General features: G+C 37.7%; 3 protein-coding genes across 3 annotated transcripts; all 3 read right to left on the reverse strand.

Moving 5' to 3' along the window:
* Positions 1–21,568: 21,568 nt before the first annotated feature.
* On the reverse strand, positions 21,569–22,405 carry LOC138942856 (tropomyosin-like). Its single transcript, XM_070313320.1, has one exon. It carries the CDS (start codon positions 22,403–22,405, stop codon positions 21,569–21,571), a length of 837 nt encoding a protein of 278 aa, XP_070169421.1.
* A 6,756-nt stretch (positions 22,406–29,161) lies between these two features.
* LOC138942857 (uncharacterized) lies at positions 29,162–30,592 on the reverse strand. The gene has a single exon (XM_070313321.1). It carries the CDS (start codon positions 30,590–30,592, stop codon positions 29,162–29,164), a length of 1,431 nt encoding a protein of 476 aa, XP_070169422.1.
* A 31,442-nt stretch (positions 30,593–62,034) lies between these two features.
* On the reverse strand, positions 62,035–67,127 carry LOC138942858 (uncharacterized). Its single transcript, XM_070313322.1, has 9 exons — positions 67,022–67,127; positions 66,398–66,907; positions 66,024–66,122; positions 65,442–65,903; positions 64,736–65,082; positions 64,614–64,693; positions 63,347–63,945; positions 63,138–63,298; positions 62,035–62,250 (listed from the first exon to the last, which is right to left on the reverse strand). The coding sequence occupies exons 1-9, from the start codon at positions 67,125–67,127 to the stop codon at positions 62,035–62,037; spliced, it is 2,580 nt and encodes an 859-aa protein (XP_070169423.1).
* Between the last annotated feature and the right edge of the window lie 4,962 nt (positions 67,128–72,089).

Here is a 72,089-nt window from a genome sequence, read left to right on the forward strand (position 1 = left end):
CGGGAGGTTTTAATTTTCTGCTTCAATATGAAGAAATCTGCGGCTGAGGCTCCTCGGATGCTCTCAAATACTTATGGTGAAGCCGCTATTAGTGAAAGAACGTGTCGTGAGTGGTTTCAATGCTTCAAGAACGGTGATTTTCACGTCGAAGACCGGCATAGCGGTGGAAGAGAGAAGGTTTTCGAAGATGCAGAATTGGTTGCATTACTTAATGAAGACTCGAATCAAAGTCAAAAAGAATTGGCACGATCATTGGGAGTGACTCAACAAGCAATTTCAAAACGCCTCAAAGACATGGGAATGATTCAGAAGCAAGGAAATTGCCGTACGAGTTGAAACCGAGAGTTGTTGAACGGCGTTTGTTTGCTTGTGAATAGTTGCTTGAAACGCAAAGATGGAAGGGATTTCTGCATCGCATTATGACTGGTGATGAAAAATGGGTTCATTACGATAACCCCAAGCGCAGAAAATCATGGGGATATCTCGGCCATGCTTCCACGTTGACGGCCAAACCGAATATTCACGGCTCCAAGATCATGCTCTGTATTTGGTGGGACCAGCACGGCGTAGTGTATTATGAGCTGTTAAAACCAACTGTAACAATCACAGGCGATCGTTATCGAATGCAATTAATGCGTTTGAGCCTTAAAGCATTAAAAGAGAAACGGCCGCAATACAGCGAGAGACACGATAAAGTGATTCTGCAGCATGACAATGCTCGACTCCATGTTGCGAAAGTGGTCAAGACATACTTGGAAACGTTGAAATGGGAAGTCCTACTCCACCCGCCGTATTCTCCAGACGTTGCTCCCTCTGACTATCACTTGTTTCGATCAATGGCACACGGCCTAGTTGACCAGCACTTCCGGTCTTATGAAGAAGTAAGAAACTTGATCGATTCGTGGATCGCTTCAAAAGATGACCAGTTTTTTTAATGCGGGATTCGTACGCTGCCCGAAAGGTGGGAGAAAGTAGTGGCCAGCGATGGACAATACTTTGAATCATAAATGTATAACCAGTTTTTTACAATAAAGTCTCGAATTTCGGAAAAAAACAGCGGAAGCAAAGTTGTACACCTAATACAAGAATATATAATGAAAAATAAGGTGTTTTATTTAAAAAATTCAAAGTGATTTTTATATGACCTTGACGGTACTATTCAAGGTCATACTAATATTATTATATAATGCGCCACTTAAGGCTCTATAACTTTAGCATGAAATATTATTCACGAAAATGCGTTGTTTCCTCAAAAAACTACTGATACGGGCGTCCTGTTACACCCTGTATAAGAAGGAAAATCGATTTTTTTATATGTTTATATTTATCGCCGATTAACTTTCGATACAGAAAGCAAAACTAATAATTTGATAATTCCGTATACTTTTTTTCGAGATTGTCCCGATTGCGCACGTTATCAATCGGACACAACAATATTTTCCGATCGGACATAGGCCCGATCGGACACATGTCCTATCAGACACAGTTCCGATCGGACACAGCCCCGATCGGACACAGTATATCAGAAATATATAGGTTTGGGTTAGATTATATCTTCCGGGAGTGGAGCCCTCCCATAGGGGAGGGAGGCGGAACATACTGCATATACTTTTTAATCCGTAGTAAGGTTCAACATAGGTTTACAACTTTTCACGCAAAACGAGGTTCAACGCAAATCTCTAGTTTTCTGATAGTGAAGCCCCTCCATAGGGGAGCGGAATCCATTGTATCCACACATACATTTTCCAATCCACACAGCAATTGTAGGGTGGACCTAGCATCACGATAAGGACTGTGTCCGATCGGGCCTATGTCCGATCGAACCTGTATCCGATCGAGCTTGTGTCCGATTGCAACAGTATGTGTCCGATCGGAACTGTGTCTAATCGGATCTGTGTCCGATCGAATCTATGTCCGATCGGGACTGTGTCTGATCGAGACCGTGTCTGATTGGATCTGTGTTCGATTGGGAAATATTGTCGTTTCCGATCAATAATGTGCGCAATCGAGACTCATTCCTTTTTAGGCACTCAAAAACAAGATCCAAAAAACACGCTCGTCTGTTCTCTTTGTTTACGAATCCGAAAATACTGCGAAAAAGCAATGAATAACTATCCGATAATTTTAACTGAAAGTTTCACTTTTGTCTTACATTGACTGATTTTGCCTACTACGTGAAACAAACTTTAACTCTAACCAATATGAATGTATGAATATTAATAAAACAAATAATACTCGCACGGGATATAACAATATTAAGGCCGTGAATACAGACTTTTGCATGGGTGCATAACCATAAGCATAAGAAAATTGATTGGTCCATTTTCTTATACTTATGGTTATGCGCTTATGCAAAAATCTGTGTTCCCGCCCTAACTCAGAATTCATCAGCATAATTGACTTATTCTCTAAAAGAAATTTATTCTAACAAGAATAGTATATGACATGATATGTCTTCTGCATACAGGATGCCAATCATCTTCAGTTACGTCAAATTACTTCCGAAAAAGTAAGAAGCTGATTGACTGATTTACCGCGCAGCACGTGCTATCGTGTTCTATACGCAATGATTATTACGATTTGTTTTCGATGAATTTTCATAAATAGGTCGGCTATAAATAAAATAAACTTTGTTTCACCGTTTGCATAGACACACAATATAGTTTCAAATAATGTTTAATAATCAAATATTTGGTTGATATATCTACAATTTTGATAACACGTTGTCACATGTATCAATGGCAATTTAGACCGCTGCTTGATAATTGCGCGCATCACCAAGTCCTATATGCGGAAGTCATATCACGTCATCTGAGGGAGTGGTGCACTTGGACACAGTACAATTGGACACGATGCAAATGGACACGTTACAATTGGACACGAGATTGTGCACACAGTTCAATTGGACAGAGTGCATTTGGACACAGTAACTTTGGATACAGTAGCTTTTGGACACATAAGAAAATACGCATCGTTTACTTGGACACCGCTCAATTGGACACTGTTCATTTGGACACCGTTCGTTTGGACACAGAAAGATGCGCACCGTTCATTTGGACACCGTTCGTTTGGACACCGTTATTTGCCCACCGTTCGTTTGGACACCGTTCATTTGCCCACCGTTCGTTTGGACACCGTTCATTTGCCCACTGTTCGTTTGGACACCGTTCATTTGCCCACCGTTCGTTTGGACACCAAAATTTGATTTAAATTATACGACGTAATCCACATCAAATTTTTGTTTTAAATAAAAAATAGGTTTGGGTTAGGTTATATCTTCCGGAAGTGGAGCCCCCCCGCAGGGGGGCGGAACCCACTGTATCCATGCATGACATCCAAATATGCGAAAGGCTAAACAAAGTGCTAAAAGCAATGTAAAATTAATGACATCAGTATCAGAGATATATAAGTATGAATATATTTTATTTTGACAGATATTATAACTTTCAAATGTATCTCCTTTTCACGATTTCATATTTTACATAGATTTACCAATATAAAGTGTTATAAGAATACTGATTATATTTTCCCAAAATGATTTTTATTTCTCTCCATCTGTTACATATTCAAACAGTGCGCATGTTTCTATGTACAAATGAACGGTGTCCAAACGAACAGTGGGCAAATGAACGGTGTCCAAACGAAGGATGGACAAATGAACGGTGTCCAAACGAACGGTGGGCAAATAACGGTGTCCAAACGAACGGTGTTCAAATGAACGGTGCGCATCTTTCTGTGTCCAAACGAACGGTGTCCAAATGAACAGTGTCCAATTGAGCGGTGTCCAAGTAAACGATGCGTATTTTCTTATGTGTCCAAAAGCTACTGTATCCAAAGTTACTGTGTCCAAATGCACTCTGTCCAATTGAACTGTGTGCACAATCTCGTGTCCAATTGTAACGTGTTCATTTGCACCGTGTCCAATTGTACTGTGTCCAAGTGAAGGCCACTCGTCATCTGATACTCTTGTAAGAATAAGTTTCTTTTAGGCAAAAAGCCAATTACGCGGTTGAGTGAATATTGTTACATCCCAGCTATAGCCTCGAGAATCGTACACATTAGCTCGTCTATCAGATCTCGCGTAATATCGTAAAAATTACTAATTAAATAAATAAATTAAAATAAATTCATAATGTAATTAAAAGATTTAATTAATAATTTTAGTAATGTGTATGATTCTAGAGGCTACAGCTGGGATCTAATAATATTAACTCAAAATTCAACCGCGTAATTGGCTCTTTGCCTAAAAAAAATTTATTCTAATAAGAATATCACATGAAGTGATATGACTCCTGCATATAGGACGTGGTAATGCGCGCAATTGTCAAGCAGCGTCTATCATTACGCCATTGATGCATATGAGGTGTTATCAAAATTGTAAATATATCAATCAAACATTTTATTATTAAATATTATTTAAAACTATATTGTGTGTCTATGCAAACGGCGAAACAAAGTTCGATTTATATATACCCAACCTATTTATGAAAGTTCAACGAAAACAAAAGGTAATAATCATTAGACATGACCAATCATAGAACACGATAGTACGTGCCGCGCAGTAAAAAAAGGCATGACGGCCAATCAGCTTTTTACTTTTTCAAAAGTATTTGGATGTAACGGGAAATGATTGGCTATCGCGTCATTTCTTGCCGCGTGATACTCATTACCGCATATGCAGAAGACATGTCACGTCATGTGATATCCTTGTTAGAATAAGTTTCTTTTAAGGATAAAATCAATTATGCTGATGACTTTTGAATTAATGCGGAAGCACATAACCATTAGTATAAGAAAATAGACCAATCAATTTTCTTATGCTTATGATTATGTGCATATGCAAAAGTCTGTACTCGCGGTCCTAATATTATTATATCCCGAGTATTATTTGTTTTATTAATATTCATACTTTTATTTTGATTAGAGTTAAATTTTGTCTCACGTAGTAGGGAGCGAAATCAGTCAATGCAAGACGAGGGTAAAACTAGTTAAAACGATCTGACGGTTATTCATAGTTTTTTCGCAATTTTTTCGGGTTCGGTAGTCCATTGTCGTCCATAAACGAGAACAGGCGTGTTCTTTGACCTTGTTTTTGAGTGCGTAAAAAAAGCATAAGGGATTATCAAATTATTAGTTTTGTTTTTTGTATTGGAAGTTAATCGACGTTAAGTATAAACATATAAATACAAATAAATTTTTTTTTATATATACGAGATGTCCTAGACCACCCGTATATCCCTTTTCTTTCAAAAACTAAGCATTTTAGAGAAAAACGTTTTGAACAAAAATTGTATGGTTTTGAGGGGAACATAAAATGGTGTTATTGGTTTGACCATGGATGGCATCGTTAAGGTCAAGTCAAGGACACCTTTAATTTCTTAAATGGAACCTAATTAAATGGAACTCTCTATTTTTTATTGCATATTCTTATAGCTTATGTCGAGAGCTTTCCAAAACACTATAATAAAGTATTTTTTCATTAAATACTTTTTGAGTTATTTTGTATTTTAATCTGACATATTTTAATATAAAAAATTAAATATCTTGTAAAATATTTAATCTTACCGTAATTCTTTCATGTACAGAATAATGAGACAAATCAATTAATGCAAAAAAAAGACAAATAATTGTTTAAAAAAATACTTTTATGTACAGAATAATGAGACAAATCAGTTAGCATAAAAAATAATTATTTTTAAGAAAATTATTTACAATTTATTTTTTCAAACAATTATTTGGTTTTTTTGCACTAATTGATTTGTCTTATCATTCTGTACATAAAAGTATTACGGTAAGATTATCGAAAACTAAATATTTTACAAGATATTTAATTTTTTATATCAAAATATGTCAGATTAAAATATAAAATAACTCAAAAAATACTTAATAAAAAAATACTTTATTATAGTGTTTTGGAAAGCTCACGAGGTAAGCTATAAGAATATGCAATAAAAATAGAGGTCTATTTAATTAGGTTCCATTTAAGAAATTAAAGGTGTCCATGACTTAACGATGCCATCCAAGGTCAAACCAATAACACCATCTTATGTTCCCGTCAAAACCATACAATTTTTGTTGAAACCGTTTTTCTCTAAAATGCTTAGTTTTTGAAAGAAAACGGGTGTACGGATAATCCAGGACATCCTATATATATGGATAAAGAATATAAATAAGGATGAGATAATCATAATTGAGATTACTAGTTCTAAACAATAAAAGGAAACACCTATAATTTGTATCATAAAATGACAAAAGCACTGTTCTGAAAATGAAGAAAAGAAAGAAATACACGATAACCCCAATTTTATATAAGTAACATATTAATATAGTGTAATATAAAATCGTATATTATAATAATAATAATCTGAAATTGTTATTGATATGAGCTTGTAACAAAAATAATTTCGATCATATAAAGAAATAAATATAAGAATGTGATAAATATATATGCATAATATAGAATCCTCCAATAAATATTCTTTTCATATGTTTTTAAATAAGCATTTCACAATGTAATTGAGTAGTGATACTATGCGGGTTCTAACTCAGGTCCTCTGAGAGGGGGCGTGGGGGGACCGGCGCGGGGGGTATGGCGTCACGGGGGGTATGACGTTACGCGGGAGAGGGAATGACGTCACGCGGGAGGGGGACCGCGGCGGAACGGTAAGCGCGAGGGTCGCGGAGAGGGGAAGGGGGACCGCGGCGAAACGGTTGGCGCGCAGGCCGTGGAGAGGGGGAGGGGAACCGCGGCGGAACGGTAGGCGCGGGGGCCGCGGAGAGGGAAAGGGCCGTGGCGGAACAGTAAACGTGGGGGCCGCGGCGAGGGGGAGGGGTACCGCGGCGGAACGGTAGGCGCGGTGGCCGCGGGAAAGAAGGAACGCGAAGGTACGATGCCGCGAGAAGGTATGACAGGGATAGCGCGAAGCGTCCGCAATGTGTAAGAGAGGGATAGCGTGAGGCGGTGCGAGAGAGAGAGAGAGCATACGCGAGGCGGTGCGAGAAGGATAGCGCGAGGCGATCACAGGAACGAGGGAGAAGGATAGCGTCCGCATTGGTGTTGGAAAAGGATGACGTTCGCGGGAGAAAGAGATAAAGACAGAGATAACGCGAGGCATGCATGTAGGAAAAGGAAAGAAGAAGGTGCAGAAATAATCGATACTTTAATTATAATAATAATAATAAGTTTATTTAATAATTGTGTGTACAATACAATGTGTATGTGTGTGTGTTAAAATAATAATAATAATAATAATAAAAATAATAATAATAATAATAATAAAAATAATAATAAAATAATAAAAATATATATGTAAAGAAAATGAGTTTCTTTAAGTTGAATTTTGCCGCGCAGCTCTGGGCGCGGGTAAAGTAGTGACCATGCTGTACAGTGGAGAAAAGAGGGGAAAGAAAAGGGGAGTGAGCGGAAACTGAGGCGAGAGAGGTTACCTGATAGAAAAACGATTAAGAGTTAAACAGAAAGGATTTACTATAAAAAAATAAACTTCAATTGTCGTTTCTTTGTTTTACAGGTAAGAATATGGATGTAAATAATGTAAATAGGGGTGCAAATAATAAACATAATCTTTGTTTTACAGAGCAACGCAATCTGTTCGTCATTATAGTCAATCCCTAATCTAAAAAAAAGAGATAGAATACAAATACCATTATAAAACGACAATTTTGTTTAGTATGAAAATGAAAAAATTAAAATTCGAATTTGTGGTGAAAGCAGACGCAGATGGAAAGACAAATTGGTTGGCACTAACCTCAATTACTACACCTGAGGAAAAAACTTATACTATCCCAGAACAATACCAGCCAGTGGGACAACACACAGAATTAACAAAGACTAACACTTATAAAAAAATAAAAACCACATTACAAAAAAGACACCAGACAAGAAAAGTCTGGATCAATCTAAATGAAGAACTATCAAACACTTATATAGATGAAGATGGAAATTTGCAATTTAAAGAATATTTCTTGGAAGAGACGACATCAGAGCCAAAGCCTGAAGAACAAGCTGCCACTACAGTCGGCATCACAGAAGAAATGTTGACAAAAATATTAGAACAATTCTCTAATAAAAAAACTGAAATTAATACCGGGAAAAACTTAAGAAAGTTGTCAGACAAATTTGCTTTGGAAAAATTTACAAATAAAAACTCAAGCGGAATTCAATGGATGGAACTTTTTGAAAGGGAATGCAACAGATTAGGTGTACAAAAAGATGAAGAAAAAATTGAAATCCTTAGACTATTCTTAGAAGGATCATGCTTAGACTGGTACAGCTCCATGCTCATAAAGCTCACACTGGATTTAGCGTGGGAAACCTGGAAAGAAAATTTTCATGAGACTTACGCGGATAAAGGATGGACCCCAGTAAAGTATGCAATTTCATTTAAATACATAAATGGACCACTATTGGATTACGCACTAAAAAAAGAAAGAATTTTGCTGGAAATGAATAAATCAATGGATAAAAGCACTTTAATTGATTTGATTGCGACATAATTACCAGATTTCGTGACAAATAAAATCAGTAGAGAAAAGTTAAAAGAAACTGAAAACCTTTTTAACGAACTAAGAAGTCTGGAGCACTTAGTAAGAAAGAATACTTATGAAAAAAAGAAATACACGAACCAAAACCTAAAAGAGAAAAATCAAGAAAAAACACCATGTAAGATATGTGAAAAAATTGGTAAGAAAAACCGCTATCACCCTGAACATGCGTGTTGGTTTAGAACCAAGGAAAAAGATGAAGCAGACAAGAAAAACCAAATAAGATATGTTAACAGCTCTGAAATAGAAGCCGAACTAAATGATATAGATCAAAAAAACTAGAAACCCCACCATTAATCAAGATAAAACTACTGTTGCACAATACTGTAGAAACATCCGGGGTATATGACTCTGGTTCAAATGTCTCTCTGATAAACGCTAGATTGCTAAAATTGAAAAATAAAAAAATTAGTGCACAGAATACGAATCTCCGGACGATTAATGGTGAAAAGAAGACGAAGGGGATAGTTAGAATGAACGTTCAAATTTTTAAAATGGAAGAAGAAACTGACCTATTGGTGATAGATGAAGAGAATTTTGATTACGACGTCTTAATTGGATTAGACATGATAAAAAAATTTAAATTAATCCAAGACGAAAATCTGAAAATCACACAGAAAATACCTGACCGAGAAGAGGAGAAATATAAAGACAATAATAAGGCTACTGAAAGAAGGAAAACTAAGGAAAAGGAAAAGTTAAAGAAAAAAAATAAAAGCCAAAATATAAGTGAAGGAAAATGTTGGAAAAAATACTCAATAAATTTTAACGAACATATAGGACAAAAAAATTTCAAAATACAAGTAAATCTGTTAGACTATCAGCAAAAAGAAGAAATAGATAGATTGATAGAAAAATACAAGACAGTTTTTGCAAAAGACAAATACGACATAGGTACGGTGAAAGAATATGAAGCCCATATCGACTTGTTGATCGACAAATATTGTAGCAAGAGGCCGTACAGGTGTACCATAGAAGATAAAAAAGAAATTGAGGAACAAATCGAAAAACTATTAGAGAAAAACCTTATAGAGGAATCATATAACCCGTTTGCAGCCCCAGTAACACTGGCATTTAAAAAAGAAGAAAATAGAAAGTCGAGATTATGTATAGACTTTAGGGATCTAAATAAAATTGTGGTGCCCCAAGCTCAACCTTTCCCACTAATAGAGGACTTAATGATAAAAACGAAGAATTGCAAATATTTTTCAACATTAGACATAAACTCAGCCTTCTGGTCAATCCCACTACGGATCGAAGATAGGAAAAAGACAGGTTTCGTGACACAAGAAGGACACTTCCAATGGACATGCCTACCATTCGGATTAAAAACCGCACCAGCAATATTCCAAAGGATACTAAGCAATATTTTAAGAAAATATAAACTCACCGATTTCGCAGTAAATTACATAGATGACATTTTAATATTCTCAAAATCCTTCGCTGAACATATGGATCATTTATGAAAATTACTGGAAGCAATAGTAAAAGAAGGTTTTAGATTAAAATTCACAAAATGTACATTTGCAGAAAACTCGGTGAAATATTTGGGACACATCATACAAAACAATACTGTAAGACCAGTGAAAGATAATTTGATATCAATTAGAAATTTCCCGGTTCCAAACACACAAAGAAATATCAGACAGTTTCTAGGAAAAATAAACTTTTACCACGAATACATACCAAAAAGTGCAACAATACTAGACCCACTACACAATTTATTAAGGAAAGGCATAAGCTTCAAATGGTCAGAAGAATGTCAAAAATCATTCAACGAAATTAAGGATCTGCTATGCTCTCAACCGATCTTAGCAATATTTGATGAAAATCTACCAATAAACATCTACACAGATGCATCATTACAAGGAGTGGGAGCGGTCCTAAAACAGATACAACCAGACGGAAAAGAAAAACCGGTGGCCTATTTTTCAAAAAAATTAAATGATACCCAAAAAAGAAAGAAAGCAATTTATTTGGAATGCTGGGCAATAAAAGAAGCAGTAAGATATTGGCAATACTGGCTCATGAATAAACCATTTACAGTATTTTCGGACCATAAACCACTGGAAAACATGAATATCAAATCTAGAACGGATGAAGACTTAGGAGATTTAACGTACTACCTTTCACAATATGATTTTCAAATAAAATACGCCCCAGGAAAAAGCAACCTAGAAGCAGACTGTCTAAGTAGGAACCCGGTACTGGGATCATATGAAAATATGGATGAACAATTGAAAATTGTAAACTTCATAAGACTAAAAGATATTGTAACAGATCAGGAAAAAAACGAAGACATACAACACAGGAAAGACAAACTAATACTAAAACAAGATGTTTACTACAAGAAAGTTAAGAAGAAAGAAAAAATAATCTTATCAGAAAAGTTCAGCATGGAATTTATAAAAAATATACATGAAAACCTATGTCATATAGGAATCAAACAGATGCAAAAGAAAATAGGAGCATTCTATGCAGCAAAAAATATAACAAAGAACATAAAAAGAATCTGTAAAAGTTGTACAGTGTGCAAAAGAAATAAATCAAGAGGACAAAACAAAGTTGGCTTGATGTCTCACTTAGGTCCGGCCAAAAAGCCTTTCCAAATAGTCTCTATAGACACAATTGGAGGCTTTGGAGGTTCACGGTCCACAAAGAAATATCTACACCTACTAGTAGATCACTATACAAGGTACGCGTACATTCTGACATCAAGAACACAAAACGCAAATGATTTTATAAAACTAGTAAAAAACATTATAGAAACTAATAAGATTGGTATGATCCTCGCGGACCAATACCCAGGAATTAATTCGGAAAAATTCAAAGAATTTCTGGAAGAAAAGAGTATACCAATGGTTTTTACAGCAGTGAATACCCCGTTCTCGAACGGATTAAATGAAAGATTAAATCAAACAATCGTCAATAAAATCAGATGCAAAATAAACGAAAAAGAAAGAAAAATAGCGTGGACAACCATAGCACGAGAATGCATAAGAAAATATAACGAAACGGAACACACGGTCACTGGATTTGCGCCAGCATACTTGTTAGAGGGCACAGATGTTACAATACTGCCAAACGAATTAAAACAAAAAAAAACAAAAGAGGACTGGATACGAGACAGAAAGAGGGCACTGGAAAACACTATAAAATCCCATGAATATAACAAAGAAATATACGACAAAAATCGAAAACACTTTGAATTCAATGTAGGAGACATGGTATTGGTAGAAAATGGAAACAAACTGAACAGGAAAAAGCTGGACAAATTGAAGATTGGACCATACCAAATTATAGAAAAAATATCAAACTCGATATTCAGAATCAACACCGGCTACAGAAGATCAAAACCACATCTTTTCCACATCTCGAAACTGACTCCAATCCCAAGATTAGAAGAAGAAGAAGAGGGAAAATAAAAAAAGGAAGGAATCATATATTTAAAGAAAATTTTATGGTGAAGTTTCTTCCTCGCGGGAGGGGGGGGGGAGATGTAAAGAAAATGAGTTTCTTTAAGTTGAATTTTGCCGCGCAGCTCTGGGCGCGAGTAAAGTAGAGACCATGCTGTACAGTGGAGAAAAGAAGGGAAAGAAAAGGGGAGTGAGCGGAAACTGAGGCGAGAGAGGTTACCTGATAGAAAAACGATTAAGAGTTAAACAGAAAGGATTTACTATAAAAAAATAAACTTCAATTGTCGTTTCTTTGTTTTACAGGTAAGAATATGGATGTAAATAATGTAAATAGGGGTGCAAATAATAAACATAATCTTTGTTTTACAGAGCAACGCAATCTGTTCGTCATTATAGTCAATCCCTAACCTAAAAAAGAGAGATAGAATACGAATACCATTATATATATATTATATAGGCGGCGCTCCTTCTGAAACAGAAAAATAAAAGTCAAATTAATATAAAATTTAATTTTTAATATTTAATATTTTTTAAAATAAATACTTACAATTAATTTTTGGACCTCTTGTTCGGAGGCTCGTCCCACCGTTCCTCAACGTTCTCCTCGTAGGAGTCGACCCCGAAGAGACGTCTCATCTCTACGTGGAGACCGTCGGGTCCATTATCCTCCCACACATCCTCGCGGAACTCGCGCTCATGGTGTCGCAATATCCGCGCAAACTTGCGGCGTTCTATATTCACAAATCTCGGGATTTCTATGTCTATTTTACTATCATACTGTAAAATAAAATTATAATATATTATAAATAATTAATACAACGTAAAATAAAATATGCTACTTACTCTCTGGTATACAACCAAATTTAATATGGCTCTCAGCAGCCCCATCACCAGATCTTGCGCCCACCACGACGCGTTGTAGCATCCTCGGCACAAAACAGCCTCAATCAGTGACGGCATATTAATCACTTTTAACTTAAATTTTTCTTCACACTTTTCACCACTCACTTCCAACTGACTGTCAAACACTTTGTGACAAACATACCGGGATAGACATTGTCTGGATTAAACATTTTAGAGTAGGAGATGTATCACTTACGAAGAACGCTTACTCTCAGCTTTTGATAAGAAGACAAAAGGTAGCACACGTTCCCGCGGACAATTGTCTACTGTCTTTTAAATATGAATAATATATTATTATAATATGTATACCACTATTGAACGGCTATTGATCGGCTATAAACGCCTATTGAACGACTATTGAACGTCTAACGAACGACTATTAAACGACAAAACAATTATTTATACACCATTCAAATATTTAAAGTCTATGTGCATGTACTGAAATGTAACATCTGTAGCCTGATAAGGTGGCTAACGCCGCTATCTAAGGTCACGTACTGAAATTTAATACTCGCATACTGGGATAAGAAAGAGGAAAAGGGAAGAATAAAAGAGAATAAAATATATTTTAACAACAGTTTATTCTAAATAATATTTGGGTGAATCTTTATGATGATTCGTCCACCAATTGAATATTTTAAATACATTTTGTAAAGCACAATTTTTTAAATGTTTTTCACAGTGCATAGTATTAGTAACATCTAGCTTATTTAACGAAGTGATATCTTCATAGTCCGCATCCAAGCATTCTCATTTCTCGCATCATCGTCAAGTATATCGACCAGCCATTCTCGTTTTTCGCATCCTTTAACGTACACGATAGGAGATGCTCCATCTTCCTCTTCCGTCGCGCTCATCACAGCTCTCGTAATCAAACGCCTAGCGAAGCTATATGGAACGTTTCCATCCTCCCATTGAAGTCCATGGTGATGTCCGATTAGCCATGAAGCTTGGCATCTCTCAGATTTTGGAAGCGCACGCCATGGTAGGGGACTTGCAAAAAAGTGATGAGAGAGAACAGATCCATTTCTCAATATCGGTAGTTCCTTCACGACAAAGTTTCTCCCGATAATGAATCCCTGCAGATCCACAAACGTTGGCGCGATCATGCTGATAATATTATTGCACGATTGCAAGAACGATGTACGACTGTTGCCGATCGTCAAAATCTCAATCTTTATATATTTTGACATTGGAGGGGATATTTGTTGATTTAGGTAATTTTACGAACTACGTTGGTCAATGGGCAATATTTGACAACGCGATTGTGCAAGATGAGACAATAAGTGGTAGTATTTGTCGGTATATCCTCCTTGCACTCAAACTTTAATCTCACGTCCACGGTGGAATTTTTGACAGACTCGTTTTGTCGCGAACAATCTATAACCGCAAAAGGACTGCAATGTAAAAACTTTGAAATGTTTAATAGCATATCATCATTATCACATCCGTAATAAGATTTGCGAAAACGAGAGTACATATCGAACAAGAGGGCGAATCTATTTTTATCGAAATCTAAATTCAAATCATCGTAGGGATGTAATTCCGAGTTTAGATAGAGTTTAACGTTGGTCAATTTGCAGTCGTCGAATGTAGTAATATCTTTTGACACAGCATTTCTTCTGCCAATCTGCAGTGCAAAGATCACGTATCGCGGCTTCTCCAGCTGAGAGGCGGCTTTCACGGTCCAAGAATGCTTGGTCGTATTATGCAATACAGGAAATTCGTATAGATCTCAAAAGCGAAAACTGATATTCAAGTATCGCCCGCTTTCCAACGCGCGCAGCAAGGATAGTTTATTGACCTCGCTCAATATTACATGTAGCATACGCCATTGTATCTTGAATAATTCGATATCAGCTTTAGCCGAAGCATGTCCAAATATGCAATTGTTGTCGTTGCGCGAACGTATCAGAATTAACTCCCAATAATGGTAAAATTGGTAAGATACCACCGCGCTTCGCTATATGAAGTATTCGTTTTTTCAGAGTCTTTCTATTCATCGATAATTATTTTTGGTTTCATCAATGATTTTTTTTATTTTCATTCCCATACCGAATTTTATCTTTGCTTTCATAGCCGCCCAAACAGCTGTAGCAGCTGCTCTTTCGCTAAGAGTCGATTCTCTTGCGATAATACGTGTTTGCGCTTTCGTGGCGAGTGCATTATCGGTAACGTGTCGTTGGCCGAGACCGCATCGAGAATAAGCTATGTTGTGCTCGCGATACGCGGCATCCAATCAATTGATACCTCGATCGCCTCTAGCCAATCGTGTTTCTAAATGAGATCCCGGTCCGCAAAACTGATAGCCTAGAATATGCAATTCGATAAGAAGTGCGTTTATCGCACGATTTAACAACCGCTACCTCTTATAATTTTTGCTGGCATTCGTCACAAATTTTTATCAACGGTGTTGGACCGTCGAAATGTGTTTGCTGCCACAACAAATTATAATGTCGCGTTCATCGACGATATTGTTGAACCTCTGAGTCAGCTTTTATATGTTCGGGAAGCTTGTTCCACAATTGTTCCACGTAGCTACCAAAGTCTCGCAGTAAAACAATCTTCAGGATAATCTATAACTGCTGGGTGGTAAGCTCGAGAATATCGCTGTCAACCAATAGAAGAAGAAACATTTTTGAGACTGAGCGGTTTCGATTCGGTGCGTCCCTATAAATAGGGCCTCGATGGCTCATTTTCCAAAATCTGATTTGAGATTCGCGAGAGCAAACATGCGGTTCGCGCGACAAGCGACGATAATCAAAGTGATAAATTTTGACGATAAAACACGAGGAATGTCCGAGAAAGAAATACGCATGCATGGAAACATGCTGCCGACTACTATACGCGGTATCATTTGCGGTCCTTCAAGTTGCGGTAAGACTAACGTGTTGATAAGTTTGATAGAAAGTCCACACGGTGTACATTTCGAGAATGTGTATGTATATTCGAAATCGCTTCAACAACCGAAATATCGATACTTGGAAAATTTGCTATTATCGATCGATGAAATTGGTTATTTTACATTCTCTAATAATAGTGACGTTATTCCACCGAGCAAGGCGCTTCCGAATTCCATTTTTATCTTTGACGACGTGGCGTGCGATAAGCAAGATACGATAAGAGAGTACTTTGCAATGGGTCGACACTCGAGCGTCGACTGTTTCTATCTTTGTCAAACGTATGCCAAGATACCCAAGCATCTTATACGGGACAATGCAAATTTACTGATTTTATTTAAACAAGATGGTACAAACTTGAAACATGTATACAACGATCATGTAAATACTGACATGTCTTATGGCGATTTTCGCGCATTCTGTCAGAAATGCTAGCAACACAAGTATGGATTTGTAATGATTGATAAAGACAGTTTACAGACTAATGGACGATATCGAAAAGGATTTAACGATTTTGCAATACCGTAAAGTGGTTAGTCACTATCGATACATCGATCGAGCAACGACGACGATTGACAGTGACGATCGTGAGAAGATTGCGAGAGGGATTGTAAAAACGAGCGAATCAAACCGTAAAAAATATCGTTCTTTAAAAACCGGTCAAATGGAGGAAGACGTCGCATTGGAGAGGCACTTTAAACCAATTATCGAACTTCTAAAACAACTTGTCGAAAATACAATCAATGTGGAATGTAATGAAGCGAAAATCAAACCATCGAGTATGCTCGAAGACAAGCATCTGAAAAAAGAGTCTGGAACAAAGCGAACAAGGTCAAATATATCATTGAACGATTCGCTAATAACTTCTACTCCAAATCAATCGAAACGTAAGCGAATGAAACAATTATTGAATGTGGTTACTTCTACTCCGATAAAAGATGTACAATCGAGTCAAATATTGCACGAAAGATCGTCTCCGTATGTGGAAGAAGTTTTCGAAACCACACCTGAAACGCTTGTGACATCGGTTCAACATCTGCTACAAACGTCCGAGGGTCAAAATACATTGCGCACACATCTGGGTCCACTGGCGCAAAAATATGTTGGAGCTATTTTGAGTCAAGATAAAAATAACAGTATGGATTATGTTTACGGTGTTAAATTTTGCAACAAAGGAATGATGTTGGTTAGTGATAAAATTTTTGATTTGGATAAAGATGACAATATAATTATCGATGGAATAAGATACGTGGGAACACCAGGTCTCTACGAGTTAATTTTCAAGAGAATACCCGACGGTGACGTATACAATGACGATGATAAAATTAAATACAAAAATATATTACTGGCGACAAATGCGCATAGACGTGGCAATGATATGCGTAATCCAGTGTTAAGTAACAAGGGATACAAGTATAAAAATATAATAGCGCCATTAATCTCTATTAAAAAAGCTGGAAGAGGTATAAACATACCACGCGCTATGATGTTAAACGATAATGAGATCGATTACGTGCATTGGAATGATCTCAACAACTTGATAGATCGCTTACGATTGCTGGAAGCTTCGCATCAAGCCGGCAACAATGCCCACGACAATGAAATATTATCAATTATCGAGGAACTTTACGAAGCTGGCCTTATTATAAATTAATCTATGCGTCGGCGAAACGAGTCAGTCTGTCATTATTGTTTGTATCGAAATGTCGATTAATAAATTTGGATTATCATTGGGAACACCCAACAACTCATACTATCAATGGAATGGATTATTAAGAAATTACGTGCGCGATAACGCTCTGTGTCAGACAGCTTCCGACTTTGACGCAAGGTCGCGCAAGATACGACGCATAGCGCAACCGGAAGATGATACCGATGCCGCAAACAAACAGTACGTGGAATTACGCGTCAAGTGTATTTGGAGGACAGACAGGAAGAACTTGAGAAACAAATAATCACGCTCGAGACGAATGTGCAAACGCTGCAAATAATGATGGATGAGATGCAGAAAATGCTTCGGTATGCAACTCACGCGCAGACTACATCTAATTCAGCGCAGGAGAAGAAGGATATATAAAGAATATATGTGGAGGAATTATCTAATTATTACAAATTATGCCTCGATCAAATATGTCACAAAAGACCTCTGAAAAACAGCTGCTCGTGGAAGAATTGCATGCTCCAGCGAGAAAAAATTTCCCACGTAGACGTGTCATAGTACGCGGATACGACGATCTGTGGCAGGCGGACGTGGTCGAGATGCGTCCATATGCACGATTCAACAAAGGCTACAATTACATACAGTTATCGATGTGTTGAGCAAGTATGCGTGGGCTGTACCGCTCAAAAGTAAGAATGGAAATGAGACGGCTGATGCGAGTGGCCTTCACTTGGACACAGTACAATTGGACACGGTGCAAATGGACACGTTACAAATGGACACGAGATTGTGCACACGGTTCAATTGGACACAGTGCATTTGGACACAGTAATTTTGGATACAGTAGCTTTTGGACACAAGAAAATACGCATCGTTTACTTGGACACCGCTCAATTGGACACTGTTCATTTGGACACCGTTCGTTTGGACACAGAAAGATGCGCACCGTTCATTTGGACACCGTTCGTTTGGACACCAAAATTTGATTTAAATTATACGACGTAATCCACAACAAATTTTTGTTTTAAATAAGAAATAGGTTTGGGTTAGGTTATATCTTTCGGAAGTGGAGCCCCCCCGCAGGGGGGGCGGAACCCACTGTATCCATGCATGACATCCAAATATGCGAAAGGCTAAACAAAGTGCTAAAAGCAATGTAAAATTAATGACATCAGTATCAGAGATATATAAGTATGAATATATTTTATTTTGACAGATATTATAACCTTCAAATGTATCTCCTTTTCACGATTTCATATTTTACATAGATTTACCAGTATAAAGTGTTATAAGAATACTGATTATATTTTCCCAAAATGATTTTTATTTCTCTCCATCTGTTACATATTCAAACAAACAGTGCGCATCTTTCTGTGTCCAAACGAACGGTGTCCAAATGAACAGTGTCCAATTGAGCGGTGTCCAAGTAAACGATGCGTATTTTCTTATGTGTCCAAAAGCTACTGTATCCAAAATTACTGTGTCCAAATGCACTGTGTCCAATTGAACCGTGTGCACAATCTCGTGTCCATTTGTAACGTGTCCATTTGCACCGTGTCCAATTGTACTGTGTCCAAGTGAAGGCCACTCGATGTATACAGTGTCGGAGTTGAAGATCGCGCTCAGTCCGCACGATGACAAGCGATACGCGATATCGGGAACTACGGATACGTTACCGTGGGGACATTATAAAATACCGCTGTAAGGAGCGAAAAAACGTATATCAAGAAAATACTATACGTTTCTTAAAACATTTAAACTTTAGTAGTTTATTGTTAGTATTAGTATAAACACATTTTATAAATAATATATTACCATCGTATTTTCGATATAATATTTCGCGGTCGCGCCGAAAATAATAGTTCGAGAAGAACTTCTAACTAAAATACATGTTTTTAACTCAAAAGAAAAAATTATACCGAGGAGACGCGTTTCCAAATTTCATATCAAAGTATACAAGTTTTACATCACAGGCTTGTGTTCTTTGATTTGGAATTTCAATACTCGAAACATTCGTGAACGTTTTACGTTGATTAACATTCTACGAATTATCGTGAAGAGACGCGTTTCTAAATTTCATATCAAAGTATATAAATTTTACATCACAGGTTTGTATTCTTTGATTTGGAATTTCGAGACTCGAAACATCGGTGGACGTTCTACGAATCGTTTCGAAGAACACGCGTTTTGCGCGAATAATATAATTTAAATATAATTTATTGTAATAGATTTTAATAAAAATGAAAATATTCGATCGGTCTTATTTATAATAATAGATTTTAATAATAGATTTTAATAAAAATGGATCGGTCTTATTTATAATAAATTTTAATAAAAAATCGTGGAAATGTTCGATCAGTCTTATATGTAATAGATTTTGTTAAAATCTATTATAAATAGGACTGATCGGACATTTTCACGATCTTTCTATTATGTTCTCGAAAGTGTTTTATATAGAATAATGTGAAAAAAATGTTAATGCGAGTTTTGATGTTATCATAGTGACGTAATAGAGAATATATACAGAGCGCGAGAAAGAGTACGTATAAAGTTTGAAAGAGAGAACGCAGGATACGGCGGCCGCATAGCGGCGCAAGAGAGAACTCGTATAGAACGCGAGAAAAGATTCGTATATAACGCCAAAAAGACAAACTCGCGCGTGTTTTTGCGATGTAAAAATCATGGAAACCACCATTCTGTTTAAGTCTCGGCTAATCTGGACTCGATTTGGCAAATTCTCGCGTTCTCTCTCATTAGCATAGAGCATATATCATGCTACATGCAAGCGAGAGAGAACGCAACGAAGCTTACCATAAATCGAGGCGAGATTAGCCGCGAATTAGACAGAGCGATGATTTCCATGACACTATTATATTTTTGAAAGTGTTATATATAGAGCAACGCGAGAAAAAGGTTACCGCGAGATACGACGTTCGCTTAACAATGCGATGAAGAATGTATATAAAATGTAAGAAAGAGTCCGTATAAAGCGCGAAAGAGAGAACGCAGGATGTGGCGGCCGCGTAGCGGCGCGAGAAAAAATTTATGTGGAGCGCGAGAGAGAACTCGTACAAAATTACAAGCTATTTATAAAAAAAGTGTTATATTTAATATATAGTTATATTTAATATATGTATAGTTATATTTAATATATGTATAGTTATAATATTTAATATATGTAGTTTTATTTAATAAAAATACATTTTTATCATAATACAGCTGTTTTATTTATCCAAGAATTGTGCGATTCGTCCATTCCTAACCATTTCACGTAAACCTCGTCGCCCTTTCGACGCAGCACCTTTTCTACGAGATACACGTCGGGATCGCCGACGCGCAGCAACTCGTGCTCGTAGAATCCTCCAGCGATGGGCTCGCCGCGCGAATCCTTTAACAGATACGTTACGCGATTAGTCCGTTGTATCTTAGTTATTCGAAAAATCTCTGTAGTCCAGTTGGGTGTGAAGCCTTTCTCGAAGATCGTCTTAAATTTACTGACGCGTACCGGATCGGCTACTTTGAATTTCGCCGGAGCCGCGATCTTTATATTGCTGTATACAGTATTTAAAAGTTTATCGGCGATCGCTGGAGTCACGTCGACAGGTCTCATACTTATAGTGCGATGTTTTCGCGCGTTATATTCCTCGACGAGTCGTGGTAATTCGTCGATCCACTTGTACGTTCCGTTTAGCGTGAAGTATTTCCACATAGAGTTTTTGAGCGTACGAATCGTTCGACTATCGACGCTTTCATCACCGAGTATGTCGAATAATGATTCACTCCGCGCTTCTTCGCAAAATTTCGCACATCGACATTGTAAAATTCTTTTCCTTTATCGGTCTGCAGATTTTTCGGACATCGCTTAGAGTCTCGCATTATTTTAGATAACGCTCGAGTAACCTCGTTCGCGCTTCTGCTCTTAAGCGGTACAGCCCATGCGTATTTGCTCAATGCGTCGATAACGGTGAGTATGTAGTTGTGGCCTTTGTTGAGTCTCGCGTAAGGACGCATCTCGACCACATCCGCTTGCCATAGATCGTCGTACCCGCGCACCGCAACGCGACGACGCGGAAAGTTTCTTCTCGCGGGCGCGTGCAATTCCTCGACTAGTTTTCGTTTTTCGACGCTCATAATTCTCTTCTCTTTCTCTCGAAAATAACGTTGGATTGAATCTCTCTTTCCAGCGGCTCGCCGCTCCCGCTAATCTTTCTTTCGAGCGGCTCGCCGCTTCCGCTAATCTTTGCCAGTTCCCTCACTCTTCCCGATAGCTCGTCCGCGTCTCTCTTCAATCGCGACGTTGAATTTTCCAATTCTCGTATCTTCGTCTCGGATTTCACCGCGGAATTCGCCGCGATGCGCGATTTTTGATTTAGTTCCTGTATTGCTTTACCTTGATTGAACATTATTTTACGATCGCTCGCGTTTCTCGTCGAGGACTCCGCCGCGTTGAGCGATATAGTATTTTTCGCGACCTCGATTCGATCGCTTGAATCTTTGATTCGTTTATCCAAAACATCGATCCGTTTATCTAGAGCGTTAGCGCTCGTTTCTATTCTCGAAATGGAATTTTCCACAGCGTCTATTCGTTTACTCAGAACGTCATCGCGCGTTTTTATCTCGGAAACAAAACTCTCCGCGACGTCTATTCGTTTACCCAAAGCGCTATCTAGCTGAGCGAGTCTCGTGAACAGTAGAATGACGCCCTGCCCCGCCTCGTCCGCGTCTTTTCTCAATTGCGATGTGATTCTCTCGACGTAGCTTTTGCTTGTCGCATCGGCGTCCTCCTCAGGTTGAGCTAAGCGTTTTATCTTGCGCTCTCTCGCGTCGTACTCGATGGAAGAGCTTAGACACAGCGCGTTATCGCGCACGTAATTTCGCAGAGACTTGATAGCCGGACGTAGTCTTCCGGTTCTCGCGTCGTAGCCTCGGTTTCTTAGAGGTGAGCCGAATTTGCTCACGGACATCGCGAATGCCGCGTACGACTGCGACGGTCATCCACGCGACGGTTCGATTTATACGATCGCTCCTGTCTCGCGAAGCTCCTCGATTATCGATAGAATCTCGTTTTCGTGAGCGTTGTTGCCGGCTCGACGCGAAGCATCTAACAATCGCAGACGATCCACTAATTCGTTCGGATCGTCCCAATGGACGTAACTGATTTTAATGTTCGTGACACGCATAGTCGACGGTACGCGACCCGCGCCTGTTTTTTTCGCGCCGCTGCCGTGAATAAGCGGAGCGATAATGAATTTGTATTTGTATCCTTTATTTCCTAAGACAGATTTTTTAGCATCATGATCGCGTCTATGAGCGTTCGTTGTTAACAATATACTTCTGTATGTTAATTTATCCTTTTCTGTATTGTTGTGCCTCTAGCCGCTAAGGAAGAGGTCTTTTGGGATTTGTACGCCCAAAGGATTAGGATCCACGCTCGAAATAAGACACTCCCGGACGTTAGGTATAATTTAGTATATTTTGCAAGATTTAATACACTTTCACTTATTCGCGATTATAATAGTCGGGCGCGATACGTACGGTACTTCGATAATATTGAGCGAGCGAGTAGTCTGCGAGTCGTCTCTCGCGAGTCGTCTCTTTTTCTTCCGCTCGCGAGGTGCATCTCGCGCTTATTATATCTCTTAATTAATTAGGTCGTTGATTGGGGAGGAGTGTGGTGTCCCTGACCGGAGCATGTCTCGTGCTCCGCTTGTCAGTCTGTCTCGTCAGCTGCTTACTCAGCTTCCGAGAACTTGACCGTGACTTCCTTCTCTTTAGTCACGTATCTTACTTTTATTTTATTAATATCCTTTTATTACTTTGCTCTTTCTTAATTATCTTTCCTTGATCTCTTTTCTAATTTTAATGCTTTGCTTTACTCAGCTCTTTCTTACACTTTTCTGTTTAACTTTATTGTTTTATTCTTTAATATATTAAGAAATTGGTCGGGTTACGACATCCCTCCCCCTTTGGAAAAAGAAAATTAACTATACGTGAATTTTCGTCTACATATTTTTTCGGTATACATTTTTCGCATTTTACAATTGTTTCTTATATTTACTTTATTTTAATATAACATTGCAGTGTTAGTTATCGCGGTGTCGGTTTCTATCTCAGCTGTTCTATTCGATCCGCTTGCGGTGCCGTAGATGTGCTCTTGAATTATTTTCGGTTTGCACATCGGATTTATGTTAGTTTCTGATAATTTTTTCTTTTCCGTCTTACATTTTTTCTTAGCGTATATAATTGCTATTATGGTAATTATTATTATTATTGTTATTCCTGTGCAACTTGAAGCTACGGGATATATAATGTGTCCGTTAGTAGGGAAATAATTGTTATTTAAGTCTTCGTTTGTGTCGTCAAGTCTTTCGCTTAGGTCCCTTAATTCTGTCGGGTTTCTAATGACTTTTCGCAATTTTATCGGTCTAATTTTGTCAAATATTTTTTCGTTTCGTTCGTTGTGTGTTATCGTAAGATTGTAGTCTGGTAGCTTTGTCTGATCGTTATTATCGCGGGCTTTTTTGTCCGTATTATGACGTCTTGTGTTGTTAGTTTACATTTTTCTTTTAATGTGATTTGTCCGCTTCCTTTTATTTCTATTTTTCGCGTTGCGTCGTTTTTGCACGTTATTTCGATCGGTTGGTTTGCTCGTGTAGAGTATAACCATGAGTTCGCATTACTCAGCGCTATCCATATTGTTGTATTCGTGTGTATGTGTCGAATATTACAATTGTTTGTGTATGTTTCTAATTGTACATATGCTTGTACTTCGCATAGCGCTCCTTCGTCTAAATGATGTACGGGATAATTCTGTTCGCAAACGTATTGGTCATCGTTTCGCACGCATTTATTTAGATCGTTTTCGTCAGGCGTAAAATATGTTCGGCTATCTACGTCTATCGCTATTAGTGGTTGATTTACCTCTATAAATATAAATGTATTGTTATATTTGTGCGTAGGTAGTGGGATTGCCTTTATTATTTCATACTCGGGGTATGTGATTAGCGGAATCTTTATAATCGTAAATATATTTGTATTATCGTAATAGGCGCTAATTGTTAAGAACTTTTCGATAGTTCTCCAATTTTCTGCGGATATTTGAAATGGGAAGTGTGTTCCCTGCGGTATTTGTGATGCTGTTTCCTTGAGGTTCTCTAGGATGCTTTCTATGGGTAGTAATCTTATGTCGATTACTCCTCCTTTCGCGTTGGTTAGATGCGCGATAATGTCCGTGAGATCGTTTGTTAGGTCTTTTATTATGGCATTTAATATTATAAAGTGTTCGTCGAGATCTTCTCGTTGTCCATATCCGACTTCTGCTTGTATCCAGGCTTGTCGCATCTTCTCTGTTATATTTAGAAATTGTTCTTCATTTCCTTGCAGAATTTTCTCAACATTATCCACATGTGCAATTGTTGCGTTTAATATTTTAATCTGATTTTTCATCGCGTGTTGCAGCGTTTGCTGATTTCTTTGCATGAGATTTAATTGCTCTTTTATAATTTTTTCGTCGTCTGCGTCCATTGTGCCGAAGAGTGTTTTGGCTATCGTTCCTAGACCGTCGATTAACCCTCGTTTTGTCTTCTTAGGTGCTTGATACGCGATTTTCAGACGTTTCAGCAGTTTTTCTGCTTGTTCTCTGTCCTTTTCTGCTATCTGTAGCAGGTTGTGACAGGTTTCTTTCATTTTTATTTGCAATGGTTTATCGTAGCATAGAGCTCTCGTCTGTGCCATATAGTTTTTTAATTGTTCATGTCGATGGTCCATTGCGGCGATGTCTAGTTTTATCACCATTTTCCATGTGGATTCGATTTGGCTTATCTTGCCCATTTTTTCGAAGTAGATACCCGGCTCATATTTAAATTCTTTTATTTCTCCTTGGGTATCGGGTTTGGTTTCCTTGCAGGTGCTCCATGTAATCAGACTCCTGTAATAGAAACTCTGTATTATATTATAATATTTCTTAGAATCATGCGGTACACTTCCTTTTTTCTCTGGATGCATATGCAGCTACTTTTGCTTTTGTCTAGCCCTCTCCATGCTATTTATTCATTCTTTTATTCAGTCTGTCTTTCGACGTCGTCTTGTCTTGAGCGTTTCCGTTTTATTTTCTCTCGCGCTGTTTTATTATGTTTTCATGGCTCCGAATTCGAGTGAGCTTCGTTTTGCTGTGAGGCAGGATTCGGTGCACGATAACGAACGTCGCGCGTGGCAGGATCCGGAGGAGCACGACCATTTTGCTCGCTCCTTTCGCGATCAACTCTCGGCGCCCGCGCTTGTTCGCGAGGTCGACTTGCTGGGTCTTCCAGATTTGGTGGTCGATCGTGACGTTGCGTTTGTGCCGGAAGTGCCTGTGGACGCGCCGCCGCCCCATATCAATCGAGGTCGCGGACTCGCGTTCCGTCTGGATCCGGCGCCTCGATTTGTAGGTCGCGTTCGTTTCCTTAACCTTGAGTCTCGTCCTGCGGGTCGTGGTCAGGCCCTCCTTCAGGCTATGCGGGAGTGGAATTTGGGTCGCGGTGCTGGACGTGGTCGTGGAGGACATTAAGGTAGGAACTTCTTTAATTTTTTTTTTTTTGTTTCCCTTATCATCTACTCTATTTTTATTTTATTCATGCGTTTTTCTTTTTCTTATCCTATTTTCCTTAATTTTCGATGAACGGTTTCAGTCGGTTTATGTGGACGCGTATGGTTTTCCTTCCCCTTTTTATCGTGTAGTTCACTTCCGAATTCTTTTCGATTATTGTGTAGGGTCCGGTCCATAGGGAGTCCAATTTCTTTGATCGTCCTCGGCGAACTGTTTCGTCGTACAAGAGGACTTTTTCTCCTACCTTAAGTTTAATTTCTTTTGTCTTTTTATCATAGTTTTCTTTGGTTTTTATTTTTTCATTTCTTAGATGCTCTTTTGCGACTTGCTGTGTGGCGCGTAATTTTTCTTTTAATTCTTGCGCGTAATCATCGTATGTATACGTAGGCTTAGGCGGTTGTGACAATGTCGTCGGTAATGTTGCCCGGTGCCCGTAAATTAATTCGAAAGGTGTGAACCCTGTCGCCGTGTGCGGTGTTGTATTATACGTAAACATCGCGTAGGGAATCCATTCGTCCCAATCCGTTTGATCGGCATTTATATAATGTCGGAGGTATTCGGCTAGCGTTCGGTGAGATCGTTCTAGCGCTCCGTTGCTTTCCGGATGATACGCGGTTGTTTGAATCTTTTCGATTTTTAACAATTTACATGTGTTTTTAAATATTTCGCTTAAAAAATTTGTTCCTTGATCCGTTAATATTTTTTCTGGGATACCGTGTTCAAAGATTATTTTTGTCGCGAATTCTTTTGCGATTGTCGCGGCTTCCTGGTTCGGTATCGGGATTGCTGTACTAAATTTTGTTAGGTTATCTTGGAACGTTAAAATATATTTATTTTCATTATTAGTAATCGTTAGTGGACCTACGATATCTAAAGCACATTTTTCAAAAGGTTTGTCGGCAGTGTCCGTTATTATTAGCGGTGCCTTAAATTTTCGCGATAATTTGTTTTTTTGACAAAATTCGCATTTTGTTATATAGTCTTCGACATCTTTTGTCAATCCTCGCCAGTTGTGCATTAGGCGAATTCGATTAATCGTGCGTTCTTTTCCTTGATGCCCTCCTACAGGTGCATCGTGATATTCGTATAGAATGCGTCGCTTCTCGTCTTCCGTGTATTCTCGCGTTATCTTCGTGTCGGGGCTCTCATCCTCCTCGACGCTGTTGATATCCGCCACGTGTCGACTTAGTGCGTCAGCGTTTCTGTTCGCTATCCCGGCCTTGTGTATGATCTCGTAATCATATTCTTCTAATTTTAGCCTCCATCTAATTAATCGAGATCCAGGGTCGGTTACATTAAATAACCATACGAGCGATTTATGGTCTGTGACTATCGTAAATTTTGTCCCGTATAAGTACGGTCGAAAATGTTTAACGGCCCATACTATTGCTAATAGTTCCTTTTCGGTCGTATTGTAGTTTTGTTCGGCTTTTGCTAGTATTCGACTGGCATAGGCTATTGGTTGGTCCTGGCCTATTTTTCCTTGCGATAATATCGCTCCGATTGCGTAGTCTGATGCATCGGTTGTTACTATGAATTCCTTTTCAAAATCTGGATATTTTAATAAGGGTGCCGTCATTAATTTTTCTTTAAGCATTTCGAATGCTTGTTGTTGTTCCTGAGTCCACTCGAATTTATTTTCCTTTTTCGTTAGCTTCGTTAGTGGTTTCGCAATCTTTGAGAAATTTTCAATAAATTTTCTATAATATCCGGCTAATCCTATAAAGGCTTGGATATCTTTTACTTTTCTAGGCGTCGGGAAATTTCTCACAGCTTCCAGTTTAGATGGATCCGGCGATATTCCGTTTTCCGTAATTATATGACCTAGATATGTCACTTCTTTTCGTAGGAATTCGCATTTGTCAGGCTGTAGTTTAAGCTTATTTTCTCGCAATCTTCGTAGGACTTCGATGAGTCTCTTGTTATGATCTTGTAAGCTCGCTCCGTAGATTACGATGTCATCTAAGTATACCAAGCATTTTATTCCTTGTATGCCTATCAGTATTGAATTTATTAGCCTTTGAAATGTGGCTGGTGCATTTTTTAATCCAAAGGGCATTCTATTGTATTCGTAATGCCCGTGAGGTGTGGAAAAAGCAGTTTTGCCTTTGTCGCCTTCTTCCATCGGAATTTGGTGGTATCCGGATGCTAAATCCAGTGTTGTAAAGTACTTGGCGTTTCCCAGCTGATCTAATATATCAGTTATATTCGGTAGGGGAAATGAATCTCCTATAGTTAGATCATTTAATTTTCTGAAATCTACGACTACTCGTAATTTCGGTTTTCCTGACGCATCGGCTTTCTTAGGGACTACCAATAACGGTGCGTTCCACTGACTCGTGCTTGGTCGGATTATTTTATTTCTTAACATTTCTCGGACTTGTCGATTTACTTCCTCTTTATGCTTCTCCGGCAGGCGATAAGGCCGTACGTTGACCGGTAAGCTATCTGCTTGTGTTGCAATCTTATGCGCGACGGTATCTGTGCAAGTCAGTGGTTCTCCTTCGATATGCATCACGTCGCTAAAATCCTTGCAGATTTCCATTATTGTTTTCTTTTCTTCTTTATTTAAATGTTGTGTACGTAATAATCGTAATACCTTTTCACTACGCGGAATTACTTCCTCTTTATTTAGCGTTCGTATTACGTTAATTTCTTCTGTTTTGCCTCGTTTGATTTCCTCTATATTTACTTGCGGCATTAGCATTTCGATTGTGTTATCCGTTGTATTTATAATGCTGGCTGCACATAGGTAATTCGTAGGTTCTACCAGACAATTACCTATAAATATTCCTGGTATCGTTTCTTCTGCCTTTATCACGCCTATCGTGTTCTTGTCAGTAGCGACCTGTATTATAGTTTCGCTACGTGGTTTCAGCGTCATTTTTAGATAGGGGTAGAGCTTTAAGATATGCTGTCCTACCTTTAATTGTTTTGTTTTATAATTGCAAGTGGCTTGATGCTTTCGTAGGAAATCAACTCCTAGTATTCCGTCATATTCTATCGGAAAATCATCCTTAACAACGTACATAGTGTGGTTAATTCGGCGCTCTCTCAGAGTTATTGTCGCCTTAAATTTTCCAAGTGTACATATCTTATGTCCCGTTACGCCGGTGAGCGTTATTTTTTCTTCTTATATTAACGTTTCGCCTTTTAAATGTTTCACTTTAATTAATGATATTGCGGCTCCTGTATCGAATAGTAAGTTTATTTTTTCGCGTTTCGCTTTTCGCATTGGTAATGTGACGAGGTCCAATCCTGTCTGTATATGCGGCGTATTTTTGAAGTGTGATACTTGATATTCCATTGCAGATCGGTGCGACTTTCTTTCGTTCCTTTCCTCCTCATCGCTACTTTGCGCGGAGTTAAATTTCTTTTTTCCTTGCTCGCTATTCTTGCGGTTTTTATTTTCCGGTCGCGAATTATATTGTTTGATTCGGCTCGATTGATCTCTATTGGGTCGTCCGTGTAATAACCAACATTCTTCGCGATCATGTCCGGATTTTTTGCAATAGTGGCAATATTTATTTACCGTATTTACGCGGGGTTGTCTATCGGGTTTCGGCAATGAGAATCGATTTGCGTATCGGGTAGTTCGACAATCTCGGCCGTAATGCCCAATTTTTCCGCATTTTTGACATTGCACGTTTATTTTATTTTCTTGTTTATAGGTCGGTGTGAAATTTATTTTGCTTCGCGTACCGGTCGCGGGTGGTCCTTTAACCTTTTCTTCCGCGCTGGCCGCTGCTATTGCTTCTTGCAACGTAGCATATCCTCGCGATCGAACAATTGTTTTAATTTCGTCCTGCAATCCTATCTGGAAATTCTCTAAGGCTTGTTGTTGTATTATTTCCATTATTGCGCGTTTATTATCTACTGTATGATGTCGTCCTTCCATCATTGATTCGTATAGCTCCATGGCTAATTTGTCTGCTCTAAGTCCGTAAGTTCGTGCGCTTTCTCCGTTTTTCTGTTTTAGCGTATTGAATTCAATTTGTAGATGTGTCGTACTCTTTTTACTCGCATAGCAGACCTCTAATTCATTTTTTAATTGTGCGAAGTCTCGAATTTTTCGCGTTTGGAAATCTAGCATCGCTCTGCCTTTTAATTTCGTGCATAATACTGCTCCTAATAGCGTTACTTCATCTAACGGGTCGATGTGTTCTACTGCATATGTGGTCACGCTCAAAAATTCTTGTAATTTATTAGGTGATCCGTCGAATTCCGGAATCATTCCACGAGCCTCTTTTAATTGTAAAAATCCGCGTCCTCTTTGATGTCGTACATCCTCGGGTGTGAACTCGTATACGGTCTCGGTTCTTTCTCCCGGCGGAGTTCTATGCCCGTTGTTTTGTCGGGGTTGCGGTCCTCTAATTTTCAAATCGTATATCTCGGCATGCATACTTCTAATTTCTCGTCTAATTTCCTCTCTCATTTCCCGCAATATTTCCCTAAAGTCGTCGGCTGCTTCGTCCGTTTTTTTTCTGCGGTTTGTGCTGAGCTTGCGCGTTTGACTGTGTCGCGTTTCTGATTGCTTCTTCTTGTAATCGCCTAATTCCCTCATCGATATCTTCTGATGTGATGGGTTGCGATGCGGAAGCGTTTGAGTTATACATGTCTCGAATGCGATAGATTTCGTCGGGGTCAAAGATACTTGAATCGTATGACGTTAGTGAGAATTCGCGGCGGTGTGTTAGTCTACTAGACGCGCTTATTGATGATTCGACCTCAACATCTAGTTCTATATTGTTCGCTATTAAACTGTTATCTAATTCGCCAAATGGAAATTCGCGTTCGATTACAACGTTTGCTCCGAGTTCTGGTTCGGACAAATTCTCGCTTGAATTTAATGCGCTTAGATTTCTTCGTACGTTATCGCGTATATCCCGGAGTGCTTCTACTGCTACTCTTATAGGGTTTACTGCGCTATTTCTAATGGCTCTATTCGCTGGTTCGCTAAATAGCCACGATTTATTCGCTACGCTTTTCTGTGGTGCGTTTCGGTTTTCCGACATTCACGCGTTTACAAATTTTGATTTCTCGACTTACAATAATACGATGAGCAGCATTCTCTCGTTCGATGTCGGCCGTCGGGCGTTGATCGTCGCGTGCCGTTGAGAAAGGTCGGTGCGCCTTCTCAAGTTGCGCTTCTCGTTGTCGCCTCGATATACCGGGTGTCTCGAAGTTCCTGCTAGACTTCCTTTTCCCTCGGTTGTAGGTGTCGACTGTCTGACGGAGTTATCCTCGCTGTCTTTCGTTCTGTCGATTCCACGGAATTTTCTGCTTCGTGGTTATGGACCTTTACCGGTGTTGATCTTGTTAGAGCTGGCGTATCCCACCCGCTGCCACCAATTAATGTTGTGCCTCTAGCCGCTAAGGAAGAGGTCTTTTGGGATTTGTACGCCCAAAGGATTAGGATCCACGCTCGAAATAAGACACTCCCGGACGTTAGGTATAATTTAGTATATTTTGCAAGATTTAATACACTTTCACTTATTCGCGATTATAATAGTCGGGCGCGATACGTACGGTACTTCGATAATATTGAGCGAGCGAGTAGTCTGCGAGTCGTCTCTCGCGAGTCGTCTCTTTTTCTTCCGCTCGCGAGGTGCATCTCGCGCTTATTATATCTCTTAATTAATTAGGTCGTTGATTGGGGAGGAGTGTGGTGTCCCTGACCGGAGCATGTCTCGTGCTCCGCTTGTCAGTCTGTCTCGTCAGCTGCTTACTCAGCTTCCGAGAACTTGACCGTGACTTCCTTCTCTTTAGTCACGTATCTTACTTTTATTTTATTAATATCCTTTTATTACTTTGCTCTTTCTTAATTATCTTTCCTTGATCTCTTTTCTAATTTTAATGCTTTGCTTTACTCAGCTCTTTCTTACACTTTTCTGTTTAACTTTATTGTTTTATTCTTTAATATATTAAGAAATTGGTCGGGTTACGACACGACAATTAAATGACAAAAAAATTATTTACACACCATTTAAATATTAATGTCATGTACTGAAATGTAACATCTATATTTTAATTAACTAGCTGACGCCGCTATCTAACGTCACGTACTGAAATTTAATACTCGCGTACTGGGATATGAAAGAGAAAAAGGTAAGAATAAAAGAGAATAAAATATATTTCAATAATAGTTTATTCTAAATAATGTTTGGGTGAATCTTTATGATGATTCGTCCACCAACTGAATATTTTAAATACATTTTGTAAAGCGCAATTTTTCAAATGTTTTTCACAGCGAATAGTATTAGTAACATCTAGCTTATTTAACAAAGTGATATCTTCATAGTCCGCATCCAAGGTCTCAATAATAACGTCGTTTCTCGCATCATCGTCAAGTATATCGACCAGCCATTCTCGTTTTTTCGCATCCTTTAACGTACACGATAGATGCTCCATCTTTCTTTTCCGTCGCGCCCATCACAGCTCTCGTAATCAAACGCCTAGCGAAGCTGTATGGAACGTTTCCATCCTCCCATTGAAGTCCATGGTGATGTCCGATTAGCCATGAAGCTTGGCATCTCTCAGATTTTGTAAGCGCACGCCATGGTACGGGACTTGTACAAAAGTAATGAGAGAGAACAGATCCATTTCTCAATTCCTTCACGACAAAGTTTCTCCCGATAATGAATCCCTGCAGATCCACAAACGTTGGCGCGATCATGCTGATAATATTACCGTACAATTGCAAGATCGATGTACGACTGTTGCCGATCGTCAAAATCTCAATCTTTTTATATTTTGACATTGGAGGGGATATTTGCTGATTTAGGTAATTTTACGAACTACGTTGGTCAATGGGCAATATTCGACAACGCGATCGTGCAAGATGAGACAATAGGCGGTAGTATTTGTCGGTATATCCTCCTTGCACTCAAACTCTAATCTCACGTCCACGGTGGAATTTTTGACAGACTCGTTTTGTCGCGAGCTATCGATAACTGCGAGAGGACCGCAATGTAGAAATTGTGAAATGTTTAATAGCACATCATCATTATCACATCCGTAATAAGATTTGCGAAAACGAGAGTACATATCGAACAAGAGGGCGAATCTATTTTTATCGAAATCTAAATTCAAATCATCGTAGGGATAAAATTCCGAGTTTAGATAGAGTTTAACGTTGGTCAATTTGCAGTCGTCGAATGTAGTAATATCTTTTGACACAGCATTTTTTCTACCAGTCTGCAGCGCAAAGATCACGTATCGCGGCTTCTCCAGCTGAGAGGCGGCTTTCACGGTCCACGAATGCTTGGTCGTATTATGCAATAGAGGAAATTCGTATAGATCCCAAGAGCGAAAACTGATATTCAAGTATCGCCCACTTTCCAACGCGCGCAGCAAGGATAGTTTATTGACCTCGCTCAATATTACATGTGGCATACGCCATTGTATCTTGAATAATTCGATATCAGCTTCAGCCGAAGCATGTCCAAATATGCAATTGTTATCGTTGCGCGAACGTATCAGAATTAATTCGTGACGAGCGTTGATCACAATTCGCTTATAATCTTCGCAAAAACCCAATAGTATGTTTAGCGGCACGCAAAAATTGAAGTAAGATCCAACAGCATTATGTGACATATTCTCCAAGATTTTACCTTTCTCGGTTGTTAGAGAGATATAGTTTTTAATCGTGGAAGTTATTCCAACGTTTCTGTTGCGGTCAATCTCCACACCGTCGAGTTCATATCGAAGTTCATCAAACATAAACGCGACACAATTGTTTCCCAATACCACTCTTCCCTCTTTAGCTACTTTACGCACCATCAACTTTCCTTCGACGTATAGAAAACTTTCACATGGTAACGTGTACAAATCTTGATGTTGTATCGGTATCCGTATTTCGTCGCTATATCCAAGCGTTGTGTTGGCGTATGGATTGTACGTATGAGTCTCAATCTTGATGATACGGTCGTCAAAGATCGGCTCATCTCCGATATTCAAGATGTCAATCATATTGTTAAGTATTTCGTACGACGAATCCCAATTATTTTAAAAACTCGCGATTCAACGCGCTGAGCTTCTTTTTAGCGTAACCAGATATCTGATTATTGTCGATACAGCAGTCACTCGCCTTCTCGCAAAAATATTGTCCCTCGCAAAGATATTGTCTCTCGCGTGCTCCGTGCTTCCGTTCAACACAAGCATTTCATTTGTCAAAGGCTTTATTTTTGCCGCCGCCGTATATGCAATCTTACGGTAATTTCCTCTCCTTGAAAATCGAGCAAATGTCCTTCTTGATCAACAACGCGTATCGTTAAATCAGTAATGCTCCGTGCGACGATCGGTAGATAAATGATCTGTGCTGGCGTTTCCGATATTTTATATCCTGGCGGCACGCTCGGTGAAAATTCATGTATCGTGTGTACGCGCTTGTCATTGCTATACGCGCCAGTGGTTACGCTGCATTCTATACGAATAATATTTACGCTAATAATATTTATTGGTACATCCGATTCGTGCCATTTCCGAGGCTGTAATATACGATTCGATGAGAATCCCAACAACGATCCAACGTTGCCCAGTTTACTAAAATTTATTCTATAGACACATTTGATTTCACTTTTCAGCGTATTATGATTAGCGCGAAGCGTTATTGGATATTCATCGTGTTCTTCGTCATCAACAATATCGTTGGAATCAACTACGCGTCGATGTCGTAAAATTGCATGTCGGAGATATTCGTTTATAGCGTGTAATTCGTACGATCCCTCGGGAATCGTAATTTCCTTATCGTCGTTATCAAAATAAAATTTATTATTCCAAGAATTCACGTTCGATATCGTATGATACGTTTCAAAGTCCGTTAAACCAAGCTCGTAATCTCCATCGTCTAAATCTATAGCGGGAAAGTAACTTACAGCAAGCGCACTACTCTTGCCGGTCAACGTAAGTGTAAGTGACATGCTGGAAAACTGTCAAACGAATACTGAGTCGCGACGGTGAATTGTCAGGCTTTAAATTCATATCGATCATCGACCGTTTGAAGAAATCCAAGACACAATTGTCCACAAATACTTTGATTATAATTTTGATAGGCCGTGTGATTGTATTCTATATTTGCAACATTCTGTCCAAAATATCGCACTAATTCCTTGGGCGGTCGCAGATTTCCAAAACTATCGAAATATACTACACGATCTCCCCTCTTTGCATACGCAACCCAATGAGTACCGGAACCATCGACGTCATCCAAATTGACGATATCGCTCTCATTTCGTCGTACACCGTTTATCGGTAAAATATTGCGCATGATAAAGTGATAAATTTTGACGATAAAACACGAGTAATGTCCGAGAAAGAAATACGCAAGCATGGAAACATGCTGCAGACTACTATACGCGGTATCATTTGCGGTCCTTCGAATTGCGATAAGACTAACGTGTTGATAAGTTTGATAGAAAGTCCACACGGTGTACATTTCGAGAATGTGTACGTATATTTGAAATCGCTTCAACAACCGAAATATCGATACTTGGAAAATTTGCTATTATCGATCGATGAAATTGGTTATTTTACATTCTCTAATAATAGTGACGTTATTCCACCGAGCAAGGCGCTTCCAAATTCCATTTTTATCTTTGACGACGTGGCGTGCGATAAGCAAGATACGATAAGAGAGTACTTTGCAATGGGTCGACACTCGAGCGTCGACTGTTTCTATTTTTGTCAAACGTATACCAAGATACCCAAGCATCTTATACGGGATAATGCAAATTTCCTGATTTTATTTAAACAAGATGGTACAAACTTGAAATATGTATACAACGATCATGTAAATACTGACATGTCTTACGGCGATTTTCGCGCATTCTGTCAGAAATGTTGGCAACACAAGTATGGATTTGTAGTGATTGATAAAGACAGTTTACAGACTAATGGAAGATATCGAAAAGGATTTAACGATTTTGCAACCGTAAAGTGGTTAGTCGCTATCGATACATCGATCGAGCAACGTCTAAAAATTTTCGTCCGAGCGCAACATGACGACGACGATTGACAGTGACGATCGTGAGAAGATTGCGAGAGAGATTGTAAAAACGAGCGAATCAATCCGCAAAAAATATCGTTCTTTAAAAACCGGTCAAATGGAGGAAGACGTCGCATTGGAGAGGCACTTTAAACCAATTATCGAACCTCTAAAACAACTTGTCGAAAATACAATCAATGTGGAATCTAATGAAGCGAAAATCGAACCATCGAGTATGCTCGAAGACAAGCATCTGAAAAAAGAGTCTGGAACAAAGCGAACAAGGTCAAATATATCATTGAACGATTCGCTAATAACTTCTACTCCAAATCAATCGAAACGTAAACGAATGAAACAATTATCGAATGTGGTTACTTCTACTCCGATAAAAGATGTACAATCGAGTCAAATATTGCACGAAAGATCGTCTCCGTATGTGGAAGAAATTTTCGAAACCAAGCCTGAAACGCTTGTGACATCGGTTCAACATTGCTACAAACGTCCGAGGGTCAAAATACATAGCGCACACATCTGGGTCCACTGGCGCAAAAATATGTTGGAGCTATTTTGAATCAAGATAAAAATAACAGTATGGATTATGTTTACGGCGTTAAATTTTGCAACGAAGGAATAATGGTTGGTGATAAAATTTTTGATGTGGATAAAGATGACAATCTAACTATCGGTGGAATAAGATACGTGGGAACACCAGGTCTCTACGAGTTGATTTTCAAGAGAATACCCGACGGTGACGTATACAATGACGATGATAAAATGAAATACAAAAATATATTACTGGCGACAAATGCGCATAGACGTGGCAATGATATGCGTAATCCAGTATTAAGTAACAAGGGATACAAGTATAAAAATATAATAGCGCCATTAATCTCTATTAAAAAAGCTGGAAGAGGTATAAACATACCACGCGCTATGACGTTAAACGATAATAAGATCGATTACGTGCATTGGAATGATCCCAACGAGTTGGTAGATCGCTTGCGATTGCTGGAAGCTTCGCGTCAAGCCGGCAACAATGCCCACGACAATGACATAGTATCAATCAAAGAGGGACTTCGAGCGAGCGCGCGCGCGCAATACTGGTCTTGTTATAAATTAAACAATGCGTCGACAAAACGAGTCAGTCTATCATTATCGTATGTATCAAAATGTCGATTAATAAATTTGGATTATCGTTGGGAACATCGAACAACTTATACTATCAATGGAATCGATTACTAAAAAATTACGTGCGCGATAACGCTCTGTGTCAGACAGCCTCCGACTTTGACGCAAGGTCGCGCAAGATACGACGCATAGCGCAACCGGAAGATGATACCGATGCCGCAAACAAACAGTACGTGGAATTACGCGTCAAGCGTATTTGGAGGACAGACAGGAAGAACTTGAGAAAAAAATAATCACGCTCGAGACGAATGTGCAAACGCTGCAAATAATGATGGATGAGATGCAGAAAATGCTTCGGTATGCAACTCACGCGCAGACTACATCTAATTCAGCGCAGGAGAAGAAAGATATATAAAGAATATATGTGGAGGAATTATCTCATTATTACAAATTATGCCTCGATCAAATATGTCACAAAAGACCTCTGAAAAACAGCTGCTCGTGGAAGAATTGCATGCTCCAGCGAGAAAAAATTTCCCACCTAGACGTGTCATAGTACGCGAATACGACGATCTGTGGCAGGCGGACGTGGTCGAGATGCGTCCATATGCACGATTCAACAAAGGCTACAACTACATACTCACAGTTATCGATGTGTTGAGCAAGTATGCGTGGGCTGTACCGCTCAAGAGTAAGAGTGGAAACGAGACGGCTGATGCTATCGCAAAGATAATTCGAGACGATGGAAGATGTCCGAAAAATTTTCAAACCGACCGAGGAAAAAAATTTTACAACGCAAATGTACAGAAACTCGTGAAGAAACACAGCATTAATCATTATTCGACGTACTCTATCATGAAAGCCTCCGTCATGGAACGATTCAACCAAACGTTAAAGAGCAATATGTGGAAAATGTTTACGTTTAATGGAAATTACAAGTGGATCGACGCGTTGTCCCGGCTCATTAGAGAGTACAATGCGCGAAAACATCGCACTATCGGTATGAGACCTATCGATATTATCCCCGCGATCGCCGATAAACTTTTAAATACGGTATACAACAACGTAAATATCGCGGCACCGGCAAGATTCAAAGTAGGCGATCTGGTACGCGTGAGTAAATTCAAGACCATCTTTGACAAAGGTTACACGCCAAATTGGTCGACCGAAGTGTTTAAGATCGTTAAAGTGCAGAAAACTAATCCCGTGATCTATGTACTCAAAGATTCGCGCGGAAATCCCGTCGCCGGCGGATTTTACGAATACGAGTTACAACGCGTTGCCAATCCCGACATACATCTCATGGAAAGCTCATGTGAAATAGCTGCGATTTGATGCAACGCACAATTCTTGGATACATAAAATTAATATATTATAAATATGTTAACAATAATACATAATATTAAAGATATTTTACAAATATATATACAAATTTGTACAATTTATAATATATACATATAATTTACAATAAATATACATATAATTTTAATTTACAATAAATATACGTAATATTTTATTTACAATAAATATACATGATTTTTATTTACAACGGTATTTTATAATGTCCCCACGGTAGCGTGTCGGTGGTTTGGGGTACGATATACCGCTTGTCATCGTACGGACTTAGAGCAATTTTTGTCTCGCGAATAGTGTATACTTCGTGTAATTTAGATCTTATACAAGACTGCTGACGCATCATTTCAATCTCTTCGTTCAAACACCGCGTGTAATCGTTGAACGTTATCGTTCTCGCGACAACGGTACTCTTGACGCCTTTTACCTTTTTCGTGTCTTTCTTACCATCTACTCGCAACGCGTACATTTTTCCTTAAGCTCGACGAATTCGGTCATGATGGCGCCATTATTTTCATTCTTCATTAAACCCGGTATCTTTTTATTCGCGAGCGGCATACCGTACACATTGTCCACCGCATAATCACTGGTATCGAATCTGTCGACGTTGCGCTTTATATTCTCATATACATCTTCACACTCGATGTGATATATGAGACTGTCGGTGTCGGTGTACATGACTTTACATTTCTCTCGATACATAGGTATCATAAAATCGTGGTGAAACTCGTACAAACATGTCTTGGATATGTCGAGTATACATATACCGACGTAGATTGGTTTATTAAATTTCACCTCGAGATTGCGCAATTCAACGGCGATCAGATTCTCCGAAAACACGCTTCTACTATGAAAATTTGGTTTTGCGATCATCGCCTCTGCGCCATATCTTCCATCCCAATTTGTCACGAGCTTAATATTAACATGATTGCGCACATTTTCCATCGTTTTGCCAAATACAGCATTATTCATTAATTCATATAAATTTTTTTCAAAATCATTTTTCGCGGGTGTTCGGAATTGTGTATTAAGTTCGATATAACTGCGAAGCCATGGAGACTGCGAAAACTGTAATATTCGATGTATTTTTGTAACTCGAAGCCCGTGTCGCGTGCATTGCTGCAGGTTGCGGTAATGTATTACGTAACGCTTCTTATCGTATAAGGTTGCGAGCAGCTTATCCTGCCGCTTACCAGGTGGTTTGTCGCGTGTCGGGCAAAACGGTAGGTCAATATGCACATCGTGAACACGTTGCGGATACTCGAGATCGACTTCAAGGATGTAGTCTATAAGCAAATCGAGCGCGATCGATGATGTATCAAAATTGGCTACGCCGTCGACCCATCAAAAATCTGCATAGGGTAAGGATTGGACACATTGCCCATCCATACAAATTATTTACATCAAAGTACGTGATACGTTGAAGGTTTCGATGGATCGTACGACTGCATATACTTGTTATTAGCATGTGCGTATCTGTTGGAACATTGACTCAAACCGCCGCGTATTCCGCGTTCGATAAACATAACCATGTCGATATCCGTAAGCAATTCGAATGTAATATTCGTATGCTTCAACATGGCGTCCCACGTGTATCCGGGAAGAGTATAGTAATACGCGGGATCGAGCCCATAACTTTTAATACAACTCTCGCGGAAATTTTCAAAAATGTCTGCTAATAACAAGACATCAATTTTGAGATACAAGTCGCTATATTCGTCCAGCGTTCGAATGGAGAACCGCTCCCACACGTTCTCGGCGTGCGCGTAATCGCTCTCGGATATTGTGTCACCGGTCAAGGAACTGTAAAATGATTCGCGCGGTGGTAAACACGTATCTTGCAACCTGTCGATGCAGTCAATATATTCGTACGGAAAGACGACCTTCCGTGTTAATAAATTGAAATTGTCATTCGATAAATTTTGAAATTCAGATTTTAAAATTGTGAGTTTGTCTTTATTCAAGAATGATGCCAATTTATCGAGACTAGCTGTGAGAAATTTATACGAATCGATAAAACGCAATTTAATATGATGTTTTGATTTCTCTTCGGTAAGTTAAACATTTTTCTTAAATGATATATATTTGTCCTTTGTTATCGGAAGTAACTCGATTCCCCCTTCGAACGCTGTAGCTATTTCCTTGATAATGAAGTCGTAACCGGATAAATTATGAAAAACTATTGGAATGCAAAAAGAATCTTTATAATTTAAATTGCAATTTGAATGCGCGGGACCTCTGTACCGCCCGGTCAGATGGCAATGATCGCGTACGCGTGTATCGTCTTGTACAAATGGTTTCTCGCAAATGTGACATTGTGTCGCGCTATGAAAATTTCCCCATTCATCAGATGTTAAATTTACCATGGGGACATTAGCTGATAAAATAATTTTTACACGTTGCGCTAAATTTTTTAGTTCTTCGACGAACCATGATATGCAATCGATATCGCGACGGGAATGATACGCGGATAACGAATCATTGTACGAACAATGTACATAATATGCTATGCTAAATACTTTATGATGTTGGTAGTTTCTCTCTTCTTCCGTCTTCTCTAAAACGCACTCCAAGTCGGCGTACACGACGAAAGGAAGCCGCTCTTTCCGATTATAGTTGTTGAACGTGAGCCACTTGTCCTTATCGCTCGGTAATCGGATAACGCACTCGTTCATCTCTCGACAGTCCACCATATTTGACTGTAACTTGTCGTTCGAGCCAAAGTAGTGCAAACATCTGTAAAAGAAATAATTTTTAATTTTGTTCAAAGATTTTTGCAATATAATTTATTAAATATATACGTACGGATCGCAGATATATTGTCTTCGTTTGCCACAACTCAATTGCGAGCTCACGAGGCGGGATAGATTCTTGATCCACGCGAAATGTTCAACGTTGTTGTCCTCAATGTACAACAGGTTGACGTGTTTGTCTCTTTTCAGCTCACTCGGACGTATCGGGACAATGTTCTTTTCCTCGATACTATATACATTGATTGAGATATCGTGACAAGTTCGAATATTTTAATTTGATTCACAGTCACTGGAAACTTAATGTCCTGGAGATTCAGGACTGTCGTGTAATGAGGATACGAAGATTCCCGATCCGTGTTTCTTTCGGCTGGATGTAGAGCGGCGACCACAGACCACGCGAAACACGCATTGTCATTAGATTGCACGTTGATCACCGCTCTCTTCATTGTTATTTCTCGCGGTAATTTTATATGACATCCCGCGCGCAAACGATTATATTTATTTATATTTACATTTAAATCAAGTATTCGCGACAATGCCCACCCGCTATCGCGTTCCTGAAATTCTTCGAGCGATGCTAGAGTAGGCTCGACAACGCGCCGCTCGTACCATTCGCGTAAATCGGATGTGCGAAAGAGTTCATAGTTTCTCGTATTGATACTTTTATTTGCGCGCTTATCACCCGTCACAAATTCACCATTGAACACTGTATTAATTTTCACATTAAAGTGTTTTTTCAGCACGGTTTGCACGTGTTCGAGCACAATGTCTTTAGCATCCTCGAAAAATTGACGAGGCTTGATGTGATTATAATTTATAACCGCACCAGAAGCAGTGGTATCAACGCAGAGTACTTCGATCTCTCGCTAAATCAATCCATGTTGCCGCATGCTGCATCCTGCACCCGCGTGTACAAAACGCGTGCGTAACGAGTGCTTCAATCCCTCGAGTTTTGCGATTCGGGCAATCAGCGATTGTCGAATTCCAATCGATAATCGTGGACGTTTGATTCGACTTTGCTCTTCCAATGATTCGATATATTCGTCGCATCGTTGCTCCCACGCAATGTACTCCTCTATCGAATTCACCCTTGCAGATTGCTCGCGTAGATTTTGTTCGGCATTGTTTTCCGCCATTTTTCTAAATTTATGCCAAAAATTTTTGCTAACACGATGTTCTTATTAACAGCTCTTGTCTCGGAACTCTTTGCGAAAATACTGACAGGGTGTGTCTCTTTACCTCGATTTTATATTCTATCTTGATGTCTCTTTCCATCATGTGTATCAACTAAATCTTTATTTCGCGATTTGTCACGTACATTTTGACTAATGTCGATTATTGCATTTTGTCGTCTAGAGATGATGTCAAATCCCAGGTGTATCGCAAAAGTTTCAAATTACATGCAGCTGTCCAATGTTAGTGCAATTTAATCATGAGGATTATCCTTATATTTTAGGATTTTGTCATGTTTTGACACGCGCGTTTGAAATCTGATATCTATAGGCGATGTCATCGCGAAGCAGCCGTATATCGGCGCTTGAATGGAAAAATTGAAAAAAAATATCGCGTCATCAATAATCCCCACCACATTGCAATTTTGAAACGCTAATACATATTTTAAATATGTTCAATACGTTCAGTATTGCATCGACCACTTGTGTGAAAGGTTCATATAAAAATGTATCCCACTGAAGGAAGCCGCATGAATTATTACGTTCCGATTCAAGATGCTGATGAAACTTCACCGTGTAAGAAGAAGAAATGTAACAAGTAAGTTTTAATTAACTTGTAGAATTTTTATACTTTTTAAATATTTTTATACTTTTTAAATATTTATATAAATAATATTGTTTTTATTCCCTAGCATTTCATCCGAGTCTCGTCGCGCGGTTCGTATACTCGGAAGACGATACGCCTTAACTCCGACGTCGTACAAATATTTGGACATTGGAATAAACGTTGGAGCTGTATCTTGCGTGGAATTGGTTCTCGGCGATAATCGGGGCAATCAAATAATATTGCCCTTTGAAACTTGGAAATCGCTAATGCAGAAACGTGCGGACATTGAACGGCTTCTACAATCGACTGAAATCCCATTGCGGATTCGAGATTTGACATTCGAAATGGTTAAAATATCTGATTCGAATATTATAAAAATTGGATTATCAAATAATTCTTTATATATGAAACCGCCAACTCTATTCTATTTATTCGATTTTGAAAAATGTATAGATCATATGTATTACTGGTTATGCGAAAATACGCATATTGTAAATGAAAAATTCAAACAATTTGTAACTGTTTTACAACAGAATAATATCGCTAATGTATGCGACGCTACAAAAACTATACATGAAAGTGATATGTTTAACAGCGAATCGCTCATAGATTGCGAGTTATTGACATGTGCTGTAAATGATATTCTTCACGAGGCTTGTAATAAATAAGTTATTTTACTAATTATCTGTGAATTTAATTATTTATCCCATTCTTTATGCATGAATAAAAACGGTGTAATAGATATGCACAGTCTGCAAAATTTAACTTGCGGACGCTATCTCTCTTTCAAGTGCATGCGGACGCTATTCCTCTCGCACCGCCTTGCGAATGCCTCGCGCTATCCCTCTCCCACACATTGCGAACGCCTCGCGCCATCCTTTTCCCACGTGCATGCAAACGCTATCCTTGTCTTACGCTCATATGGACGTCTCGCGCTATCCTTCTCCCACACCCATAGAATATCATTAGCGCTATCCTTCTTTTACACATTGCGGACGCCTCGCGCTATCTCTCTAACACCTACTCGCGGCATCGTACCTTCGCGTTCCCTCTTCCCCGCGGACCCCTCGCCTATCGGTTTCGCGCGATCCCCCTCCCCCTCTCCACGGCCCACGCGCCTACCGTTCCGCCGCGGCCCCCCTCCCCCTCTCCGCGGACCCCGCGCCAACCGTTCCGCCGCGGTCTCCCTCCTCCTCTCCGCGGACCCCGCGCCTACCGTTCCGCCGCAGCCCCCTCCCGTGACGTCATACCCCCTCCCCGTGACGTCATACCCTTCGTGACGTCATATCCTTCGTAACGTCACCCCCCGTGACGTCATACCCCCCCCCTCCCCGTGACCTCACCCCATCGCCGGTTTCCCCTCACCCCTCACCACCCTTCAGAGGACCTGAGTTAGAACCGGCCCAGTATCACTACTATCAAGACATTCTATATATACTGTCGTCAATTTAAATGTGATTGCCTTGGCGAGAAAAATAATTGATGGGAACGTAACGTTGCTGGCCTCCTCGCTTCCGGGTTTGTGTCGCCTGATCTCGGCACTCGGCTGAGCGCCCGTGAGTCTGGGTCCTCTGAGTACCCTCAGCAGAGAGCTCCTCGGTTTGCGTCTCCACTGAGTGGGATACTGAAGGGGCCCAGATCGGCAACCACCACGGTACCGGTCCGTCGGGTGACGGTTCTCTTGGTTGTGGCATCTTTGGTCGCCCGTGACTCTCGTCGGATGACGAGATGATTATGGGCGAAGTCGATCGTATCTTCGATGTTGCTCCCGTAGCAGGCGAAGGCTCTCGTCTCGGTGCCTTCTTGCTCCGTTGCTACGTGGGTCCCACGTCAGTACGCCCAGGGTGGGAGTTGCGCCGCTATACCTGGAGCCGCGGCTGATGAGCGCCGGAGATGATGCGTACAATTCTCGGCTTTGATGGTGGTGCGCCCGACTGAGTCGAGGATGCGCCGGAGCTGGGGCGCTTAACGCCAGGCGAAGGCGAGGATACGCCGGAGCAGGGGCGCTTGACGCCAGGCGAAGGCGAGGATGCGCCTATCTTCCTCTTTGTCAAGAGGTGAAGAGGTGTCGGCCTAGTTCGCTGGCGTATGCCAATTTCTGCTCCCAGAGAAGACATTTTTATCTGGGTCTTCGTCTTGGCAGCCAGTTGTTTCTTCCTTGCGATAATTCTGGCGACTAGGCGCCGTGTCGATAGGAGTCGTAGCGTAAATGCGCTAATTACTGATTGATTCTTTCTTCCCCGGGGAGCCTGCTTATCTTTCCCGTGGGTCGACTTTGACCCTCGGAAAAGTATACCTGGCGTGTGACGCCTATATATATATATATATATATATATATATATATATTGATGTATGTAATTATAATATAATGAATTATCAATATATGTGTACAAATAATCGATGTCAATATTATATATATGTATATATATATATATGTGTATATATATATATATAAATATATATATATATATATATATATATATATATATATATTTATATATATAATATTGACATCGATTGATGCAATCAAATACATGTGTATATGAATGCGAGTATATATCTGATGTGATGCTAATAATGACGGCAATAATTAATCCGATAATGCTGTCGTAAATCTTTTTCTTGGTTAGCCGCTAGATAAAGGTAAATTTTTTGTCTTGTTTTTAATTAATTGCGTACATGTATACATGTATGTAACTATGCAAAAACAACACAACAAATTTGTCTTTATGTAGCCGCTAACCAAGAAAAAGATTTACAACAGTATTAATTATTGCAGTCATTATTACCATCACATCAGATACATACTCGCATTTATATACATATGTATTTGATCGTGTCGATGTCAATATTATATATACATATATTTTTTGCCTAATTTTAACTAACCTTCCTTTCCTTGCGCTCCCTTTCGGAGAAGAATAGTCCTCTTTGGAACGGCGACGTCGCCGTCGTCGTCGTCGTCGTCGCCGTCGTCGTCGTCGTCGTCGTCGTCGTCGCCGTCGTCGTCGTCGCCGTCGTCGTCGTCGCCGTTGTCGCCGTCGTCGCCGTCGCCGTCCTGGCCCCGGCCGCCGTGGGCCTGGGCGGCATCATCGCTGTCGCCGTCCCCGATAATCCGGCAGCCCTATGGTTCGGTAGGCTAGTCGTACTTCGGGCTGAAAACAAAAAAAATATATTAATATAATAAAGAAAATAAATAGTATATTCTCTCTTTACTTTGTGTCTCTTTATGTTTTATTTACAGAAGAATAAAAGAGAATATATAAAAGAAAAAGGAGAAAAAAATATAGAAAAGGAATGTTTACATTATCAGTTTACATTATTGTAATTTATGTAGCGTTATATATGTATACACAATATATATGGATACACAAATTTCAATAATATATAACTCTAAAAATGTTAATTAAATATATTTATAATAAGATAAAGTATTGTACTTACTTTGTCTCAGCTTTGTCGGCTTCATCTTCGTACGGTGGACGGTGCACGGTGGACGATCTCAAGACAAATGATGATGTTCGGGCCTATTCCGAACACGTAAGCCGTTGCCACATGGCACAGTATCGAGAGAAAGAGAGAGAGAGAGAGAGAGAGAGAGAGAGAGAGAGAGAGAGAGAGAGAGAGAGAGAGAGAGAGAGAGAGAGAGAGCGAGAACGAATAAGGAGCAAGCGAGATAGCTAACATGAAGGGGTTCCGAAGTTTCGCTCGCAAGGCTCGCTTTATCTATAATCTCTCGCGTTATACAGGGTGTTAGAAAAGTCTGGAAACGGTCAAATATCTCATAAACAATGTTTTCGTAAAATATAAATAATGTTTTTATGTATAAAATTAATTTAGCAATTATTTTATATAGAAAAAAAAATTGCAAAACAGTACCTGCACATATTAGCGCAGGTACATATCCGGATGGTGCGGATGATATAGGGACTATGGGGATTGTACGGGGGGGTATTATCTGCAGATATAGCGGCGACTCACGTCTTACTCGGGATTCGAACCCGAGTGTATGCGGTAACAAACAAGCCTGCACTTACCACGTGGGGCTACTGATCGTACCGATATTTATTGTATCAATACTGTCATTTATGTTACACTTACATATGTACATAAATATGCATCAAATATGTATATATAGTAAATCATATCACACAAACTTTATGGTTTGTATAAAAGATTTGCTGTCTCTGCAGTTAAAATTTGAAACCCTCATCCGATAGCTGTGACTTGTCCAGATAAATATTTTAAAATTATTATTTTCTTATTTTATATATCCAAAAATAATTATGATACTTTAATGAAATTTTGGCGATTAAAAATGACACGAAACACGACATAAATGGGATAATTTTTAGTCAATTATGTAATTAAAATTATGATTACTGATTTCATTAAAAATAATCCGATTTATGTCGTGTTCGTGTCATTTTAATCGCAAAAATGTAATTAATCCATTACAATTATTTTCAGATATATAAAATGCGAAATACAAAAATTTTATTTTTTATAGTAAGATGGCATATATACGTGAAAGATTACAGATAAAAGGAGTCACGCGAGCGAGGCTTTGGAACTCTTTCATGTTTGTCATCTCACTGACTCCTTCATTCTTTCTCGCCCTCGCTTTTGTCGACTCTCCAGTATCGGGGATCTTTCCTTATCTACAAAATATAAACATCTTTTAAATAAAAAGTGAAACTTGTATTTTCCATTTCATCTGTATAAAAACAATTATAATGGATTAATGAGATTCTTGCGATTAAAATGACACAAAACACGACATAAATCGGATAATTTTTAGTCAATTATATAATTACAATTATAATTACTTATTACTTAAAAATATTACTTAAAAGTATTACGTTAAGATTATCGAAAACTAAATATTTTACGATTTTATTTTTTATATCAAAATATGTCAGATTAAGATATAAAATAACTCAATAAGTACTTAATGAAAAATACTTTATTATAGTGTTTTGAAAAGCTCTCGAGATAAACTATAAGAATATGCAATAAAAAGAAGGGATTTCCATTTAAAAAATACAAGGTGATCTTATCTTGACCTTGGCAATGCCACCCAAGTTTAAACTCATAGTATCTAGTAAATAAATTTTTGGAAACTCTACAACTTTTATTGTATTTGAAACATTTTCTTCGAAAATGCTTAGTTTTCCAGATATTTCACCATCACGGTACTTTTTATACACCCTGTATATATATATATATATATATATATATATATACAGGGTGTATATATATATACATATACCTGGTATATGTATATATATATATATATATATATATATATATATATACATATACCAGGTATATAAATATGAAACCGAAATTTGCCCATAAATGGCCCTAGCTGTCAATGTAGTTACCGTCAAACCGCCATTGGCGCCATTTTCTTGTTTTGACATCTGATAAAGATTTTCAACTCACAATACAAGTTTCATACAACAGCATAGTTTTTAATAGCGTTGAACATGTCGAATTTTGTGCCTGGAAACTACGATTTGTGGACAACATTGATTTTCTGTTACCATTTGAAGAAAACTGCTGCAGAATCGCATCGAATGCTTGTCGAAGCTTACGGTGAGCATGCTCTTGGTAAATCACAGTGCTTTGAGTGGTTTAAAAAATTCAAAAGTGGCGATTTTGACGTGAGAAACGAAGAACATGGAAGACCACCGAAAAAGTTTGAAGACAGCGAATTGCAAACATTGTTGGATGAGGATGACGCTACCGACAACAAATGATCGATTTGAATCAAGCTTTGCGTGAAAAACGACCAGAATATCAAAAAAGGCAACACAAAGTGATTTTGCTTCATGATAATGCACCATCACACACAGCAAAACCGGTCAAGGAAACGATTGAGGCGTTTAGTTGGGAAATACTTTCGCATGCGGCTTACTCACCAGACTTGGCTCCATCCGATTACTACTTATTTACATCGATGGGACACGCACTTGCTGAGCAGCACTTCACTTCTTACGAAAATGTACGAAAATGGCTCGATGACTGGTTTGCCTCAAAGGAGCAACAGTTTTTTTGACGTAGCATCCACAAATTGTCAGAGAGATGGGAAAAATGTATAGCTAGCAATGGGCAATACTTCGAATAAAATATTTTTTATCATTTTCATACAATAAACGTGTATTTTCTATACAAAAATTCCGGTTTCATATTTATATACCTGGTATATATATATATATATATATATATATATATATATATATATATATATACATAACAAATATTTTAAAATTAAATATCTAATCAATCTCTTAAATTTGTTTCTCTTTCTCCTTTATTTGTATTAAATAAATTGATATCTTCAATAAACTTGTCTAGTATATAAAATTACATTCAATCTTAATATTTGATAAATGTTTTTTGCATCATACATAAATATTTTGTTTAGAAATTCAATATTAAATTTATTTTGCATATTTATGTTCAATTATATTATAGACAGATTTTTTCTAATATAATTTCATCAATTCCATTTAATATGCATAAAATGCATAAAAATTTAATTTTTCAGTGAGTTTTACATACAGTCTTTATAATTTTTAATGTTCTTATAAATTTGTTTTTTTTTTAAAGTTGTTGAAAAGCTTACTATTCAAATTTATATTGCGGCCAAAGAGCCTGATGTCTGAGCGCACCGCAATTACTTTTCAAGGATTATAAATATGTTTTCTCGCGAATGCTATACATGGGCACAATCAGTACCGCCATTATGTTGCGAGATGGCTCTGCGGCGAACTTTTTCCGCAGTTAAGATTCTGCCACGGAAGGCATATAAGGCGATTAAACGCTGAAAATAATAACTTTTATGTTGAAAATACGTGGTTTATGTAAATTATAAGGTCGTTACAGTTTTGATGTGTATTGAAATAAATAAATATATATGTATTGTCCGTTGTTAATTGTCAACTGTATATTTTAAAGACTTGATTTTTGATGAACAAATATTCTTGTAAATTATTCTTGTTCAAAATAAATTTATATTGAAGTGATTATAAATGATAAAGATTATTTTTTAAAATGGTTCTATTTGTATTGATGCGTTTGTGTCGAAAACAGGACACATAATTATTGAGAATTTATTTAATTTATGTAAAATAAATTTATAAAATAAAGATTCTCACGAAAAACAAACAAAGAAAATCGGGATTATTAAAAGACAAGCGCGGTTACATTTCCGATAATATTCTAATTAATAATTATTTATTGTGGTAAATTTTGAACGTTTCGTTCCTGGATCGGACCATCATCTTCAGTGAGTGCTGTACGAATAGACAAAAAAAAACATGTGGATCAAATACTATGTGAACAAAAAAAGACGTTCGGCAGTTACATACGTATTAATTAAAGTATGCGCATATCTTGAGTCACGGCTCACAGTATCGATGGGAAAATGAGAAGAATCTTCCTCCGGTGCCAGCCGTGAAAGAAGAAATTTCTTGAGTCACACGAAGGACCATTCTAATTTTCTTTTTAAGACCTAATGTAACACATGTATGGAAAGTATTAAAAAAGAGAAATATAGTAAAGCGTCGGAAATGAAACGGAAGCGATTCACCTCAACATCGAGAACACCGCGGGCCAATGAGAGCAAGACACAACTATCGGCTGCTAAATCAAACTCGCGTATGATAATGTCAAATATAAAATGTTCGCGTATGAGATTGTAACAAGAATAAATAAATAATAAACATAGACTATCCGCAAGAAGAGAAAAATAAGCATCTATGATATATCATCGCGCGATGAATATAGATTTTTAAATTATTGATAAATTTTCCGTGATATACGCTTGATGCAAGCTCTTCGTGTCGCTCTGGAGATTTAAACTGTTAGTTTGTCGTTTTATAAAAATCATCTCCGACATCAAGCGCCTTTCATATATGTATTCTTCATCCAAGACTTCCACATTATCCCATTCAAAATCGTGATTACTTAACCTGTAGTGCGTCGATAACAGAATATTGTGCGGTTGTTCTGATGTGGTTCCGATGTTCCGCTAATCGAGTTTTTAGAAGTCTGCTTGTCTGGCCGACATAAGATGCATCGTAGTTCTTGCAGGAGATTTTGTAGAGATTGCATAGTTCTTTTGGCAAATTGTTTTTATCCACGCAGAGAAATATGCGCAATTTGTTCATGCCGGTATTTGATAATTCTGTAAATTACGGACCACAGACCTGAATCGTTTCGAAATAATTGGAACGTATGGGATGTTAAAAAATGCATGATGTTCAGAAGTTTCGTCGTTACTAATCATGGTATCCGTTTTGTCAAATTTATTGTGTGTAAATGACAGAGATTTTGAGCGCTCTTGCAATATGTTGAATATGAACGTCAGTGGACATCCGTTTGTTAGTTGCGTATTTATGACGAAATGCAGACATTTTTGGTGGAAGCCTGGACGTGAAAGCCGGAAAGCTCTGTCGATGAGGCCGATGGCAGTGCTTTTTTTATGGCAGAGAGGATGTCGAGACTCGAAATGCAAATATCTGCCCGAAAAAATAGGTTTGTGATACCAGTCAAAAGTTAAAAAGTTGTTTTAGATTATGGTCACGTCTAAAAAATTGAGTCGGTTGTAAACTCCCTTCTCCATCGTAAACTGTAATCTTGGATGAAAAGAGTTGAAAGTGTCCAGCCCAACATTGAGCATAGAGGGAGGGAGCCGTCAGTGCGACATCGTCTACATATCTATAATGAAGAGATATAATAAATTGAACGGAAGAGTTTTAACCGCCTTCATCTTCAGGTCTTATAACGTGATGTCGGCGATGATCGGAGAGAACGATGAACCCATGAGAGTGTCGAAAGTCTGTTTATAGCAAACCTCGTCAAATTTAAAAAATGTGGAGTCAAGAACGAAGCGGACTGCTTCCAAAAATTTGTTACGAGGTATGGCACATTTCTCCCAAATAAAATTCCATCTCTTTTTTATACTATCTAAAGCCAAGTCTATAGAAATGTTAGTGAATAATGATGTCATGTATGTGTATGCCTGTTAGTTTCTCAACTTATTGGAAACTGTCAGATATGTAACTATTAGCTGTTGGTATCAAACTATAAATTATGTCGTGTAAAAAGGATGCCAACTCGCACAGAGGAATATTAATTGACAAAACGGTAATTCTAAGGGGGCACTCCGGCTTGTGGATTTTTAGCAGTCTGTAGGCTCTCGGTAATATGCCATTAGTGTAGTTAAGTTTTTTTGTACGTCAAGTCAGTAATATATTCAAGCTTTTTCCATCTCGCAAGCAAGTCATGGAGATTTCTGATTAATTTTTTGGTAGGATCTTTCTTTAAGATTGAATATGTGTTGCTGTCTTCAAGAAGAGCGTTGATATATTTATTTTGTTGATATATTCTATTTTTTTAAGGGTTACGATAACGTTGCCTCTATCAGCTCTCGTGAAGATCACGTCAGGGTTATCATGTGTGAAACTCCGTGCCGAGAACGACGCTTCAACAATCTCTTTATCCAGAGGGGAGTGTCTGGGTGGACAATTAGTATATTTATTTATTATGATTCTGTTGCGGATAGACGGATATATATTATCTGGAAGTAGCACTGTGTTATGCGTCGTCTACAATGGCAGCAGGAGTAGCAAATGAAAAGAGTAGGCATTAGACGTAGGCTGTAGGATTAAAGCCTCCTTACGCATAAGTGTCTACAATAGTACAATATATAGTAAGGATTACAATAAGCCAATCAGCGTCGAACGTTATCCGTTTGTACATAGGCGGCAAATGGCGGTAAATCAAAATATTGCGGTGTATAGCGTTGTTGATGTATAGCAGTCATGGATTTGCAAAAAATTGGAGTTGTGCTATTTATGATGCTATGGAGCCAGCTTCTGACTATTCCATGGTGCATTGTTCAGACGAGGAGAGCTATTGGTCGAAAGTGGTGGGTACGGCCCGTGAATAGACGCAGATTTGATCAGGGTTTCAACCTTAACCTGTTTCGCGAACTGAGTATAAGTGATTACGAAGAATTTTGTGGATATACTCGAATGTGGCCGGAGCAGTTTGAATTCTTGCTCAATTTGGTGCATCCATACCTGGAAAAGCGCAGCATCCGGACACCTCTTTCACCCAGGCTTCGTTTGAGCATAACCTTGACGTGAGTACTAATCAATTCTGCATTTTAAAAATTAAATTTGATATTAATATATGTCTTTTTTAAATGCAGATATCTTGCTCAAGGAGAAAGCATGCGGACAAAGCATTTGGAATTCAGAGTTGGAAAATCTACGGTCTGCAAAATAATACCAGAAGTTTGTCGTGCTATTTGGCATGTTTTGCAACCTGTTGTCTTCCCACAATAAATGCTGATGGCTGAAAAAAAAATTAGTAAAGAATATATGTTGCAGTAGCAATTTCCAAACTGTATCGGTGCTCTTGATGGCAGACATATGGAAATCGAAAAGCCGCCATGCTCTGGATCACAGTACCACAACTACAAGTAATTCTTCAGTATAGTGCTGTTGGCACTCTGTGATGCAAATTATAAATTCACATGGGTGGACATTGAACAGTTTGGTAATCGCTTCTTAATAACTGATAGGAAACAAATTAATAGTAACGTGCAATGAAGTGTATTTGATGTATTTACAGGTTCGATCAGTGATAGTGGTGTGTGGAGAAATTCTGAATTAGCTGCAGACCTTGCCTCTGGTGACGCTGATCTTCCATCACCAATACCTCTGCCAGGGAGAAATGTCCCATTTCCACATGTGATTGTGGCCGATGAGGCCTTCCCCCTTAACACGTATCTCATGCGCCCCTATGCAAGACGCAATAGATTGACAGACGAGCAGCGTGTTTTCAACTACCGACTCAGTAGGGCTCGTCTCTGCATAGAAAACACATTTGGAATATTACTGTCACGCTGGCATATTTTGCACAAACGATTGCGTTTTTCTGTAGCAAATATAGAAGAGATTGTAAAAGCTCTTGTTTGTCTCCACAACTTCATTATGAGCTGTAATGACGGTAATGATAAATATGCCTCTCAGTATTGTCCTCCTGATTGGCTCGATGTTGAGGATGAGAATGGGCTTATTCATAACGGTCGGTGGAGGACTATTGGCCCTTGTGCATTTTTCAAAGAGTTAGGTAGGACTGGAGCTAATCGAGGTGGCTCAGTGTCGGAAGGTATGCGCAATTACCTCAAGCAGTATTTTGTATCTCCAATTGGGGAAGCTAAGGCGCCCTGGCAGTATATGAGAGTTTTTCAAGGTCAAATAATTAACCCTCTCGCATAGTTGTTAAATTTACGTTTTGTTTTGCATTTTATATGTGGTTATAATTTGTTATTTAGTTCTGTAGTTGAATGCTATGTTACTTGGCTATGAAAACAGCATAATGAATATTTTTAAGACTGATAATTTTGTTTATAAGTTTGTCAATAAGAAAATTTAATAAAGTAAACGATTATATTAAAACATTTATTTTTTATTTGTCGTCCTTCAAACTATTGGGTTGAGTAAAAAGTCATTGCGTATTTTTTGTATGTTTTTCAAAGTCATTTATTTATATAAAAAACAAAAATCAATCAATGATATATTTTCCGTTTTGTTCGATGACCTTTTGCCATCTTTCGGTGCCAACATCCGAATTGATTGTTCGGTTCCTTGGTAGGAGCTTCATAATTCCCCGTTCGTAGAAGGATCTGTCTTTATTAGCGAAAAACTGAACAAGGTGGATTTATCTCCTCATCTGAATTTAACGTTATTCCACGCAGGGAGTTTTGAAGAAAGCGAAACAAGTGGAAGTTTGACGGCGCAAGGTCAGGCGAGTATGCTGGGTGGGGCAACACATTCCATCCAAGCTCCAATAATTTTTGACGGGTCGCCAAAGATGTGTGTGGTCTCGCGTTGTCGTGATGGAACACAACTTTTTTACGATTGACGAGCTCCGGACGTTTCTGGATGACAGATTCGTTCAAACTGTCCAATTGCCGACAGTACACATCCGAATTGATTGTTCGGTTCCTTGGTAGGAGCTCAAAAAACACCACACCCTTCCAATCCCACCACACTGAAAGCATAACTTTCCTCTGATGAAGTTCTGCTTTTGAAGTTGTTTGAGGCGAATCGTCACGTCGGGACCAAGACCGTTTGCGTTCCACATTGTTGTAAACAATCCATTTTTCATCACCAGTTATCATTCGTTTAAAAAAAGGATCGTTTTCTTCACGTTTCATGAGCATATCGCAGATGTTTATACGCGCCGTCAAATGAACTTCTTTGAGTTCGTGAGGAATTCAAATATCGAGCTTGCTTACGTATCCCAGCTTCTTTAGGTGGACGTGAACACTTTTTTGATTGATCTTCAATGTTTCTGCAATCTCTCGTGTCGTGTAACGTGGGTTTGACTTGATCAATGCCTTTATTTTGTCGTCATCAATCTCGGTGGGCCTTCCTGACCGAGGAGCATCTTTGAGATCAAAATCACCAGCGCGGAATTTCTTGAACCAGTTTTGGCACTGACGTTCTTGTAGAGCATCGTCACCGTAAACTTTACGCAATTTTTCACAAGCTTGACGCGCGTTCTTCCCTTTACGGAAGTAAAACAGTAAAATATGGTGAAAATGCACAGTTTGGTCTTCCATCTTCAACTTGTTGTAAAATCTCCAAAACTCAACCAAATCGCTCAATTTTTTTTAGAATGAAGCTTAAACCGTCAGCTGTTAATATATGACAAACATATGTGTGAATGACTCTAGTACTGCCAAAACTGAACTAATGCCATCTGTTGCAAAAATACGCAATGACTTTTTACTCAACCCAATAATACAAAAACACAACCTAAACTCAATTTTGCTTTGGACTGCAATGTAAGTTCTACCAAAAAATACTTAATACTATTTCTGAAAAGTACGAATAGTAGTGTTTATTCAAATATAAAAATGAACATATTATGAAGACTCAATTTTTTAGTCTACAATAAGTTATAAATTAAACCAAAGGCCACTTTCATGTTATTTCCTAAAATTTTACATTAGTAATAACAAAACTACATATAATAAACTATGTATTAATAATAAAACTATATATAAACAAAATATCTTTTGTGGTTTTTATATAAGATTATCATAATAATTATAATTATTGGTTATAAAATCACAGTAAGTAAATTGAACTTTTGAGCAAAAATTACAGATTATCTCAGTCTTGTTTCACTATGCTTATACTGCTGACGAAGTACTTGATTGTGGAGGTGGAGCCGTAATTGCTTCACCGATCTTCGCTGCAAGATCTGTCAATCCCTTACTTTGTTCAATGAAAGACTTACTGACAGCGTCTATCTCCTGTCGTTTTTTAGTTGCAAAAGAATCAGAAGGGGGCACCTTGCGCTTGGTGCCAATCTTGGACATAGCTCTCTGCACCTGTGGTACTGCATTATTGCTTTCAGATCCCGAAGTAACTGCAGATGATGGTGTTGTAGGAGATTATGTAGCAAGAGGTGTTGCTGCAAGAGGAAGTGGCGAACAGGAATCCTCAGATATTTTTATAGAATCCTCAGTATCTGACTTTTCAGTATCTGAAAATGTAACAGAGGAATACTTTAGATTAATCTAGAATGTTATAACAAACTGTGGAGACCTGACAATGAGTCTTTTAATCTCCTTACTTGCGAGTCTTGTAAATAAGTCCCAATTCCAAGAATTAGATATGTCTGGGCTTGCTGCAGCAGACGTAACAGAGGGGGGAATGCAAAACACTGTTGTTACTTGACCATTAGAAGGAGCAGACGTAGACGCGAATGAGGAACTTGTGCAAAGTTGTGGCACTTGATTATTTGTAGAAATGTCCTTTTGGATTTTGGACTTGTAGTTGGATAAGGTTCTGCAATCACATTACAATAATAAGTTATCGACATTTATCATGCAGAACTTCTCAAGCCGCAACACTTACCTTCTAAGTTTGATGATGTCCTCCAGGAATTCAGGTCCTTGTACAGCTCCCAAGTTGGTGTGTATCTGGGCTGATCTGCTCCAGCTCCAGACCTCGGCATAAACTGCCCAACCTTCCTCCGCTCTTTTCCAAAGCGTTGCCTCAGGGCGTAAAATATTTTTTCAGCAACAAGATCTGACAAATAAATTATTACATTTTCTTTTCCTAGTGTCTCAAAGTTATAATCTAAATCTAACCTAACCTAACCTGTATTCTGTCAAACATGTCTTTCGCCAATTTATTATGTGACACCTTCATCGACTATACCGTAACAACATATCGCTACAAAACCGTACCAACATTTTAAAATAATCGAAATAAACTTACCTTCTACTGGATGAGTGAGGCTCGCGCCGATCTGCGCCCATGTTGCGGCTTTCACCTCCCCATTGGTATATAATTTTTCAGTCTTGTCGTACAAAAATCTATTTACTCGGACCACGGCAATTAGCTCTCGGTCACTGCTGAGCTCATCTTCCGCACAAAGAGATTCCATGTCTGACATTGTGTGTTAACCGACATACAAACAACACAGCTGTGCTCCCGCCCTTGCTCCCACTGTCGAGCTCTCATTGGCTGAGAGTAAAGGAGCAGACCGTAGGAAATAGAATTCAACCATTTCGCTTACGGCCTTACTCTACGCCCTATTACACCGAAAAACCAGCTTATCCTGACGTCTTACAGTCTTAATCTACTACTCTTGCTGCCATTGTAGACGACGCATTATGTAAAGTTATTTTAGTTTGTATTATATTTTGTATTATAGTTATTTTATTTTATTATTTTATACTATAGTATTATATTATAGTATATTTTATATTATAGTTTGTTTTATATTCATAATGTTAATTTTAATTGGAATAACAGCGCTAAGTTTTTTTTCCACACGAAATTTTTTTATATTAATTTTTTTAACATTAATTTTTGAATTTTTATTTTTGTAATTTTAACTTCTTAATTTTCGAAATTTAATTTTTTGTGTTTTGTGTTTTCTTTTCTTGAATATACGTTTGAGTATATTTAGATTAAATAAATATGAATAATTATTTAGATATAAATAATTTATTATTTATATATATGTATATAAATATTTTAAAAATATATAAAAATTATACATTTGTACGATCAATTTTAAGTTCTACAGCCTCTCTTATGCTATATAAATATATTTTGTTGCATTTTATTTGCTTCTGCAAGTAGAATAGAGTACAATGTTAAATAAATAACAAGGCAAAATTTCACAATTTTAATATTTTCTGCATTTTACATTAAAAAATCTATTCTAGTTATAAAAAATAATTCAACTGAATATTATACATTATATTTTTCTAGATTTATTAGATTTTTTTTATTTTACTTCTTTTTGATGCTAAGTTGTTTCCCTGTGATTTTAAGTTGTTTTCCTATGTTATTAATACAGATAAAATGTAATTTATAAATATAATTATTAAGAAGATAATATTTTTGATGGCGATAAATTTTTCTAAAGATAAATATAGTTTTTGAGAAGATAATACTTTTGATGGCGATTAATTTTTGTAAAGGACTATTTTGGCTGGAGAAAGATATACTTAGCGATATTTTACATCTGTGATGTCCTTTTTAGACGGATTTCACATATTTTTGTAAAGTTTATTTTAAAATATTAATAACATTAATACATTAAAAAATATATACGTGTGTGCGTGCGTGCATGCGTGCACATGTACGTGCAACTATCATCATATCTTTTAATAATTGCAATAATACTTTCGTTCTCACTTTTTCTCTTTGTTTTTTCATGTTTTGCATTTGTTATTATTCATACCTTATATTGTAATAATAAATAAATATTATCTTGTTGCAGGGTTGGAAAAGTTACTTTATAAAAGTAACTCGTTATCATTACCATTCTTTTTTCTAAAAAGTAACTCGTTACTGTTACTCGTTACTAATTTTAAAAAGTAACTTGTTACCGTTACGCTTTTATATATAATAACGCTTTTTTAATCGTTATAATTTCCGTTAGTTTTTTTATATATAACACAAACTTTACATACATTTTAAAAACATACAAGATCAATTTAAAAATTTTTAACTTACATTATCTTACAAAATAGAAAAAACCGAGATACCAGAATAAGCTTGCAGTAGTTTCCATATACTGCATTCCAAAACTTTTATCAATATATTCCTTTGTATAAAAATTATACCGAGCAAATTTGAAAAAAGTAACGATAAAAATAACTGTTAAATTCGTTACTTGTTACCGAAAAATGTAACGAAGTTATTTTTTTCCGTTACAAACAAAATTGTAATGCCGTTACCGAAAAAAGTAACTGTAACAGTAACGAGGTTACAAGTAACGCATTATTTCCCAACCCTGTTTTGTTGTATTAATAAATGTTAAATAAAAATATTCTTGTACGCGATGAATTTATAAAATGATACAAAATCGATAAGTTCAAAAAATTTTATTTAAAGAAAGTCAAATATCAAATTTAATGATAGTAAGATTTATTAACTTTGAAATTTCACGCGGCAAAACTAATATTTATTAAATTCACATGTCTCAATCCTACATTGTCGTTCTTCTTTTACATTTTCTAATAGTAATAATAACAATAGTAATAATAATAATAAAATATATTAATTTTAATTTAATATTAATGATAACACATTTAAATAATATACGGTAGGGTGGCTCCGAACATTCAACTTTGAGATCTTATAGGAAATTTAATTCTGAACAAAAAATTTTGTATAAACGTGGGTCGAAAAATGCTTCCTTAAGAAGTTATCGCTTAAAAACCTCTGATGCAAAGGAAGAGCAAAAGGTAAGATGAAAATGAAATAAAAGGAAAATGAAACTTAATAAATTTCTTGAAAAAACGATAAAAATAAAAAATAAAAATTTTTTTCTTTTATGAAAATAAAATAAATTTTTTTAAACTAAAATAGCACGTAATAGTAGAAAATAAATAAAGACGTGAAAAAACTAACTATTCTTAAAATGTCCCCCCGTAGCTCCAATACACTCGGCATCGAGTAATGACCGATCTAGTCGCTTTACGGATTTTCTCCTGACTTTAATCGATCTAACAATAAGTAACAAAAGCACTTTTTGTAACTGATTATCTCTCAAAATTTATGGAACGTACAACAATCATTTTAATCTCATTTGAAAGATAATTTAATTTTCTACAACTTTTGTTTCGGTACTCTTTGTTAAAAAATGCACATTTTCCATGATATTTGGAAAAATGTATAAAATAATCACGATTTCAGAGGTTTTTGAGCGATAACTTCTTAAGAAAACATTTTTCGACTTATGTTTATAGGAAATTTTTTGTTCAGAATTAAATTTTTTATAAGACTTTAAAGTCTGGCTGGCACCCTGTATATTACTTTGATATCGTAATACAATATCACATACCCAGTGCCCATCATATTTCGACATATTGCTATGCAATATTTGTATATGATTTTAAATAGCTGAAATAGGCTTTATTTTTTCGGGACGTTAAATTCTCCACCCACTCGGCATGTAATATTGCTGAAATACTGTAATATTCAGAAATGGTACAGAAATATTCCATTAACATTTCAGTTGTAACTTTGCATCCGAAATATTTCAGAAATGTACTTGCATCATGTTTTTTAAAATATTGTATTTGCAGTATTTCTGAAATCTTTCAAAAAGATAAAAAAGTTTGCTTTAATATTTGTATGTTTCTGTAATATTGCAGAAGAAATATTGCAGATGCAATGATTTAGAAACATTTCTGATACATGATGAAAGTAATATTACATTTACATTGCACGCGTTATATTTCTGAATGTTTCAGATGCAACATTGCATTTGTAATATTTCTGAAAATTTGCTGACAGATTTTAGAAACTTATAAAAAATTAGATATTATAATTGCATTTGAAATTTCTAGAATATGATATAATTATAAAATGCTGCATTAATGAAGAATTGTCAAAATCTTCTATAAAAAAAGTCATTTGTACCGAGAAGTGTGCGTTTTGAGTCGATATGTATCGCACGTATTGTTGCAATTTTACCGCGTATGTGATTGGTGGTCGATTCCAGGCGATCGAGACCGCGGCGAATTTCGCAATGATGATGATGACAGTTTATGACAACTCGCGTCGGGACATGCAAGGTTAGGCCCGTTCTACAATAAGTCGTTAGTCGTTAGTCATAAGAAAATTGGTCAACCACAGTCGATTATTCCAAATCTTGGAATGGTTGGTTGGTCAATTTGCTTACGATTAACGACTAATGACTTATCGTAGAACGGGTCTCAATAGCGTGTATGAGATTAGTGGCGAATAAAGCTTGACTCGGTTTTGCGTTTTTTTCGATAAAATAAGGTGCGGACGAAATATTTTGTATTAAAAGATTTGTTATGATTATTTTTCTATAATGAATTTTTCGAGCATCCAATTGGCTCTGACGTACTAAGCTTGGTTTGTTTCATGCCGTTGTCATCCGCCGAAATTGAATGACAGGTATGTATAAATTTGTAGTAACACAATGTCTGTACATTATAAATTTAAATCTACTTTGGATTATGACACTGTGTCCTTTGATGGATTACATATTTCAGTGGCATGGCAGATTTAAAAAAGGCTATATTTCATCAGAAACGTATCGACAAAAATACAGATTTTGATTTACAAATTACAAATGTCCAAACAAAGGAAAACAAATATCTTATTTCATTATTAAGTACTTTTTTTACTTCCAGCTTGTCAAATTATACAAATATATTTAATAATTACTTTTATCTATTAAGATTATAATCTGTATAATAAAATATTGATAATATACAATATTTAGTCAATAATATTTAATAATTATACTATTTTCTAGAGATTACACGGATGATAATGTATTAATTGCTAAAAATACTAGCTTTATTGTTGCAAGAGTTCTGTTAACAATACAACAAAAATACTCTTGAGATTGAAATGAAACCCTTCCATTTAGTAATTTAAACTCTGTTACTATTTAATTTTGTTAAATGACGATGCCATCCTTGAGTACCATATGGATAAAACAATGAATATATCCATGGTTCAACATTAGGATCCATAATATTAACTTTTTGCAAAGTTTTAGTATTTTTATTACGTATTGTAACGTATGATTCTGGAATTTTTCTATCAACATTTGTATAAAAAACAGCAGCAACTTCATCAGTTCTTTGAGCATTATATCGACGTCAATCCATACCTAGTTTTAAAGTAAATAATAATTGTAATTCTGGTAATAATTCACCAGACTCCATTTCTAAACGCCGTTGATTTTCTAATTCTTCACCCATTATTTGATACGATTGGGCAAATATATTACATTTGTAATAAACCGCTTTCGCGAGGCGGTGACGGATAACTCGGTCGGAATCCGGGGCTCGTGAAAGGGGGTATCGAGAGACGAACGAAAGTATTGTTAGGTAAAATATAATTTATTGCGTATAAATGTGTGTGTGTGTACACCGTGAGTGTATGTGTATAAACGATGTATGTGTGTGGGCGTGTGTAGTTGTGTGCGTGTGAGACGATAGGCGAGTGAGTGCGTGCGCGAATGTATAATATATGCGTATAATAAATTAGCAGAGTATCGAAAGTATATATGTAATGCGAATGGCGGTATGTGTATGACAATAATGCAAGCGTGTGCGTGTAAGATGCGGAATCGGATAGCGGTGCGATCGTGCGGTGCATCCGAATCAATGCACGTATGCGCGGCGCGGAGGGCGATTTCGGCGGTTCGATATAATATCGATTACGGATCGCGGGTCGTGATTTCGGCAGATGCCGCTAGTTATCGGGCGGTTGTGGTAGCGATATAGTTAAATCACTAGACTTTATCTTTTACTAATAAAAGATTTAATTTGTGAGAAGTATACAGATTGATTACCAATAAACGAATGAATGAATGTTACATAAATTGTCGTATGTTTAATATGTTGTTATGTCGAATGTTAAATCAATAAATGAAATGTGTGAAAATGGTTACAAATGGATTTCGTGAAGTTAGTAACAAAAATGATTTTGAATACAGCCGCAGGAACGCCACAGTATTCCCCTTCCAGCGACGTACTACGTTGCGAAACTAACTTTCTTCCTTGGACCAGAATAAGTTTTGATTTGTTTTTCAAGAAAAGTTGATTGAGGTGAATTGGAAGAAGAAGGAGACGTCATGACAATAACATCATCGCTAATTTCTTTCGGTAGGAAGGCTGGTTTAAGACGTTCTGTGGTGATATTGACAATTTTTCCTGAAACATCGATTGCAAACAAATTATCATTAATCCTATTAACAATACGAAAAGGACCAGAATAAGGAGGTTGAAGAGATTTTCTAACAGCATCTTCACGAATCCAAACATGAGTGCAATCATACAAATTTTTATGAAAAAAAAGTGTTTTTTTGTGATGATGTGCAGTAGGTCTTGATTTGATCTCTCTCATATGTATTCTATGTTTTTCAATAAAAAATTCAGGGTCAGATGGAAGATCCTCTTCATTAAAAAATTCTTCAGGAATCCTTAATGTAGATCCATAAAGCATTTCTGCAGGAGACGCATTCAAATCTTCTTTAAAACAAGTACGAAGTCCAAGTAAAACAGTTGGCAAAATTTCAAACCAATTTTCATTTGCGTGACATATAATAGCACTCTTCAATGTACGGTGCCATCGTTCTAGGATACCATTAGAAGCCGGGTGATAAGCTGAGGTTCTAATTCGCTCGCAACTAATTAAGTTGGTGAGAGCCTTAAACAATGCAGCTTCAAATTGAGGACCTTGATCGGTAGTGATCGTCTGCGGAGCACCATATCTCGCAACCCAGTGTGTATAAAAAGCTGTAGAAACAGTATCAGCTGAAATTTCGGTAAGAGGAATTGCCTCCGGCCATCTAGAAAATCTGTCAATCATAGTTAAACAATAACGAAAATTTTGACATATAGGAAGAGGTCCAATCAAATCTAAATGAATGTGCTGAAAACGTTGATCTGGAATAGTAATCTTCTGAGGAAAATTCTTGGTATGCTTTTGGATCTTGGCACGTTGACAAGGCAGACACGATCTAGCCTATATCTTTCTTCATCGTTGGCCAAATAAATTTTTGTTGTATTAGTTTGCAGGTAGAACGACCACTTGGATGAGATAAACCATGCACAACATCAAAAATTCTTCTACGAAGCTGTTGAGGTACATAAGGACGAATATTAACGGTAGAGCAGTCACAGAAAATAGTTGTAGTCGAGCCAGAAAGTATAAGTTTTTGAAGCTTGAAAGAAGAATTAGTGAGAAGTGCTTTTAATTCTTCATCTTCTCTTTGTAATTCTGCTAACTCTGGAAGAGTTACCTATCATAGTTTCTCTGGAAATCGAAACGGATTCAATTCTAGAGAGTGAATCTGCAACTACATTTTGTTTACCAGATATATGCTCGATGTTTGTTGAAAATTGAGCAATAAAATCAAGATGTCGGATTTGTCTGGGTGAAGCTTTATCTAATTTTTGTTGAAAAGCATAAATTAAAGGTTTATGATCTGTCCGAATAAGAATCTGGCGTCTTTCAAGTAAGTACCTGAAATGCTTGATGGCTAAATAAATACCAAGAAGTTCACGATCGTAAGTACTATAATTACGTTGAGTGTCGTCTAATTTCTTTGAGAAAAATGCAATCGGTTTATTAACTCCATCAATTACCTGTTCCAAAGATGCACCAACTGCAAAATCTGATGCATCACAAGTGAGGATAAGAGGAACAGTTGGAGCCGGATGCGCTAAAGTTGTGACTCGTAAGAGTTCTTCTTTGCAATTTTTTAAAGCTTCTTCAGCTTCAGAAGTCCAAGTGACTAATCTTTTATCCCTCTTCCTGCTATCCTTAAGATAATCCGTAAGAACTGCTTGATGTGATGCAGCATTTTTCAGACAACGATGATAAAAGTTGATAATACCTATAAATCTTCTTAATTCGTGAATTGTTTTTGGTTTTTTGTAATCAATTATGGCTTTAACCTTTTCAGATGTCGGTTTAATTCCTTGCTTGGAAACTAAATAACCAAGGAAAGAAATTTCATCCTTACCAAAGAGACATTTGGACAAATTAATCGTCATGCCAAATTGTTTAAGCCGAGAAAACACAGTATGAAGATGTACAGCATGCTCTTTCTCATTCACAGAAGCAATTAAGATATCGTCAAGATAACAGACACAAAAATCAAGTCCAGATAATATGATATTCATAAGACGTTGAAAAGTCTGAGCAGCATTACGTAAACCAAAAGGCATTACAAGAAATTCAAATGGAGAAAAAATGGAGTAATAACAGTTGTTTTTGATATATCCTCTTTCGCAACTGGCACTTGGTAATAGACTTTAACTAAATCAATCTTAGAAAATATATTTTTACCGTGTAAACCAGCAGTGAAATCCTGAATGTGAGGAAGCGGATAACGATCAGGAACAGTAGCTTCATTTAAAGCCCGATAGTCACCGCAAAGTCTCCATGAGTTCGGTCCATTTTTAGGAACCATATGAAGTGGAGCTGTCCAGGTGTTGCTTGACGGTCTACACATTCCTTGTTCCACCATAAAATTAAATTCGTCTCTTGCAAATTTTAATTTTTCCGGTGACAATCTGCGAGGAGTTGAAGCAATAGGTGGTCCTTTTGTAATAATATGATGCTCAATTTGATGAATCTTATTTGTTGATATAGGAGCAAAATGAGTTAATTCAGGAAATTCAGCAAGAATCTTATGGAAAGGTGAGTCAGGAAATGTAGTGCAAATCGACAAATGATTAACTTTAGATAGTTTTCCTTTAAATGAAAGACCGGTAACACTATCAAGAAGTTTTTTGTTTTTAATGTCAACTAAAATTCCAAAATTACTCAAAAAATCTGCGCCCAAAATGGGTCTCTGAATATCCGCAATGCAAAATTTCCATTTAAAAATTCTTCGTAATCCAAGATTTAAAGTTAACATTTTTATACCGTAGGTATTAATCTTGGTTCCATTAGCTGCATAAAGCTTGGAAGAAATAACTTGAACTTTTGAAACAAATCTTTTTGGAATCAAAGAAATATCAGCTCCTGTATTAACAAGAAAATTAAGTCTTGACGTTTTATCAGTAATAATGAGGCGATTGTTAAGTGAACCGTTGTCAGCCGCCTCACAACTCAACGGTGAAGCTAGTTTTCCTGCCTTTCGACCAAAGATTTAGACATATCACAAGGTATTGTACATTTAAAAGCTTTAGCACCAAATTTCTTGTGATAAAAACAAATTTTTTGGTTATCTTTATCGAATTTGTTTCTAGAAGATGATCTAGATCTTCTTTTTTCTTTGTATTTAAATTTTGATCTACTGCGTACACGTTTTATTTCTAGAGCTGCGATTCTACGCTCGAGATTAGTAAAATTCGAAGTATTTTCCTCCACAGGGGAAGCTATTGTCGCGACTTGAAGACTAGTTTCGCGATCCAAAATTTTATCAGCTAATTCAGCAAGTTTGATTAAAGGGCAATCTTCCACAACGGCTAAAATGGCTTGAACTTGAGAAGGTAATCTTTGCAACCAAATAGAATGTAATACATTTTCCGAAATTGCTCCTCCCACTAATTGTTTAATTTTGCGAAGCAAATCAGACGGTTTTTTATCATTCAGTTCAACACCAGCTAACAATTGACGAAGACGTTTTTCCTCAGAATCAGTAAACCGATTAATCAAAATGTTTTTAACATGAAGATATTTATCTTTTTCAGGAGGATTTTCAATTAACTCAGCAATAGCTAATAAAGCTTGCTCATTAAGATGCTGTATAACCGAGCTATATTTAACATCATCTGCACGGATCTTAAAAACCAAGAATTCGCTTTCTAATTGAGCAAACCACAATTTAGGCTGCTTATACCAAAAATTCGGCAATTTAACAAGGCGAAACTCGTTAGAATGGATTTCGTTTGGTTGATCTTATTGATGAGGCTCATTACTGGGAAAAGATTGTGTCGGATTCGTTAAACGCGGATGATGTTCTCCAGCCGATGGAACTGATGTTGACGTTGAAGGATTCGAAGTCGAAAATTCGTCCACAGGCATCGTCGAATTCTGTCAATATTCTGCGTTGTAAAATTCAGTAGTCTAGTAAGATGCTGTCCTCGTAAATTCGATGACTCGAAAATCTCATCGATTCGAAGAACACAAGGCACAAACCACACAAGAATCACAGCAGAACTCGAAACTCGATGACTCACAAAACTCACGGATCACCGATTCAAATTCGCCGCGCTTGAACGTGAATTCTCGAAAGTCCGTGATCACGTCGGGGTCACCAGTTGTGGTAGAGATATAGTTAAATCACTAGACTTTATCTTTTACTAATAAAAGATTTAATTTGTGAGAAGGATGTGTACAGATTGATTACCAATATACGAATGAATGAATGTTACATAAATTGTTGTATGTTTAATATGTTGTTATGTAGAATGTTAAATCAATAAATGAAATGTGTGAAAATGGTTACAAATGGATTTCGTGAAGTTAGTAACAAAAATGATTTTGAATACAGCCGCAGGAACGCCACACGGTAATTTCGGCCGGGCCGGTGGGCGGTCCTTTGACGCGCCTGTTTTGATTCTCGTACGTCGATCGGTGTCGCGGCAGGATATAGATCCTCCTCCTGAGCGGGACTTAGCGCGCCGTATTAATGGCGAGTCCGATCGCGTAAATGGCGGTCGCGGATTTACTGTCCGTGCGCGTATAGCGCGTTATAGTTTTGTCCGGGATGGGTTTTTCCCGTGGAATGCAGGAGTGCAACGGTTGACGGGAACACCCATCAATGGCAGGGAACTCCCTACCACTGGACGATCGCCGTTGCATGTAGGTGGTCGGATTTACTTGAGGTGCCGAGAATTCTCGGCGGAGGTTGAGTACGCCCAATCCCGTTTTCTTCTCTCGTGTAAGGTTGGATGGATCGCTCTCGGAGATGCCGCAAACTCTCGGCGGAGGCTGGATACTCCCAACCCCGTTTTCTCTCTCGTTGAGCGTTGTAAAGAATCGTTTTGGATTTCCAGGCGTCTTACAGACTCTGGCGGTTGCGGAAGGTCTGGTCTCGAGATGTCGGAACGCGCCCTATTTATACCGCTTTTCGGCGTGTGCGCGTGCGTAATATGCCTTATTGTTTTAAGGCATATTGTTTAACGGTGAACCGGCGCGCGCGACTCGGGTAGTTTCGGAAACGGTCGGTACGGTTACCCAAGCGCGGCGACGGTTCCTGATTATCGCGCGTTTAAACGGCGGTTATAAATCGGCGTGTTTCTTTGTGGTTTAAAAATGGGCGCTCAGCGCCTTCGCATTATGCCCGACCGGTGTTTGTCGGGCGGCGGACTTCCGGCGGATCGACGGCCGGGTAACGGTGGAGAGATGCATCGTTACACATTCACGCATTATACGTTCAAGATTTTGTACAATTTCAAAATCTAAATGTGAATTATGATTAAAACGATGATTTATTGCTTCATTAGAATCAACAATAAATAGTTGCCCATAAGTCGGATTTTCATTTTGTGCAGCATGTAAAACTGTATTAATTTGATAATAAATTTGACCATGTATTTTAAAACGATACGGACCAGGACGTCTTCCTTGAAAGTTAACCAGATTTGCGTTAAATGATGCAAAAGAAAATGAACTATTGTAACTACGAATATGGTTAAAGAAATCATTTGATTTTACATGATTTCCATTAAATAAAGAACATAAAAATTTAGGTAATTCAGGCAATGGTTATAGGTAAACTGCACCATGATTACAGCAATCATGAAATGAATTTCCTTTATTAGAAATCCTTTCAGCTGCAAAATGTTTAGCATTACAATGTATATAAGTTACATCCATCAAACCTATATAATATTCAGCTATATCTTTTAATGTAATTGTATTAATATTTAAAAGAGGCTGTTTTTTTTGCCTTAATCGGTAATGGACTTGATATTCCATACGTCGTTGATTTATTAATGTATTATTTACAGAATTTTCAACAATTTGATTTCTCAATTCTATATCATGATTTTCATTTGAACAGCCTGCAATGCATTCTTCCTCTATTCCTTCATTATTAAATTCTATTATATGATTATTAAAATTAAGTGTTTTTAATTTATTAATATCTTTCTCAATTTGACGACGACATCGTTGATTCTCGTTTCTTTTCTCACGTCGCTGTTGTTAAAATTCTTCTTCTTCTTCCAAAGTACGTTCAATTCTACGTCTTGGCATTTTATATATTGATATAGATATTGTATATTGATATAGATATATTAATGATATACTATATAGATATATATTGATATACTATATAGAATATTGATATATTATAATAATATAAAATAGTAAATAATTGTGGTAGAAACAAATATAAATAAAATTTAGATTTGTTGTGGTAGGAACAAATATAAATAAAATTAAAATTCAATCTTTTACTTTAAATACGAATATATGCATAAATTATTATCATTATCACCATCATTATCATCATCATCTTCTTCATCATCATTATTATCATCATCATCATCATTATCATCATTGTCGTCGTCGTCATCATCATTATTTTTGTCATCATCATTAACATTGTCATTATCATTGTCATCATCATCATTATATTGTAATTATTATTATCTTCAACATTTGAATATTTTATTAAATTTTTTCATACATAAAATTATCGAAACAATTTTAATTTACACAATTAAACTATATTAACTTTATATGTAATAAATACAATTTTGCAACTATTATTATGTTATGTCCTGCCGACTCCACGATTCCTTCCTTCCGCGAAATTGCGGCAAGGATCGTCGATTGACAATAAAAATAAGTCTTTCGGTAAATAGAACATCTTGCACCACATAACGTTTTAAACTTTAAACATTTCATCACTTATCAGTAAATATTGTATATCTATGAGTAACCACGAGAAAAACAAAAAGAAATTAAGCCGATCAATAGATATTCCATATATAGACTTTCCAGCGAAAGAACAAATAAACAGCGAAGAGACGATGAAAACATCTTACGAAATATCTAACAAAATAACCGCATCATCATCGATAGAAATCATAGACCTTTGCTATTCACCTCAAAATCGCGTGTGCAAAGGTCCATCGGAAAATGTTCACCTTCGACCAATCGACGAACTATAAAATGGGAGCTCGCGAGACTCCGCTCTCTCAGTTTTTATCAGAGTCACCCGGTTAACAAATCAGTCCGGCCCGTCTTGTTCAACAGCATCTCTCTCGACCACGAACGACGATCTACGAGTTACGCTGCCCGCCCGTCCTCTACTTAAAAAGAATAAGTCCAACCAGGAATCATCACTTATAATTTTCCATAGTAAAAAAGATCACTTTGCGTATTTCAATCAAGTGTAAGATATTGGCAGTCTCATAGTCAGAGAAATTACTAGTGGCGCTCGCGCATGCGCTTTATCGATAAATACAAGCGCTATATTCAAATGATGATTGCAACGCGTTTCCTTAGTTACATAAACTATTTATTTTAACAAAAGAGAATTGTCATAGCAACAGGTGTGTTTTGGTGAGATCGGAGGGATGCCTGCGGGTCTTTGACTAAAAAACCGTGAATCAAATTGGACGTGTCTCGTTGTTCTCGTGTGATATGCTTAAATGATTAATGACATTTATATTCTGAGTCCGTTATTAATTCTGTGTTCGAGTTTATGAGTTGACCAATAAAAACGTGTTTCAATAAGTGCTTAAATTATTGCTTTATTCGATTTTTTACGTTCACTATAATATTTATACAGTTTAATAATTCATGGTTCAACTGTTAAACTATTAACCTTTTGAAAAAGCCATTCTCCTGACAGACTACAAATTGACTCGCTGTCTTACAGTATATTGTTAAATAATATTAAAAAATATATTATTAAAAATTATTATTATTATCATAGTAAGGATGCTTCTGAGCCACTTTGTCATGAATGCGAGAGAGAGGGTACCGATGGAGAGGGAGAGACAGAGATATGTGTCGGAGCAGTTTGTTGGCGCCCGTGGGGGGGAGTTTGGGCTGGGCGGGTGAATGGGGGGGGTACGTACGGCGAGAGGGGAAGTGCGGGCGGGGGGGTACGAGTCGCCGAGAGCGCTCGAGAGATGGCGCTCGGGGGGTCGCGGTTTCTCCCGATTCGACCTTGACGCGACTCGTTCTTTAGGGACGCGCGCCGCTTCTAGCGCGCGATCCGCTATCGCGATTCTTTAGGGACGCGCGCCGCTTCTAGCGCGCGATCCGCTATCGCGATTCTTTAAGGACGCGCGCGACGCTCTAGCGCGCGATCCGCGAGCGGACGCCGGGCGCCCGGCGTTGAGGGGGACGGGGGATCGTTATTTTTTCGTTCATATTTATATAATATAATTGTAATTTAATTAACAATAAAACACACACACAAACAGAAATATTGGGCTTGTCTTATTAATGTGACAATTATAAAAGAGATATGTTACAACAAAAAAGGTTGGCATTATGCTTTGTGATTATGACATTAATAAATCAGATTCGATATTTATATTCCGCTAAAAAATTTGATCTAACTACAATATATTTATTATTCAGAAGGAATGCGCGAGAGATCGTGAAAACTAATAATATATTCCTCCCGATTCGACCTTGACGCGACTCGTTCTATAGGGACGCGCGCCGCTTCTAGCGTGCGTTATTTACGTACGTGTGTGTGCGTTACGTACGTATGTGTGTACGTAACGTACGAATGTGTGTGTGTGTGTGTGTGTTACATACGTCTGTATATGTTACGTACGTGTGTGCATGTTATGTACGTATGTATGTGTACGTTATGTACGTATGTGTGTGTACGTTATGTACGTTATGTACGTATGTGTGTGTACGTTATGTACGTTATGTACATATGTGTGTGTACGTTATGTACGCGTGTTTACAAATTATTCGCGCTTGCAAAAGGAAATCACCGATGGGAGAAAGCGTATAATGTTACGCGATTAAAAATAAAAATAAACATGCGGTTGCAATTTA

The sequence above is a fragment of the Polyergus mexicanus genome, unplaced genomic scaffold, assembly GCF_030449975.1.
Source record: "Polyergus mexicanus isolate NDT 795.1 unplaced genomic scaffold, iyPolMexi1.0 SCAF_24, whole genome shotgun sequence".
NCBI classification, from domain to species: domain Eukaryota; kingdom Metazoa; phylum Arthropoda; class Insecta; order Hymenoptera; family Formicidae; genus Polyergus; species Polyergus mexicanus.

What these genes read in the sequence shown, in the direction of transcription:
- LOC138942856 (XM_070313320.1), bottom strand. Translation starts at nt 22,405, where the DNA reads ATGTCCGTGAGCAAATTCGGCTCACCTCTAAGAAACCGAGGCTACGAC.
- LOC138942857 (XM_070313321.1), bottom strand. Translation starts at nt 30,592, where the DNA reads ATGAGGGAATTAGGCGATTACAAGAAGAAGCAATCAGAAACGCGACAC.
- LOC138942858 (XM_070313322.1), bottom strand. Translation starts at nt 67,127, where the DNA reads ATGCCTGTGGACGAATTTTCGACTTCGAATCCTTCAACGTCAACATCA. An exon ending in AACCAAGATTAATACCTACG is followed by an intron (nt 65,904 to 66,023) that starts GTATAAAAATGT and finishes TTGGAATTTTAG; the next exon opens with TTGACATTAAAAACAAAAAA. An exon ending in TTTCACTGCTGGTTTACACG is followed by an intron (nt 65,083 to 65,441) that starts GTAAAAATATAT and finishes TTGGTTATTTAG; the next exon opens with TTTCCAAGCAAGGAATTAAA.